Raw genomic sequence first — 72,089 nt, forward strand, 5'->3', positions numbered from 1 at the left:
ACAAATGAACTTCTCTACGAAACAGAACCAGACTCACAGACATAGAGAACAGACTTGTGGTTGCCAAGGAGGAGGGGATGTGGGGGAGGAAAAGATTGGGAGTTTGGGGTTAGCAGATGCAAACTATTATATATAGAATGGATAAACAACAAGGTCTGATTGTATTAGCATAGGGAACTGTATTCAATATCCTGTGATCAACCAAAATGGAAAAGAATATGAAAAAGTATGTATGTGTATGTATAACTGAATCACTTTGCTGTACAGCAGAAATTAACACAACATTGTAAATCAACTATACTTCAATGAGAGAATTTTTTTTTCAATAGTAATAATCTCTTCACCTCAATAAAACTTACCTCTGATGTCCTTCTCTCAGGAACTCAATTATTAGCTAAATAATTTGATAATTTATATTGCCTGTGGTAATGTAGGCAACAAACAAGTCGGACAGCTATTCTTCACAGATAATATTTACACAGTAAAATGATTTTCCTTGTCTCAACCCAAAAGAAACACAAACTGGAAAAATAAGTTGGGGTAGGTCAGGCACCAGGAGATAAACTCTTAGGGGATCCTAAGTCAGTGCCTTACAAATCCTGTCGCATACACTGTGACCTTCTCCATTCATGGATAATGTTAAACCAGTGTTTTGTCATCCCTAAACTGAATGGACAGCAATAAACGCTTTCTAAAGTCCTTGTAACAAAACAGTCCTTTAACTGCTCGAAGTGTTCAGAGGCTGAATTTGCTATGCTGCATTCTGGTGTAAGTGTCTTGTGGAGGTGGGGGAAAAGTGAGAACCTACTACAAGAAGGTAGACATTGCCTCTACCAGTCATCCAGAGAGAAGGTGGGAAACCTCAGAAAAGAAACTCCTACGTTTTTCTGGGCATCAGTCTCTTGGTTTGAACATCAAAGAATCGAATTAATATACTGAGAGTATTTCTGCTAAAAGCTGAAAAGATGATCTGAATGGAGGGCTAGATGGGAGGTAGACAGGGTGCCAGAGACAGAGTTCCTACTATTTGATTCCATTTATATGAAGGTCAAGAACAGGTTAAACTAACATGCGGTGATGGTGGTCAGACTAGTATTTATCTTGGGGGCAAGTATTGCCTGGGAAGGGGCACACGGAGCCCTCTAGGGTGCTGGAAATATTCTATATTTTGATCTTATTAGGAGTTTTACAAGTATGTACATACGTAAATATTCATCAAGCTTTAAACATTAAGATTTGTGGGCTTCCTATCATATATGTCCATCTCAATACAAATAAAAATGTTAAAATCGATGCTAGTAAATTGAAGATGATTAACTTGAAAACCAAGTTATGCAGATGTATATAATATAATCCTTTCTGTTCTCAAGTTTCCCTCTATAAGCCTCTAGAAAAAAAGACAGTACCACTTGGCTGGTGTATCCAAGTGGGGTGATCACGGGTCCACAGCTGAGGCAGTGATAGAGCCCTTTGCAGTGGAGACTGTAGTGATTCTGAGAGATTCCCCAGGAATCTAGAAGCTGCAAAATCTAACTGTCCCTCTCACGGAATATTCTCCCTCCATTGCCAGCTGAGGAGGATCTGGGTTCACTTTGGTAACAGTGGTTTCCTTGCAGCCCCTTCTGTATTTTTGTAATCATGATCCAAGATCCTAACCACAGCCTGAGAACCAAGATGTCGGTGATGTTGCCAGGCAGACACGCTGACCTGCAGACGGAGGTGATTAGAACACACCCACTAGGACCCAGCCACGTCACGGAGGCGATCTCCACTAGTCAACAAGAAAGAGCTGCATTTGCCTAAGTAGCTGTGTAACTAGTGCTTAGCACAGAATCCAGCCAGTACAGATCAACCATGTGTCGGATGCCCCAATGGGAGAAACTTCACTTAAAAGGAGCGTCTCAGTCCCTTTTCTAGGCGAGGCTAGTCACACGTACTAACGAAGCTTGCTACTTGCCACAACTTTTAACCACTGGCCTTAGCAGGTATATCCAATTCCATTTTGTTTACGATAAATGCAAGCTCCACTTTTTCCATTTTTAAAGCATCTTCACAGGCCTAACATAGCCTGTAACATAGTGAAGCTTGGAATTAATGAGCCTGTGCGTGTTTGCCCGTGTTGGGTGGCTTGTTCATCCCATAGCAGATGGGACTCTGGCAGCGGGTCCCTCCGACCCAACCAGCTCGGCAGGATGGAGTATGGGCATGGCAGCCCCCACTGCAGATGTAGAGAGCAGGTGGAGGGGAGGTAGTTCCCCCAAGTGCGTGGGAGGGGGTGTGGGAATTTGTACCCAGAAGGTTGGGGTACGTGGCAGACATCGTGGCTGTCTCTACAGTGACGGTAATGGGAAGGGTTTGGAATCTTCAGACCCCAGAGGCTCTTCCCTTATGCCTTTTCCAGCACTGCATACACCTTCCCTGACCTCTGCTCCCAGATGCCCATATTCTGTTTACCAACCTGGCCAGGAGCCAATGAGTGGCTCAATGAGTGGAGAAAATAAAAGGGAGGGAGTTGAAACAAGTGCCACTGGAATGTCCCAGTTGCCCTTCCCCAACTTTGAATAACTTATGGTTCCATAAAACAAGGACTAATAGTCTTCACAAATGTGAGATGCTATTATTCACCCAAAGTTATTCCAGTCTTGGGGAAACGTGGCAAACATCTACCAGACTTCAGAGATCTTTTATTGAGTTTTTTTCTTAATAACCTAGGGTTCTCACTCTCCTCATATCACACCTCCCCACCCCTCCATCCCAGGTCTAGGAGGTGCCGAAGGGAGCGAGCAGTGGCTGCAAACTCCTGGCCCAAATCCGGTGGGCAGAAGTGTTTGGTGATAAGTGTGGCTCAGCAGGACACGGGAGAGCCACGGAGATGACGTGAGGTCCCACAAGGGGAGACACTTCCAAATAGACCAGGCCTTCAGGAGTGTTGAAATCTCTACCACCTGGCTAAAGGAATTGTATTAACTCTTTCTATCCAAGTGGGATTTAAATTTCTTTTAAATGTCATGTGATAGAAGAGGTGTAGACGCCTAAAACTCTGAAGTGGTACCATTTTTGAGTCAGATAAAGAAGGTGCATCAGTAAGGAAAGGATGTAAAAGGCTTCCAAGTTTGTCTAATATGTCAGAGACTCTATCGTTTATTAAACTGATGTAAGCAATTAATCAGAAATTAGTCCTGGACAATCTGGAGAAAACACCAGAAAGTATATGACTCTAGCTGCATGGCTAACACCAAATAGAGATCCTCCATGTGGAACCAGCTATCACGTTGTGTTTAAAAATCATCGCAGGTTCCAAGCTGAGCATCCCGTAAGACTGATAAGGTATAATCACCCCAGACTCAGCTAACACTTACATTATTGCTTCACAGAGACCCCAATTCACCTGAGCAATATAAATGAAGAAAGGAAGGAGGTTATTGGCTTCTTTCTGCTCTGTGCCTCTGGGCCACATCTTCTGGCTCCTCCAGGCCGGGGGGAGGTGCAGGAAGGTGAGACTAAACGTAGGTTTTCATAGACCTAATTGTACTTGCTAAGCACTTAGGTGTGTGACCAATCACTGCAGTGACTGGTGAAGAGGCCTAAACTTCTAACTTACCAAAATACCATCTTGCAGAAATGCTAGTGTATTAATATCTTAATGGCCTCTAATGATATCGCAGAGGAACCAGGGAACCAAAAACAGTCCTGCCTCAGGGAGCTTTTCAAAGAGCAGTCGTGTAGGTACATTGTGCCTTGGTCACTCACACACCAGTTAGGGACCCAGAGCTCTGGCCAGGCAACCCTAAGTGTGGTCAAGTGACTTCCCAGGATACCATGTGGTGGGACTGGTGTCGTTTCTAGAGATCCAGGTCCAGAAATGGAATGGCACCAAAATATCAGGGTAACCACAACATGTTAAAAGACCTTCTCGGGCTTCCCTGGTGGCGCAGTGGTTGAGAGTCAGCCTGCTGATGCAGGGGACACGGGTTCGTGCCCCGGTCCGGGAAGATCCCACATGCCGCGGAGCGGCTGAGCCCGTGAGCCATGGCCGCCGAGCCTGCGCATCCGGAGCCTGTGCTCCGCAACAGGAGGCCACAACAGTGAGAGGCCCGCGTACTGCAAAAAAAAAAAAAAAAAAAGACCCTTCTCTGCAGAAAGAGCCATAGACTCCACAGGACGTCCCAGGCTAAGGCTTGGTCTGCGTGGGTTTGCATGGGCTCCACTGATGGAATAGTGGTGGGAGCAGCTGAGCCATTGCCAGGCCCCGAGTGGACCCTCAGACTCCCTCAGGGATGACCCAAGAAGGCCACCAGTCAGTGCAGCGTGATGTTGATGATGGGAGAACCGCCCATCACCCAGGTCTGGAAACCTCACTCCTGTGGCGATCAGCACGTGCGGTGGTGGATAGAAAAGGAAAAGGGAAACCAAGGAAACCGTGATTCTGCTCACTGCCTACAGCAATGGCCTAGGCTGGGGCAGGGGTTGAAACTCTTATCTGGTGAGGTTCCTGGAGTATTTATCATTCTCTTTCTCTATTCCAAGCAAGCTGTTTCCAAGTTTGGCTCTGAGGTCATTGTCTGGAGCCCTTGTACAAAACACAGATTCCTGGACTCCAGCCCCAAAGACTCTGACCCAAGAGGTATGCAGTACGCCCAGGAATCTGTTCCGAACACGTGTTCCAGGTGATGCTGGCACAAGGGATCCAAGGACCAGTGTTTGAGAATAACCGCTCTAGTCCACACCGACTCCTTATATCATCAATCACTGAGAATGGGCTGCATCTCATATGCAACACCAAGCATGACCCCGGGATCCCACTCTGGCCTGCTGCCCTGTTTCGGGACACGTGTCTCTGAGCTCTGCCCCCTAGTGAGCTCCACAACTGTCCATTTAGCACATGCACTTCACACGCACTCAACTCAACCAGTGTTTATTGGGCACCTACTATAGGCAAGGCACAGAACCAGATGCTGCTATGGGGAACAGAGACAAGAAGGCTGGGCCTCACCCTCGAGGGGCTCACAGTCTAGTGGGAGAGAGACACACGCACAGGTACTAAAAATACAAGGCAGAATGAGGTGAGCTCTAGAACAGAGGCAAAACCAGTGGGAGGTCAGGGAGCCCAGCAGATCAGATGCTTGATGCAGTGGGTGGTGCTCTGGCCAGTCCCTGGGAGACGGGCAGGATTCGTACAGGCAGGACTGAACAGAGAAGGATATTTCAGGTACAGGAGTAGGTACAGAGCTGGGAGAGTACACTGAACGTTCAAAAGACAGGGGCAGAATGTATGCCTTGACTGAAATATAGGATGCTAAGGGGAAAACAGGTAGCTAAAGCTGGAAAAGTGGTTTGAGGGCAGATGGCAGAGGAGATCGACTTCAATCTGTAGGCAATGGTGAGCCATCGAAGGTTTCTAAGCCAGGGAGTGACATGATCTCATTTCCTCAATTCTCTACGCTGTAATATGTGATTAGCTCTGTTTTCGTTAACTTCACTCCACGGACTTACACCCTTCCTTGGTCTCTGTGGCCACACATACTTTCAGGGCAGCACAAAGCTCCAAAGCAGTGGCCTTAGGCTAAGTAAATGTTGAGCTCACTTAACAGCCTTGCATCACCTCCACAGAACAAGAAGGACAGCCTTCTAGAATCACTTGACAGTAAGGGGCAGGGCACGAGGAAAATACTCAAGGAACTTTTGTTGCCTAAGCTTAGCACGATAAGTTGCAGAGAAAATGGGAGCGCAAAAAGAAAATGGTGGAGAGATGCAGGTGACAAAATTAGCATTATCCAAACTAAACCATCTCCCTGTAGGCTTCTGGTATAACCCCGTTCACTGGGTGGGGAGACTCTGCAGTCTGACTCACTGGGATTAGTAGGTGAGACTTCTAAGAGCTCTACACCTAGCAGGTTCTCTGCTGACAACTTTCTTAGGATCCTGCTTAACTCTCCAGTGAGGAGGGAGACTGGCGCCCACCCCCACCCGGGCTACCACAGCCTGAGAAGGGATGCGAGGTCACTGCTGTCCAGGTAGACACAGCGATGCTGGTCAGCGAGGGCTCCCCCAGAACCTCCACACCAGCCGAAGCAGGAGCCTGGGTGGAGAGGGGCGAAGTCACAGCTGGATTACCCAGGAGAAACGCTCCCGGGGAGCCGGCGTGCACCTCTGAGCCCGACCCGGAAGGGCCCCCGCCACCGTTACTGATGGTCCACAGGCACGGGTAGGGGCTGCAGAGAAACAGAGAGAGAGAGAGAGAGAGAAAATGCTTGTCGACACACCCAGGAAGGATTGCCACCTGGCAAGCACGCACACAGTGCTGAGAGGGGCACAGGTCTAGGAAGAGGGCATCGGACCATGGCGTTATTTCTAGCTCTGACACACACTGGCCCAGTTTCTGCAGAGAAGCAGCAGGATGTAGTAGAATAAACATATGATTAGGTGTCCTGAGACCCGCATTTTGATGCTGGCCCTACCTCTAGCAAGTTGTTCAGTTCTGAACATGCATTTTATTTCTCTAGGCCTCACTTGCCACCTGTGTAAATGGACAGGGGAGTGAAAGGATGATATTTGGGCAGCATGATCTGTGAGTAAGATCCCTCACTGACCAAGAGAGGTGATGTGGCCTAATAGCCAGGACACATTGTTGTCAGAAAACCTAGGTTTGAACCCTTGCACTACCACTTATTAGCTCTGTGACTTTGATCAAATTATTTATTGTATGAGCCTCAGTTTCCTCATCCTCAAGATTTGGAGTGATAATTAGACATACCTTACAGATGTTGTTATGAGGATTAAATAAGAAAATGAGTATGTGATGACTAACACATAGGACTCAGTAAATTATGGTTCTTATAATTAATTCTTCCATTCCAGGTTTCTACCTGTCAGCTCTGGTCCCTGGTAGAAAGGCTGGGGAGCTGTACCGCTATCTTGGACTTCTCTTATCCTATGTCACTGGTTCACAAACTTGACTGCACACGGGAATCACTTAGCGAATTAAAAAAAAAAAAAATACCGATGCCTGGGTTCTATCCCCCGAGACTCTCATCTAATTAGTCTGGCATGCGGTATCAGAAGTTTTTAAAGCTTCTTTGTTCACTGTCATGTGCAGCCTATTTTGTACCTTCACATAGAACCTAGATGAAAATGACTACAGGTGACACAGGCAGAATAACCTCCAGTGCTTTAGTCCTCACCATGCTGTGACTTTTCAGAGTCCCCATTTTGCCTGATACTGTATTGCTTGATAATAGGCTCATTACCTAATGTCAGTACTGAACACATTTGCTTTCCTCTAGCAAAACCTTTATAGCATCAGCAGTGGGTTAAACATGCCACTGATGAAGCCAGAGGTAGCAATGCCACCCTGCACTCTCTGCCGTATTTCAGATACCGCAGACCTCACTGGACCGTATGAAACCTGCAGAAACCCAGGCTTTGGGGTTTTGGTGTTTTTGTTTTTGTTTTTTAGCCAGCTCAGCTTGCTGGGATTCTGACCCCAATTCCCCAGTTTCCAGAAGAGACTCTTCTACGATATCAGTCAGAGCCCCTTTCTGATGCTTCCTGGGCCGGTGGGAAAACCACGGGCTCTGAGTTACATTACTTACTGTATGACCTTCAGGCAGTTTTTTAATGCCTCTGAGCTTTAGTTTCTCCATCAGGAAAATAGGAATTTTAATAGCAGCCTTATGGATGTCTTTGAATCCTATAAATGACTTACATAAAGGATCTAGTACAAAACTTGGCACATGGTTGTTTAATATCTTCAAAGACACTCTTTCCCTCACTTTCTACACAGTCCCAGTCAGTGCATTTCCCTGAGGTCCTCCTGTCAAGCACTGTTCAATAGGCTAAACTTTTGAGTAGCCACATTTTAAAAAGAAAAAGAATGAAAAGAAAACAATGAACTTACTGTTAATAATATTTTATGTAACTGAGAATATTCAAAATGTTATCATTTCCACATGCATTCGGTATTAAAAAATTGTTGAGATTTTTATTCTTTGTTTTGTACTAAGTCTTCAAAATTCTGTGTGTTACACTTACAGCACATCTCAGTTTGGAACAGCTGCATTTCAAGGGTCCAGAGCCAGAGGCGGCTGGGGGCTGCTGCATTGAACAGTACAACACTAGACCCTCGGGGGCCCCAGCAACATTAACAACAAAATCAAGATCACAGTTTACAGCAACACCTGGAAGCTGGTTAAAAATGCAGAATCTCAGGCCTCAACCCAAACCTATTAATCAGACTGTACAGTTGAACAACATCCCAGGTGATTCTAAGGCACATTAAAGTGTGAGAAGCACTGCTGTGGATCAAAGTTCTACCTTCCCCAAACTTTTTCTAGACCTGCAAGTCATAAGTCATCTACCATCTGCCCCCTCCACCGCCAAAAATAAAGGATGGGGACATCTTTTCATTTTGAATCCCCTTTTGGACCTTCTCAAAATTCTGCATACTTACATTGAACATAACAGCTGACATGTATATATTGATAGAATGTTACTGCTTACAACGCATTATAATGCTTTTTCTAATTTGGGTGCTCACCATACCCTACAGGGTAGCTCACATTATTGCCATGTTACAGATAAGAGAGCTGAAGCTCAGTGAGGCTAAGAAAATTGCCCAAAGTCACAAAGTCAATAAGGAGTAAAACTGGGGCTCAAGCCCACATTTGTCAGACCCCAGGCCCCTTCCCTTTCCCCTCCACCACGTGGATTTCCAGTCAGAACTGAATGCAGGTCTCTGGTGTGAGAGGTATGCCATGGGTCCTACAAGCTGCACTCAGCCCTATTGCCTGGGTTGAGGCCCAGACACCCAAAATCTGTCCCCCTGTTAGAATGAACAGCTTGTAAGGATATGGACAATCAAGGGTCTTGAATTCTCAGTGTGTATTTACACTTTTCCCCTTCAGTTTCCCAATATTCGGTATCTATCTACTACCACCACAGTTCACAGTATTTCTTCCTGGTTCGAGATAAATGATTCCAGGCCATAATATCTTTTCCCTTCTAAAAATAAAATACGGAAGCTACAAAGAAAAGAGTACATGACTGAGTACATGCTTTCCCACCACCCTTCCTCCAGGGATGACAGGTTGATCCTGTCGTTACTTCCACTTCCTAGTGGCTTAGAAGTCAGGACAATAGCTTAGACCAAGCCACCCCAGGAAAAAGAATGAACTCGAGTCCCCAGTGCTAAAGTCAACCCTCAAGACCAATGAGCAAGTTGCTGGTGTTGGGCTTACCTAGGCCCTGGATTGATCGGTCCGCTGGTGTGAGGTACAGACAGGATGCTGGCATGGGGTGTGGAAGGTAAGGAAGTCCAGCTGTCGGCTCCAGAGAAAACTTGCAGATTATTGCTGGGGCTTTCTATCAAATTCACTTTTGGGAAATAACAACAGTTCAATCGATGGAGCATGGAAAACATAAAGATGGTGACCAATGACATTATCCTAGGTCAAAATATAACCACGGCCTGTGCCACATGTGCCAACAGTTGTTTGTCCTTTCTGAAGGCCACAGAAAGGAGTGTGGAGCTTAGGTTAATTCAGTGTCAGCCATATGTCACGTACCGCTCATCTCTTAACGTTCACAACAATGACTATTCATCGCCATTTTATAGATGAGGCTCAGATAGGTGGGAGGATTTGTCCTTTATGACACAGATCTAGCTCATGTCACCGCACTCACCTCCCCTTTAAAATGGGCCATGTCATCATCTCAAGACAAGCCTAAGGACCACCAGTGTCCCAGATGAGATTCTGAGGACCAGGACCTATCTTCTCAGCAACCCCAAGGAGATTTAAACATCTCAAGAATAGTGCCTTCTGTCTTTGAATCGCCATTTGCATAAATAGTGCCTATACAATAGAGAGGAAGAAGGAAAAGAAGGAGGGGAGGAAGGAGGGGAAAAAGGAAAGAGAGGAAGAGGATTCCATGTATATCTCTGGCCACGTCACTCCTTTTCATGATGTGGCCCTTGCAACTTCCTCAGCTTCAGCTCTTTCATCCACCACCTCGCCACCCCCTCCCTCTACACTCTTTTCCCAAACTATTCCCCAGACAACCTAGGTTCTCTCCTCCTTCTGTGTCTTTGCTCATACCACTCTCTCACCTGGAATGCCCTTCACCTCTTCCTGTGTCCCATGTCATCTCTCTTTCACCCCTGCCCACTCCCACCCCTGTTCTTTTCTATTTATTCTTCAAATCTCAACTTAAACGCTAAGCCGTCTGGGTAGATCTAGCTGCTCTTTTTCCTTCATTCCCATAGCACCTTGACTTGTGTGTTCTATAGAATGTTTCTCAAACTTTAATGTGCATAGGAATCACCTGGGGATCTTGTTAAACTGAATACTCTTTCAGAAGGAGAACCTGAGAGCCTGCATTTCTAACAAGTTCCCAGGAGATGCTGCAGGTCCGAGGACCACATTAGAGCTCTCACTACATTGTATTAGGATTAATTATTTATGTATTCGTGTAGCACTGAGCTCCTTCAGGGAAGAAATTAGACCTTAATCACCTTCCTAGCCCCACTGCCTAGAAGAGTGCCTGGTGCATAGCATTTGCTCAGAAGATGTGTTTTGTGTGCTGACCATGGGAAAGAACCAGAAAGTAGATGAGAACCCTGCTCAGTTTCTGATACATTAACCTACATTTTCTCCCTTCCTGGCAGCAGCTATCGAGGCTGCCGAGAGTAGCAGGTGATGGGGCACAGGGACAGGTACCTGGTGACCAGCAAAGCCCTCTGCAGGTACAGAGCTCAGAGTGTCCCTGAGGCTGGAACTTTAACACTCTCCTCCATCTCCCATGCCATGAACTTTACCTATTTGTTTCATTTAGTGTCAGTCTCCCCGAATGAGAATAGAATCTCTTTGAGAGGTAGGTATTAATTTATTTTGTTCATGGACAAAACCTGGCTCATAGTCAACCCTCAATAAATATTTGCTGCATGAATAACTGAATGAGAAATCAACCCTTGGTTTCATGTCTCCCTTCCTTCATACAAATCTAATAACCAGGCAAGATCTGGGCTTAACACGAGGCCAAGGCAGACAAGGCAGCAGTCAATGAGGAAGAAACTACACAAACAACAGCATCAGCTTAAAAACTAATCAGACTGCAAAAATTATCGAGGTTGAATTTGCACGCCTCCAACTGAATCAGACCAAAGCAAGGATGTTGAGTCATCCACCTTCCCAGAGACCTTCTTAATAGCTCTCCAATACTGGGCCCAGTATTCCCTGGACTGAGCCATACACTACAAATGTAGAAAAGAGCCATGTGAGGGCAATGAGCTGAGTGTCTCAGAGTCCCACGGCTTAACCTGGCTTTTAGAGATGCAGCCTGAAACTGCTCAGTACATCAGCGCCCTGGGAGGAGGACTTTCACAACCATTAGAAACTGGGTGTCTCCCTGTTTTTGTAATTATTTGAAGTAATTACAAAACACTAATAATGTTGTAACTATATAATCAACTATTAGTATATAAAATAAAAAATTAAAATATTAATACACAATAATTTTACATATATTAGATGAAAGGGATTCTATCTTCAGATATTTCCCCATTTCTAGCTGTTTATCCATTTCTCACCACCACCACCGACACCCACACCCCCAAGGATTTAATTAGCAGAGTCACACACCTGAGGGAGAGTGGTTTCTGTGCATGTACGCAGAAGGGTATGGAGCCTGCCGGTGGTGTCCTCGGAGGCCAGAATAGTGCTCACAGCCATGGTGGGTGTGGGGAGCAGACAGAGGCAAAGGAGTAGCATACTGGTAATTGGCGTTTCCTGCTGTGCATACTCCATCCGGATTGGAAAAGATCCAGCCTCCCACTAGAAGAGACAAGAGGAAGACACAGAGAATGACTCTGAACTTCCACACCAAAATCAGGTTACCAGCCACTTTGCATAGTTATGTTTCTGTGTGAATGACACAATGTCTGTCCATGTGGAGTTACATACCACCACCCCCACTGCCACTCCCCTTCTATGTTAGCAGCAAAGTTGGCTTCTTTGGAAGTGGATGAAGAAGCAAAGTTGGCTTCTTTGGAAGTGGATGACAGGTCCTATCAAAGTTTGCAAAACCTCTTAAGAAATACTGTGGAATCACAGCTATATAAAATATTATTTGAATGTACAAGTCAATAGAAGTGCAAAAGTTAAGTTGCTTCTGACTTAATTGGGTTAAATTAAAAGTCAATCTAAGAAGGAGGTGTTAGATGTATATCCTACTCACTGATCTACAGCTACCGAATGTTTAATTTGGTTACCCAGAAAGAGTGAAGGCCTCTCTGTTTCTGCCCAGTGGGAAGGTATCTTTAGTTCTCACTCCAAGCATGAGGAGACATGATCCCTCCCATCACCACCCCACAAAGAGGATTCTGAAAGCAAAGAGAGAGAGAGCTGGCTAGACAACTTGACAAGAATCTTGTGACACATTTTGGAAAACTGCAAAATATTTCACAGAAATGTGTTTGTGAATGACCATCTCAATTGATTCAGAAAAAGCATATGACAAAAGTTAACACCCTATCATAATAAAAACACTCAACAAACATAGAATACAAGGAAATTGCCTCAACATAATAAAGGCCATATGGGACAAGCCCACAGCTAACATCATACTCAATGGTAAAAAACTGAAAGTTTTTCTCTAAGATCATGAACAGGACAAGAATATCCACTCTCACCACTTCCATTCAACATAGTGCTGGAGCAAACTGGAGAAAAGGAAAAGCAAGAAAGAAAAAGCATCTGAATTGGAAAGGAAGAATAAAATTATCTCTGTTCACAGATGACACAATCTTATATGTAGAAAACCCTAAATATTTCACACACAAAAAAAAACTTTTGGAACTAACAAACAAATTCAGCAAAGTTGCAGGATACAAAATCAACACACAAAAATCAGTTGCATTTCTACACACTAACCATGAACGATCTGAAAAGTAAACTAAGAAAACAATTCCATTTAGAATAGCATTGAAAAGAGGAAAGTACTTTGGAATAAACTCTACCAAGGAGGCAAAAGACTTGTACACTGAAAACTACTAAACATTGATGAAAGAAATTAAAGAAGATACAAATAAGTGGAAAGACATCCTATGTTCATGGATTGGAAGACTTAATATTATTAAAATGTTCATACTACCCAAAGCAATCTTTATCAAAATCCCAATGGCATTTTTGTCAGAAACGTAAAGCAATACTAAAATTCTAGTATTCTAGCTAGTTGGTGAAAGTATGTGCTTCTTGTTCCAGGGCCTATATTACTAAGTCTCAATCTTTTCCCATGAATTCACTTGAAGTAGAGCCTTCTACTCAGAATGTTCACTAAATTTTTTTTATTGTGGCAAAAAAACATGACATAAAATGCACCCTCACAACAATTTCCACATGTACAGTATAATATTGTTAACCACAGGCACATCTTAGTGCAACAGATTCCCAACACCATTTGCTGAAGAGACTATCCTTTCCCCATCATGTAATCTTGGCACCCTTGTTGAAAATTATTTGACCATATAAGCAGGGTTTATTTCTAGGCTCTCTATTCTTCCATTGATCTATTTGTCTTTATGCCAGTACCATACTATTTAGAGTATTGTAGCTTTGTAATGTGTTTTGAAATCAGGAAGTGTGAGGCCTCTAGCTTTGTTCTTATTTCTCAGGATTGTTTTGGCTATTTGGGGTTCTTTGAGAGTCTATATGAATTTTAGTATCCGGTGATATCCACATGCAAAAGAAAGAAGTTTAACTCTTATATTACACCATATAAAAATTTTAACTTAACTTAAAACAAATAAATAAAAAAATGTAAGACCTATAAAACTTCTAGAAGAAAACACAGGAGAAAACTTCATGAAATTGGATTTGACAATGATATCTTGGATATGACACCAAAACACAGACAACAAAAGCAAAAATAGACAAACTATGTCTAACTTTAAAACTTCTGCACAGCAAAAGAAGCAGTCAACAGAGTGAAAAGGAAATCTACCGAATGGAAGAAAATATTGGCAAACTATATATCTGATAAGGGATTAATGTCTAGAATATATAAAGAACTCCTACAACTCAACAATAAAAACAACAACAAAACTCCAATTAAAAATGAGAAAAGGACTCGAATAGACATTTCTCCAAAGATATACAAATGACCAATAAGTATATGAAAAGATGTTCAACATCACTATTCATCAGCAAAATACAAATCAAAACTAGATATCACATCATACTATTAAGATGGCCATTATCCAAAAACAAAAAAAAACAAAATAGGAAACAACAAGTGTTGGTGAGAATGTGCAGAAATTAGAACCTTGTGAACTGCTGGTGGGAATGCAGAATGGTGCAGCTGTCATGGAAAACACTATGGAATTTCCTTTAAAAATTAAACACAGAAGTACTGCATGATCCACCAATCCCATTTCTGGGTATATATCCAAGAGAATTAAGGACATTTGCAAACCTGTGTTCACTGCAGCATTATTCACAGTAGCCAAGAGGTAGAAGTAATCTAAATGACCAACAACAGGTTATTGGATAAGCAAATTTGGTATATACATGCAAGTAAATATTATTTCAGCCTTAAAAAAGAAGGAAATCCTGTCATATGTTACAACATGGATGAGCCTTGAGGGACATTAGGCTGAGCAAAAGAAGCCAGTCACAAAAAAAATATATTGCATGATTCCTCTTACACTAGGTATCTAAAGGATATGCAAATAGAGATAGAAAGTAGAACAGTGGTAGCCAGGGGCTTTGTGGAGCGGGAGATGTGAAGAGATGTAGTTTGGTGAATATATGTAGTTTCAGTCATGCAGGAATGGGGGCGGGGGCGGGCAGGTCGTTCTGGGAATCTGTTGCACTAAAATGTGCCTGTGGTTAACAATATTATACTGTACATGTGGAAATTGTTGTGACGGTGCATTTTATGTCATGGTTTTTTGCCACAATAAAATAAATTTAGTGAACATTCTGAATAGAAGGCTCTACTTCAAGTGAATTCATGGGAAAAGATTGAGACTTAGTAATATAGGCCCTGGAACAAGAAGCACATACTTTCACCAACTAGCTCTCAACTGAGGGGCCCACAGATAAGGATTCAGACACACCAGAGATGTTCCTTAAGAATATTGACTAGGGATTGTCACCAGGGCTTCAGTAATATGGAAATGGAACTTTTATTAAAAACCATTTGCTTAATACTTTTTAAGTATAAGTAAGCAAATTGTACAGAATTCATATTACAAAATGTATGTCAGTCATTCTCAACAAATCCTTTTGTTATCTTCATTTTCTCATTTTTGTATAGACACGTGGCCCAAGCGATCCCTACCTGAACAATAGATCAAGATTCAGGTGTCCAGTGAGCAAAGCTAGGCAAGTGGTCCCACAGAACTGGACTTTTGTCCATGTAGTTTGCCGCATATAAGGTATATACCTTAAGAAGCTTACTAAGAAGACTGCAACATATGAACTTTGAAAAGGTATGGTTCCACATGTGATACTATCCTATACAAAAGTGCTTTTTATTCCAGGTCACTTAAAAAGTGCTTTTTTTATGGATAAATTTCTAGAAATGTACAATCTCCCAAGACTGAATCAGGAAGAAATAGAAAATATGAACAAATTGATTACTAGTAATGAAATTGAATCAGTAATGAAAAAACTCCCAACAAACAAAAGTCCAGGACCAGATCACTTTACAGTTTAATTCTACCAAATATTTTAAAAAGTTAACACCTATCCTTCTCAACTATCCCAAAAGCTGAAGAGGAAGGAATGCTTCTGAACTCATTCTATGAGTCCAGCATCACCCTGATACCAAAACCAGACAAAAGCACCACAAACAAGAAAATTACAAAACAAAGCAAAAACGAAAAACCAACAAAAAAGAAAATTACAGGCCAATATCTCTGATGAACATAGATGTAAAAATGCTCCAAAAAATTAGCAAACTAAATTCAACAGTATATAAAAAGGATTATATATCATGATCAAGTAGGATTTATCCCAGAGATGCAAGGATGGTTTGATATCTATAAATCAATGAATGTGATACACATTAATAAACTGAAAAATAAAAATCATATGATCATCTGCATAGAGGTAAAAAAAAAGCTTTTGACAAAATATAACATCCATTTATGATAATAACTTTTAACAAAGTGGGCATAGTGGGAACATACCTCAACATATTAAGACCATATATTGACAAGCCCACAGCTAACATCATACTCAATGATGAAAAGCTGAAAGCATTTTCTCTAAGATCAGGAACAAGACAAGTGTGCCCACACTTGCCACTTTTATTCACCATATTATTGGAAGTCCATAGCCACAGCAATCAGACCAGAAAAAGAAATAAAAGGAATCCAAATTTGAAAGGAAGAAGTAAAACTGTCACTGTTTGCAGATGATACTATATAATGAAAATTCTAAAGACACCACCAAAAAATTACTAGAACTAATAAATGAATTCAGTACAGTTGCCAGATACAAAAATAATATACTGAAATCTGTTATTTCTATACACTAACAATGAACTATCAGAAAGAGAAATAAAGAAAACAATCCCATTTATAATTGTATCAAAAGGAATAAAATATCTAGGAATAAATCTAACCAAGGAGGTAAAAGACCTGTACTTGGAAAACTGTAAGACACTGATGAAAGATAGTGGAGATAACACAAACAAATGGAAAGACACACCATGTTCATGGATTGAAGTAATTAATATTGTTAAAATGACCATGCAACCCAAGGCAATCTACAGATTCAGTGCAATCCCTGTCAAAATACCAAAGATAATTTTCACAGAACTAAAACAAATAATTCTAAAATTTTTATGGAAACACAAAAGACCTTGAATAGCCAAAGCAATCTTGAGAAAGAAGAACAAAGCTGGAGGTATCATGCTCCCTGATTTCAAACTAAACTGCAAAGCTACAATGATCAAAACAGTATGGCACTGGCACAAAAACAGACACATACTTCAATGAAACAGAATAGAGAGCCCAGAAATAAACCTACACTTACATGATCAATTAATCTATGACAAAAGAGGCAAGAATATATACAATGGGGAAAAGATAGCCTTTTCAAAAAGTGGTGCTGGGAAAACTAGACAGCTACATGAAAAAGAATCAAACTGGACTACTTTCTCATATCATATACAAAAATAAACTCAAAATGGATCAAAGACTTAAATGGAAGGCCTGAAAGCATAAAATTCATAAGAAAAAACATAGGCAGTAAACTCTTTTGACATCGGTCTTAGCAATATATATATATATATATATATATATATATATATTTTGGATCTGTCTTCTCAGGAAAGGGAAACAAAAGCAAAAATAAACAAATGAGACTACATCAAGCTAAAAAGCTTTTGCACAGAGAAAAAACAAAAAGGCCACCTACTGAATGAGAGAAGATATTTGCAAATTATATATCTGGTTAATATCCAAAATATACAAAGAACTCATACAACTAATCATCAAAAACGCAAACAAGCCAACTGAAAAATTAGAAGAGGAACTGAAGAGACATTTTTCCAAAGCAGACCTACAGATAGGCAACAGACACGTGAAAAGATGCTCAACATCATTAATTATCAGATTAATGCAAATCAAAACCACAATGAGATATTAGCTCACACCTGTGAGAATGGCTATTTTCAAAAAAATAATAAGCGTTTGTGAGGATGTGGAGAAAATGGAACCCTTGTGAGTGGTTGGCAGGAATGTAAACTGGTATAGCCACTATGGAAAACAGTATGGAGTTTCCTCAAAAAATTAAAAATAGGGACTTCCCTGGTGGTCCAGTGGTTAAGAATCCACCCTCCAATGCAGGGGACGTGGGTTCAATCCCTGGTTGGGGAACTAAGATCCCACATGCCGCAGGGCAACTAAGCTCATGCACCACAACTGCTGAGCCCGCACACCCTAGAGCCTGCACGTCACAGCTAGAGAGAAGCCCGTGAGCCGCAATGAAAGATCCTGCATGCTGCAGCGAAGACCCTGCATGCCACAACTAAGACCTGACACAGCCAAATAAATAATTTTAAAAAAAATTAAAAATAGAACTACTGTACAATCTAGCAATTCCACTTCTCAGTATTTTTCCAAGGAAAACAAAAACACTAATTGGAAAAGATATATGCACCCTTATGTTCATTGCAGCATTATTTACAATAGTTAAGATAGGGAAGCAACTTAAGTGACCATCAAGAGATGAATGGATAAAGAAGAGATACAGATATAGATATATCTAGAACTATCTATATCTATAGATAGATAGATAGATAGAGATATAATGAAATATTACTCAGCCATAAAAAAGAATGAAATCTTGCAACAACATGGAAGGACCTGCAGGGTATTATGCTAAGTGAAATAAGTCAGATTAAAAAAGTTAAATACCATATGATTTCACTTACACATGGAATCTAAAAAACAAAATAAATGAGCAAACATAACAAAGCAGAACAGACTCATAGATACAGAGAACAAACAGGTGGTTACCAGAGAAGAGGGGGGTGGGGAGGAAATAAATAGGTGAGGGAGATTAAGAGGTACAAACTTCCAGTCACAAATGAGTCATGAGGATGAAATGTACAGCATAGGGAATATAGTCGATAATATTGTAATAATTTTCTATGGTGACAGATGGTAACTAGACAAAAAAAAAGACTCCTGAGAAAAGTTTTTTTAAATGCTTTTCTGAGAGCTGCTTCTCTTCATGGGGCTATACTGTCACTTCTGCAATGAAAAATGCACTGAGGTTTAGGGGAAGGAGAGAGTGAGGAATACCATAGCTGGAAAACTGCAGAAGGAATCCTAGCAAGCCACTATCATCTAAATTAAAGAGTATCTCAGACACTGATGCCACTGACTGTGTGTTACTGATGCAGGTTTAGAGGACCTGCTCCACCATGGGACCTTCTCTCTGATCTGAGACATGGAGAGAGTGGCACCCTGTCAGGAACATCCAACCTACCTGCAGAATCCCAGGTATATTACTCCACTAATACTGCAGCTTTCCAGTCAACAAATGCAGAAGCTTCCTCATATGCAAAGCGATAGCCTTCCTGAGGCATTGCAACAGTGACCAACTCAAAAACTAGCAAGCACTAAGAACAAGGGAAATCCAAAACAGAGGGGCAAGAGCAGAGTGCAAGGGTAGGAGGTACACCCAGAATGCATTTTTACGAGCTCTTTAGCCTCACTGACACTAAAACGAGAGTCTAAGAAATTTACTATTTCCATTCTTCTCTCCTGCCTAGGATTTGAGTAAGCCCCCCATGAGCACTGGTTCTCTCTGGGAATTCTTGCAAGGGAATATACTTGTCTTGAGTGGAAGAAATAACCTGTTGGGTCTTGATAGAAGATTTGGGACAAGCCTGAAGCAGTCATGACAGGTACAAAGTCTGAGTGCGGTGGAGATGCTCCTTGTGTAGCCCCAGGCCTCTCCCACCCAGTGTTCACCCAACTCACAGTGAGAATAGGCCACATGTTGGCTCTCAGACATAGCTTCCGGAACGTCTTTGAGGTGGTTCCTGAAAGAGCAATGAGAGTGCACCATGGCTGTCCAGCTTATTATACAAGTCTAGTATCAAGTACACCCAAGATTCTCTTTGGTGAGCAATACATTTCTTGGAATAAGAAAATCAAACACCTTTTTTTCCCTCAAAGTTATCTTTCCCACAATATCCTTCTCCTACTTTACCTACTTGTGCAATTGCTATTTGAATTGCAATTTTATAGTCACTCCAGTTTACCTTATTTACACCTATCCCTATTCAGCTTGACCTTACTGATTTGTGATCAGTGCTCCTGCTGACAAAATTCAAGCAACAATAACACTAGCTAAGATTTGCATAGGACTTCAGGGCACAATCACATCTGTGATATGCTAGATCCACCAATGATCCTGTGAGAGAGTATTACTACGCCCATTTCGCAGATTTAAAAAATGGGTCCCAGGAAATGGCAAAGCCAGGACTCAAAGCTACGATCTCTCACTCAAAGTCCTAATTTTTTTTTTATTATACTACTTTCTTATCTGAAAAAGTTATTTCTTCTACATCGTCAAAATTAAATCAAGTATTGACAGCACAGACCCCTGTGACACATCACTGTAAGTATCTGTCTATTAATCTAGAGCCTTTAAGATGAAAAGGAAAAATTAGACAGTTATAGGAGTTAGTGTAAAGATTTGAAACAGACAATAAAATCTGAACACTTCAAAGGAAATCATTCACACCCCCAAAAGTCTCTGACTTCTCTTCTCTCAGACCTGAAAGACATGAGCCTCTCACCTTTATGAATATCTCATATGAATTACTCACCTTTCCTAGGTGAAATCTAGTTTTTTTAAAAAAACTTATTGAAATCATATTATTCAGATAATTGTAGGAAAGACAGAGTGAATTATTAAAAATTTAAATCACTTATTTTTTTTAATGGGATTGTACTACTTTTAAGAATCTGTAGTAAAACAGGGCTAATGAAACATGGCCAGTTCCGGGATCTCCTGGACCCATATTATAAGGGACAGGTAATTATGAGTTTGTTCTATTTTGCTGATTTTGTTGGACATTGAATTGAATATTAAAAACATGCTTCTATCAAAGGTAATGCAAGCGCTACTAGTTAGTTCCTTTTAAGATGATTATAAATTTCACATTTACAGAAATCATAAGATTTCACTGAAATTTCTCTACTCACCTTTCCTTAGCATCCAAGAAGGCTTTGGCAAAAGGGTTGTACTTGATTTTGAGAGCTGTTATCTTGTGTTTACAAAGACGAGAAGTGTTAGTGAAAGTAGAACATGCATGGGCAGACAGAACCCTTTATCTTCACCTGTGAATTTCTGTAAAGTCAGAATAATTCTCCTTTCTCTTTTTTTCTCCCTCTCCATGTCTCTTTGCTTACTTCTGCACAAAATCACTATTGCACTGTCCAACAAGAAACGTTTTATCGTCACATGTGGTAAAAATGCCAAATATAGTATAAAGTGAACAAAGAAAGGACAAAGCATTAGACATGCACAAGCCTTATGTGCCAAACCCAGCATTCATTCCATTACTCATTCATTCTTTTCAACAACAATTGAACACCTACCATCTGTCAGTTAGTTTTCCAGTCACTGAGACACAGAGGAGAGTTATACAGGTGAGAACCTGCCTCCAGAGTCTTGAGTACAGACTAGTATCAACTCCCTAACTCTTAAATAATCACTTACCCTTTGGGCCATGTTAACACAAAAAACAAACTATCACTTCCAACCACTGTCACTCTTTATCCCCCCTGGCCTTAGCCTGCTTCATTTTTCTTCAGAGTCATCTGACCAAATATATATATATATGTTTGGTTTTCATCTCTCCCCACTGGGATTTAAGTGCCTTGAGGACAGTGCAGTATTACCAGCATGTAGTAATACTCAGCAAATATTTGCTGAATAAAGGAAGATTTTGGCTCCCTTATCCACCCCTGTGGCCACTCTCCTCTCAGGGTGCATGTACATCAAATTGGCAGGGATACATCATCAGGAGACGGAGGCTCTGAGGTTAGACTTTCCTGAGCTTGATTCCCCTGAGGCATGTTCAAGACCAGAATCACAGCATCAGGCTGGTAGCTTGCTGGAGGTGTGGACTTAGCCCTGCTTGTAGTTCAGAGGGAACTGTCCAGCCCATGTCTAGGAAAAGCTTCTGAGCACTTGCCCAGAGGGCAACCAGACGACAGGTTCCACCAGCCACGCACTAAGAGAGCAGGCAGCATGTAAGTGGATAAGGGGCATTGCCCGGAGGCCAGAGGAGGCCAGGATGGGGTCCCCAACTCCTCCCTACTTTGCAAAATTGCAAAAGCCCACCCTCCCCTCATAGACCCAGACTCCATCCTACAGAGAGTAGCAGAGGGAGGAGGGCAATCTGATGAACAAAGTGGTTCAGCCTATAAAAACTGAACAGTACTTGAGGGCCTATTTAAATTAAGAGATATTTAGTTAATTTCTCTTCCCACTGACCTGCTGGAGGGGCTCAGCTAAGAGGCCAGATTACCTATAGAAGAGAAATTACATTTCCCTGCACATCTGTAGCGTGAGTTAAATCTGCACCTAATTTCACCTGTAGGCACTAAGGCAGCAGTTTCCAAACCTGGATGATTATCAGAATCCTTTAAGGGGACTCTTAAAACTACAGATTCTGGGCACCGTCACTGGAGATTCTGACTCAGTTGGCTGGGTGGGATGCCAAAAATCTTTTAAAGCTTCCCAAGAGGGCTTCCCTGGTGGCGCAGTGGTTGGGAGTCCGCCTGCCGATGCAGGGGATGCGGGTTCGTGCCCCGGTCCGGGAAGATCCCACATGCCGCGGAGCGGCTGGGCCCGTGAGCCATGGCCGCTGAGCCTGCGCGTCCGGAGCCTGTGCTCCGCAACGGGAGAGGCCACAACAGTGAGAGGCCCGCGTACCATAAAAAAAAAAAAAAAAAAAAAAAAGCTTCCAAATAAAGAAATGCAAATTAAAGCAACAATAAGATACCATTTTTTTCTGCCCTATCGAATTATCAAAGCTGAAAAAGTAGGTAATCACAGATGTTGAGAATGGTGTGGGGATTGTAAATGGATATGCCCTTTGGAGGGAGTTGTTGGGGTTTTGTCTATCACAGTTCTAAACACACACTCTCCTCAACAGAACAATTCCATTTCTGGGTGCTTAATATTCTCTGCAGTATTATTCATCATAGAAAATAAAACAACTGGAAAGACCTAAATGTCCATTGGTGGGGAACTGATTGCCTGAAATATGGTATATATATCCTTTGCAGGCATTTCAGAAAAGGAGATAAGCCTAAATCTAATTACATAGAAAGATATTCATAATACACTGTTAAATACAGGGAGAAAAGTAATTGCAGAGTAATATGAACATGAACCAATTTGTGTGAGGAAATCTATACACTGATATATATTTATAAATGCACAGAATACATGTGGGGGAAAAAAACCACACTCTAAGCTATTATTTGTAGTGCCCCAGGGGAGTAGGACTGATAAAGCAGGAAGGAAAGAGAACATTTTTACCTTTTATTTTTTTATTTCATTGTACATACTTCTGTACTATTTGTTTGTCATGGGTTTTTTTTTTAATAAACATGTATTACCATTAAAAAAAATTTTAAGGGGCTTCCCTGATGGCGCAGTGGTTGAGAGTCCGCCTGCCGATGCAGGGGACACGGGTTCGTGCCCCGGTCCGGGAGGATCCCACATGCCGCGGAGCGGCTGGCCCCGTGAGCCATGGCCGCTGAGCCTGCGCGTCTGGAGCCTGTGCTCCACAACAGGAGAGGCCATGGCAGTGAGAGGCCCGCGTACCGCCAAAAACAAACAAACAAAAAATGTTTAGGGGTGGGGGAGGGATAGATTGGGTGTTTGGGGTTAGATGCAAACTATTACATATAGAATGGATAAACAACAAGGTCCTACTGTAGAGCACAGGGAACTATGTTCAATATGCTGAGATAAACCATAATGGAAAAGAATATAAAAAAGAATGTATATGTATAACTGAATCACTTTGCTGTAGAGCAGAAATTAACAACATTGTAAATCAACTATACGCCAGTAAAACAAATTTTTAAGTTTAATCAAAAAGAATCCAGCCCATCAGGTGTCCTGGTGACCAGCAGGCCTAGAAACTCCTAAAGTATGTGGATGGACCAAATAATTCTGCTCCCACAGAGTTCACGGAGACCAGATTCTGGCTACTCTGCTCTAACCACCAGAGGGGCTCAAGTTAAGCAGGAAAAGACCTACATGTGCTCCAAAAAAGCTAACAAGTGGGACAGATAGCATCACACAAACCCGAAGAAGATGCGCGATTGGATCAATTCCCACAGATTTGCTTTAAAATAGGAGAGACATGCAGCTCTTTGTAGGCCAAGGGCCTGGAAACAAAGACTTCTGAGTTTCTGCTAATTGTATTACAATGCACAGCGGTGCCTTATTGGCACCAGGAAAAGAAGCACTGGGGGGCCTTTAGCAAACGAGGAGGAGGGTGTGGAAAGCGACTACTGCACTGTTTAACTTCATTTTTGCTGAGTGTATCTGAGTCCTGGAAAACCTACCTTTCATCCATGCTTGGTCATGGCAATAAAAGCACCACCACCCAATCCTACCACATTCTCCCAGGTGACATCTACACACACACACACACACACACACACACACACACACACACACACTCACCTCCTCGTTCTGATAGGCAGTCACAGCTATGAACTGGGTTTCAGGGAAGGAGCAGTTCATCACCATTCGATGGGCACCTCCAACACGCACTATGTGAACCTGGGGTTCATATTTATGCAGAGAATTCAACATTATCTGTTGAGGTGGAAGGAGAGAGAGGACATGCAAAGCCTGGGGCAGCACAAGTGACAGATGACCCAGCGCCTTTGGTTAGTCGCAAGCTCAGCACCCACCTCCGTGAAGGCTACACACACCGAATCCCCAGTCGCCCGAGCTGCCTCCACCTCTCTGAGAAATTACTGAGGGGACATTTTTTAGAAGCTCTCAGGGAGCATAACTTTGGAGATGCTTATAGCAGGGTGAGGGGTGGATTGCCAGGGAAGAGCTGGTCTAAAGAGTGTTCAGTTTTCTGCCAAAATCCTGGCTTCCTTTTTTTTCTCTCCCATTTTCAGCACAATGATGTGGATTTTGCTCTGTTAAAACATACTGTTTTTCTTCCTATAAAGAATCCTAATATCTCAAAATCCTGACACGGGCTGCATTACCTAAAGTATAATGACAGCTGACATCTGCCGGCTACATAAAATCGACTCTTTGTGATTCAAACCAGAGGTTTATTGAAAATCTCATGTTGTGAAATCTGGGGGGGAATAATAGTTTACTTTTCAATTTCCTGTTTTAATAAATAACTGGACCCTTCTGAATATTGCAAAGACTTAGGTGGATGACTTCCGCTCTTAAAACAAGAACCCCTATGTCCCAGCTAGGTAAGCGCAGAGATCAGAGAAGGGGTGAAAACTCTGAGGGCTAACCAAAGGGAAATCTGGGGGAATGAGACCTCTTCCTCCCAGCTGTGTCTCTAATCCCCCAAAACAGTCTACATTTTATAAAGCAAATAACAACCTTGCACAGTACCCTAGTGTTCACAATCCTACCAGAGGAAACAAAAGAATAAAAAGCCTCAAAATCTTGTTTACTCTAATTGGAGACCTTAAATAAAACCTTCCTTATTTAAGGTTTGTTTGGATATTTTTTTCTGAAAACCCAAAGCTGATTCAATATTCTATTGATAATTATCACAATACCCAAGTGGAGGGAGCAATTATTTCATTTCGAAGCAGCTTTTTATTAAGGTAGTTGTCTCTTGCCAACATGCCACTTACACCAAAAAGAGGGGAGAGGGAATAACAAAACCCTGGTACCCACAAACATCTCCCTCCTCCCCAGCTGGGTAAAAAGCACCACACACAAGACAAAACTCTGAAAGGCCCCCCGATGATGATTAAGTAAACTACTGCGCTCTCTCACTCTCTCTTAACATCAGGAAGTCCATTAAAAACTGAAAGCACCAATTAAGAGCTGTTTATTCCTGTTCACATTTGGACTCCGGGGAATAATTGGCTTCCCTGAGAGAAGAGGTCGGTGAGGACCCCCTAATTGCCTAAATGCACCCTTGAAATTTCTTGATTGGTGTAGTGGGGTTAGGGTGGCCGGGCAACAGTCGTACCTGCCCACCTCCGTTGAGCTTGTTGGTCAGCTTCACTTTGCTGAAGGAGATGGGCGCCTTCATCCAGTGGGCCCCGAAGTTGGGGGAGTCCGGGTGGATGTAGACACAGCTGTGGCTGGAGACCTCTGGCTTGCCCGCGGGCACCCATTCCCCATTGACGTACTTCCAGCGGTGACTGTCCGTTGGGACAAAGTCCAGCAAGAGCGAGTACATGGCATTGGGGTCCAGCCCCGTGACGCTAATCTTTAGGACCGGGAACATCCGTCTAAAAGAAAAGGCAGAAATTGAGCCACAGGAAGGATGTTAGAGTGTTAGGGACATCTCCCTGCTTGTCCAGCCCTCTCTCCACTCAGAGGAGACCTTGCATTTTCTGTCCCAGGGGTGCAGAAAATGCCCCGGGGGAGGTCAAACAAAGAGGGGCCAGGCCAGCGGCCCCAAGTCCAGCTAAGCCTCTTTTTACCAATGTATTTTATATTGGGATTTTACTTTTAAATGTTGTGCTCCACTTTAAAGTCTGAAAACCACTGATCTAGTCATTTGACTAGAATGAAGTACCTCCTGAAGCTTAAGGTATATAGTCAGAGGCCAGGTTCTCACAGAGCTTTCTCCAGAGGTTTCCTCCCAGCCTACGTCAGATTCTCATGCTACTGACACAAAGCAGCCCTTCTCCATCTCACAAAGAACACCAGTTCTGAATAACAGTAATAGCGTTATAGGGAAAACATGGTTTTTTGGTAAAGTGAGTGAAGGGAACACTTGACTATACATCAATTCAGACCACTTCCTTTCCTGCAGGACTTGTCAGAGGCTTTAATGTGCACCGTGAACCTTTGGAAAGGAGGTTCGGGGTTGTGCACACTCCGCACTTATGTACCAGTGCTACCTTCTCATCTATCATCTTGCCGGAATTTGCATTCAAGAAATACACTTTGAGACACGCTGATCTGGATTTGCTGGTCCCTTCTCCCACCCTCTAGGGCAACACCAGCAAGCTTACTCTCACAAATATTTGGAGAAGCTATCTCACCTGGCTTCTGATTCTCTTTAGTTGCCTTTCCCTTCACCAAACTTTCTAAGTTGCTCCAATCTCCTCAAAAGACCTAGTTTCCAGACAGACCCTCACCACCTCGCAATTGCCCCAGAGGCTGTCTTATTTGTCAATACATCTTTTAAAATCTGAATCCCCAAGTTGAGAAGCTAACAATCTAGGGTCTAGACGTGTGCTACTCAGAGTGGTCCATGAATCAGCGGCATCAGTATCAGCTGGAAATTTATCAGAAATGCAGAACCTCAAGCAGCACTCCAGACCTACTCAGTCAGGATCTGTGCTTTTGCAAAATCCCCAGGTGAGTCGTTGGAACATTAGAGCTTAAAAGGTACTGGTCTAGGGAATCTTTAGCTTTTAAGACAATAACTAAGGAGATATCCAAGGGAATAAGGGGGAGTCACTCTGAGGATTTGTGCTTCTGGTGAGGCTGGGAGGAGAATGAAAAGGGGGAAACTGGAATGTGTCCCCTGCTAAGAGAAGGGGTTGCCAGGAGCGGAAGTGTTAAAAGCAGAAAGGCCAGGAACTGGAGGGTCACAAAGAGCACCTCCTGTGTCCAGAGGTTCCTGGTTTTGAGGTGAGGTACAATGGGAATTGATACATATGTTAAGCGAAGAAACTGACCGACAGATGACAAAGGATGGATCTAGAGATGGACTCGACCCATCCAGGCTTCTCAGTCTCCTGAGTTCAAATTACATGGGCTCCCTGAGCTCTCTGGACAGAAAGGATTTTTTTCCCTCTGGTTCGCCCACCTCATCAATACTTCCTTTCCGACTCCTTTGCTGGATCCTCTTCCAGCTTAGTCCTCCAGTTGTGGATGCGTAATGGGGATCTGTTTTCAGCACCCCCTCTTTTCTAAATGTCCTACCTTAGAGACCACTTCTAATCTCATGGCGGAATACAAAGAGCCTGGAGGATTTCATACCAACCAAGTTTCATACCTCTGGTATGGTGCTTAGCAAGCATTAATAGATAGTACCTTTGAGTACTAGAGGGTGGGTGACTGAGATAATGAAATTGAAGCTTGGTGAGTTTAAGTAAACTAGCTTAAGTCCATATATTCAGGAAGGGTTGGAGTTGAAACCAAACAAACTGAACCAGAACCTACCCTTGAAATCATTCTTCACACTCACTAGGATGGCTATAATAAAAAAGGTGAACAACAGCAAACACAGGTAAGGATGTGGAGACATTGGAACCCTCATACATTGCTGGTGGGAATAGAAAATGGTCCAGCCACTTTGGAAAAAAGTCTTGCAGTTTCCTCTGTTAAAATACAGAGCTGTCATATGACCCAGCAATTCCATTCCTAGGTGTATATGCAAGAGAAATGAAAACATACACCCATAAAACCTCGTATACAGACAGTCATAGCAGCATTATTCATTACAGTCAAAAAATGGAAACAACACACGTGTCCATTGATGAGTGAATAAATAAAACGAGGTGTATTTATACAATGAAATGTAGTTTGTCAATAAAAATGCTATAACATGGATGAACCCTGAAGACATTATGCTATACTTTAAATCGGTGAATTGTATGGTATGTAAATTATCACAATAAAGCTGTTAACAAAAGAAAAGTAAAGAAGTAAAGAAGCCATGGTGTCCTGGCTCTTAGAAGGACACATCCAAAACGTGGTAGAACCATTTGTTGCTTTATTCTCTAGTACTTCATTTGCCAAGGATTTTACGATTTTTATTTTTTATCACAACACAAATGAACTAAGAGATGCTATATATTTTTATCTCCATTATGCCAATGAGGAGTAAATATAAGTCAGTCAACCAGCCAAAAGTCTTGTAACTGGCAATGGAACTCACCCTGTCTCTAAGCCAAGTTCAGTTCCTCCTGCCTCCCCCCTGCCTCTTTCTCTGGCCTCACAAGGACCGGGATGTGTTATCTATTTACTTACGGGCAGCACTCATGACCAGGCTATGCTGTGAGGGATAAACTGCATTTCTTATCAATTTGATCTTTTTTCCCTTTTCTTCCCAAGGTGTGGCTAACCACAGAGATGGCCAAGAGTCTTTGAGAAGCTAAGAAATATGTAAATCAGACCCGATATCAGAGAGAGAGAGAGAAGCAAATGTGGCAGGGCATATAAGCACTCCTCAAAACCGGGCTTGAGGAACCACACATGCTTAGGCTTGGCCAGTGAACTCTGTGTTGATTTGCTGTGAGGCTAGTTTTTCAGTTTTCATTTCTCTAACAGAGGATCTTGAGAGCCAGCACTGCTGGAGAAGGCTCTGAGGAGTGAGGTCTGTGGGAAGGAAGAAAGAGGGCAGAGGGCTTCCCTGGTGGCGCAGTGGTTGAGAGTCCGCCTGCCGATGCAGGGGACACGGGTTCGTGCCCCGGTCCAGGAAGATCCCACATGCTGCGGAGCGGCTGGGCCCGTGAGCCATGGCCGCTGAGCCTGTGCAACCGGAGCCTGTGCTCTGCGATGGGAGAGGCCACAACAGTGAGAGGCCCGCGTACCGCAAAAAAAAAAAAAAAAGAAAGAGGGCAGAGATAAAGCAGATTTTCTAGGTGGGAAAAAACAGCAGAGATGGTTAAAGGCAAAATTCAGGAAGTTTCACTTGTAAACTCCTTCCTCCATTTCCCCACAGAACTATAATAATCCTGAAACACTCATCAGAGCTTTTGGAGTGCGCGTGCTTGTGTACCCATAGGACATGGATGTTGAGGCGTATAGGAAGAGCAGCAAGAAACCAAAGTAGCCTGGTTAGAGGCAGATCACACAAATACATATGATCCTCATCAACTGCAATTGTAAACTTCAGAGACAAATATCCATGGACTACAGGGACATGGAAAATTATTTCCTGATGTGCAACCTTGGTTTCCTCTCCTCTTGCAACTCCATCCCTGGAAACTATGAACATCAGCTCACTGCACCAACATCACTTAATCACTGGCAAGTTCAACTTAATGATCCTAACACTTATTTTATGATAACAAATGGATACACCAATGACATCAGAAATCCTTCCAATTTCTTAAAGTCTCCTCAAGGCATATTTAATCCAAATGAAATTAAATTATTTAACTGCATGGAAATACACATGAAATATAGCTGTTTCCCCTAAGGTGAAGATGTTACCGTAGAGAAAACAAAAGGTGCAAGAGATTTCACTTACTTGCCACTGAAAGCTGAAATAAATTTTTTTCTGCAACCTAAAATATAAGTTCCTAGCTTAAAGGATGGAGATAAAAGGAAGTACTTACAAGCTGGATGCACTAGTGGTGATTCAAATGAGCTCTAGGGGAGTATTATAATTGTTATTGTTAGTTCTGAAAGACTATTGAATATGAATAAATATTTTAAATAAAAAAGAAGGGAAGAAAAAAGAAAGAGGAACGGGAAAAGAAATAGTAAAACGGGGGCGGAGGGGGGGGAGGGACAGGAGTGGGAGGAATGAAGAACCATCATAATCCCAGTTTCTGGGGATAATTCAATGATTTTCAGGGAAAATCTCTGTTTACTACTTCTGATCAATGTCAGAAGCAAGCCTCCTATTTATACACATAAATAAGTCTCCGTTTGAAAATGACTCTTAATTCATCAGCCCGTCCTATGCTGGGGTTTTTTTGGGGTTTTTTTTTGCGGTACGCGGGCCTCTCGCTGCTGTGGCCTCTCCCGTTGCGGAGCACAGGCTCCGGACGCGCAGGCTCAGCGGCCATGGCTCACGGGCCCAGCCGCTCCGCGGCATGGGGGATCCTCCCGGACCGGGGCACGAACCCGTGTCCCCTGCATCGGCAGGCGGACTCTCAACCACTGCGCCACCAGAGAAGCCCCTATGCTGTTTTAAAACTTGCTATTACACAGAACAATTACACTCAAGTGTGCAAGAGCTATCTGATTACCCTCACTGAAGCTTTAGAAAAGTCAGAAAGTCAACTGCCTGCAGGGGCAGGCGAGTAACGCGAATGAAAAGGGCAAGGACTGGGTGTTAACAACCAGGAATGTTTTTCTCCCCAAAGAAGGGCCACAAATCCATCTACCTCAGGCTCAGGAGTTTGTGTGAAAGGCAGGGATGCTGCATCTAGAGTAGACATCATTCTACAGCCAGAGGAAAATGGGTAAAATGGAGAGATACAGGAATAGATGGTGAGGAGAAAAAAAGTGGGGGGGGGGAAAGAGATGAAGATGAGAGTAAAGAAAACAACAAAACAAGAAAGATGTGTCTATATCCAGAGCAGGAAAGTGTTGTTAACAATTTATTCTGAGAAGCTAAGAGATTGAGAGTAATTCCAAACCACACTCATTCATTATCAACCACATCAATTTCTTAGAGATTTGTCTTCCCTTCTTTATCTGAAGTACAAAGGGAACTTTCTATCTCCTGGCAAAATCTTGACGCTAAGGGGTTCAGAAACCCTAAGAAAAGATTCAGTTCACTAAGGAGGTGAAACGTCGCCAGGACCTCCACAGAAAATAAGAATAACCATGTTGACCATAATTAGACTCTTTCTACAAAGAATAATTTTCACATAGTTAATGACTTTAAACATGTGAAGACTTTTCAGTTTTAAATATGAAGAAAAAATTATATAGGCGCAAAAAGGCAAGAGAAAGCTCTTCTGAAATTATAAAAGTACATACCAATGTGGCATATTATTAAATTGAATTTTATAATGGTTTTAGAAACTTTTATTTATTCCTCATTGAAACAGATTAACTATATATTTTTCTTGACGGTTGTACTTATTTTACTTCCATATATGACTGCTTTGACAGCCAAACAGATAGTATGAGGCTAAGTATTAGTGTAACTACAAAGAATAATGAACAGAAAGTTCTACCCGTCATCAGACATCATAAAATTTTTACCATTGTGTCATCACTCATCTTTGAAAGGGAAGAAAGTAAATCCAATTAGGAATTGGGGATGATTCTTTGAAATTGAAAACACGTTTCCTATTTCTTTCTACCAAAAATAATGTGTCAATACAGATCAAGAGTAGGAACAGGTGTAATTATAATTACAAATATTAAAAATAATAAATCCCATATATGAAATAAATATGGGACCCATTTAGAGAGCGAAAACAGAAGCATCAAGCAAGGTTGATATTCCTGCTACTATTAATAATCACAATTTATTGAAACGCCCTTATTTCTGGAACACGTTTTACTTACCAAGCACTTTAATGTCACACAACAACACTCAAGTTCATAATTTTCCCGGATAGATGGGAATGGTTCATTCTCTATACCGTGCATTTTATGCAGCAATGGAAAACTGAGACATCAGGAAAGGAAGCATTTTTCACAAGGACAAAAGCCTGCCCGAAGTTCAACTAGCTTGGACTTTTCTGTCATTGGAGAACAGAATTTCTCTCAAGGGTCACAATCAAAGTTCTGCTGAAACTAACCATGTTGAAAATGCCTTTCGACGTTTTGTACTTTTGTGACCATGTGAACAGAAAGATCAGTGTCAACTGAATGTTGGGACCTGTTTGGCCAAGCTGGGAGCACTGAGATTTTCTTTCTAAATATTTTTATCTCCTCTACTAAATAGAAGCTCCTAATATTACCTAGACGTCACTTGGCAGAGCTAGATTTAATAGAACCCAAGAAATGCCAACAGAGATCCATTTCAGTTAATCCCTAATTTGTTGCAATGAAAAAAAAAAAAGGAAGGCATCTTCTCTTTTCTCAGGGCAGTATATTACGGTTTCATTAACTATTACTGCAACAACTCTCACATCGTCATAAACACACACAATCTCAAATGAACACTCACCACAAACACACAGGAAGAAGCAGATGCAGGGATAGGCAGTGAGATTAAATTTGCCTTTTTGCCTCTGAATCTTCAACTAGTCAGAAATGTCTGGCAAGTTCGCTACACTTCAGAGGAAACCATCCAGCTTCCAAATAAAGTTGCCTGTTACCTTATCTGAACAGAGTTGGGGCTCAAAGAATAATAATCTGCTCCAGGATATACAGTCAGTCAAAAATTAACATTATTTTCTGACATTTGAGTGCGTTTCCCAAACCCATGGGACATGCCCCCCTTTATAATAATTTCCCAGAATTTCTTCATTTAAAATGCACGCAGGACAGGTGGCTTCACCCTCCACTTCTCTGATGATCTCAGAGAAATTAATTAAGTTGGCTGGGGGAAAGCCGTGGGAGACTGTCCTCCTCGGGAGCATGTTTAATCAGACCCCGCTGCCTCTGAGTTAAGAGCGGCAGCCTCTGCGATACTCAAGGGGCTTCGCTTCCCTTGCCAAGCCCCGCCAGCCCAAGCAGGGCCGTGGATAAACTCACCTGCCGTTCTTGGTCACGATCATTTCATTAGTGACTTCCTTGAACCTCTGCCAGAGAGGGGCATCCTCCAGGATGATCTGAAGTTGCTTCTCCGTAGGGTCGCCTTTTTCCCTCCCTGCCTGAAGCTCACTTTCCACCACATTGAGCAGGCGAGAGACGGTACCATCGCTGGTCTTCTGTGTGCCCAGCTCACTCATGGCCACAGGCCCCTCTCAAACTTTGCTGAGAAACGTTACCTACTTTGCCTGCTTCCACCTCTTTCCTCCTGTCACTTGCCTGCTTTTCAAATCCAGCTGGACATGCCTGGGGAGCTGGGGAAGAGACACCCTGTCTCTTGCCTAAGCTCCTAGCATGACACCCCTGAAAGTCTCCAAATTATAACACCAACCTGTTAAGCTTCAGTTGGGGTGGGGGATGAGGGAGGGGAGAGATGGGGAAGAAAAAGCCCTCTCTTAATTACTCATTGGATCAGGTGGGAGACAACCTGGCTTTCCCATTGGCTGCTGTGTATAGAGTAGACATTTAAGAAGAGTACTCCATCCAAATTATCAGGCTTTTATCTTGCCGTACCTGAAGAGGTCTAATCGGTGTATTGAGGACCATTTTCCTGTTAATTAAAATTGTTCTGGGCCCAGACTGCAACAATCAGGCAAATCATGTTTGTGTATAAATCATGGCATGTGGCACCTATAGGGAAAGAGGTCCTGGGGAGGATCGACAAACTTGATGCCAATACAGGTTTCCTGACCCAGTCGAGAACCTAAATCCATAAGCTATTCGCTAGCTCTGAATAGAACAGCATATATGGAAGGCCAAGGGCACCGTGCCAAGGAATATGACAACTGTGTCTCAGAATGAAGGAAGGTACTCTGTCTGCCACCTGCTCAAGGGTCAGAGATCAGGAGCAAAGCGCTAAGGACCTCTTTCTCCCAGGGTATCCCGTACTGTCATTGCTCTCCTGAGGAATCCTACACATTCACACACTGCTCATCTCAAGTGTCCTCATTGTCTCTACAAGCAGACGAGCTCTGAACCTGGTGCCTCCTCCTAGAATCCACAGCCTAAGTATTTCTTATCTCCAAACCCAGCCAGTGGGAGAAAAAATAAAATCATTTAGCATGATATTAATCTAAGGAAGCACTCTGCCCCCAGTGAGTGAAAATAAGCTTTTTACATTATTAGGCAGGACAATTTTAATCCCAAGTCCAGAAAGGCATTCTGGCTTTCCCCTTAGATGGTCCATGGCCTATCCGGCATTCTGGGGTGAATCCCCACTTTCCCTTGGGAGATAATACTAGTAGAAAACATTTCTTTTACCCATGACACATAGTACAACTGGGGAGGGGTGAAGGGCAGAGATAGCTCTACCTCCTCAACTCTGAGTAGATCCTGGGACTTTGTGAGTTTTTCTCTTGCTACAGCAGAAAGCTATAGAAGATCCAAACAAAAGGAAAATAGTATAACTGGCTCACTTTGCTGTACAGCAGAAACTAACACAACAGTGTAAGTCAACTATACTCCAACAAAGGGAATTTTTTTAAAAATGTATTTTCCCTTAAAAAAGGAAAATAAAAGCAAAAGCGTAAGATAAAGTCAGGGTGAGGATAATATACAAAATGCATTCAGTGCCTCCTAAGTGCCAAATACCAATGAAGCATCCAATGATGAATGAAGCAGAAATGGCCCTGCCTTCGTGGAATTAACAACCTGAGAGAGAAGATGAATGACATAAACAACAACTGAGTAATTACCAATAGTGATAAGTCTATGAAGACTATGTAAAGGCGTGAGGTGGTGGAGAAAAGTGGGTGCAAAGCAATGTGGGGTCGTATGGACAGTCATCTCTGAGGAGGAGACATTTCAGCTGAGACCAAAAAGATGACAAGGATTTAGTCAGTAAAGAGTTGGGGGAAGAGTTCAGGCAGAGGAACCGCATGCAAGAAGCATGGCTTGGGCCATTTAGAGAAAAATGAGGGGGGCTGGCGTGGCGAGAATATGGTGGTGAAGAGAGCAGAGTGAGATGTGCTTTAAGAAGGGCCTTATGAGCTATAGGAGGAAGTTTAGATTTTATTCCCTATGAGAAAGGAAATTACTGTATTAGTGTGTATTAAAGTAGGAAGATGGCATGTTTTGCTTTGTGGTTTTTGTGTTTTTTTTAATCTGGATGATTTATAGAGAATATAGTAAAAGGCAAGAGTGGAAGAGAAAAATTAGAGAGCTGTTATGGTGGTTCAGGCGAGAGATGGTGGTGGCTTAGCCTAGGGTGGTGGCTGTGGCCACAAAGACACGTGATTGGACTCTAGATACATCTTAGAAGTGGATATGGCAGAACCACATGAGGGACTGGATGTGGGGGGAGGGAGGGAGTGTCTGCGGTGAATGATTAGTAGATGGGAGGGCCATTTACTGAGATGGGGAAGGATGCAGGGAGACGGGTTTACAGAGGTACTGCTTTAGTTAGGGAAAGAAAAATGTTCATTTGCACAGAATTAATATTGAGAAGATTGTGACAGTCTGAATAAGATGACCATGGCCTAATCCCCAGAACCTGTGAATATGTTACCTCACGTGATAAAAAGGAACTCTGCTGCTCGACATCATAGGTCATCAGGAAAATGCAGGTTAAACCAATAATGAGTTAACACTACATGACTATTAGAATGACCAAAACCCCAAACACTGACAACACCAAATGCTGATGAGGATGCAGCACAATAGGAATTCTCACTCACCGCTGGTGGGAATGCGAAATGGTACACACACTTCGAAAGACAGTTCGGTGGTTTCTTACGAAATTAAACATACTCTTATCACACGATTCAAAAATCACACTCCATGGTATTTACTCAAATAAGTTCAAAACTTATGTCCACACAAAAACCTGCACACATGTTAACAGCAGCTTTATTTATAACTGCCAAAAGTTGGAAGTTACCAAGAAGTCCTTCAGTAGGTGAACGAATTAATAAACTGTGGCACATCCCAACAATGGAATATTATTCAGTGCTAAAAAGAAATGAGCTATCAAGCCATGAAAATACTTGGAGGAAATTTAAATGTATATTGCTAAGTGAAAAAAGCCAATCCAAAAAGGCTACATACTGTATAATTCCAACTATATGACCCTCTGGAAGAGGCAAAACTATGGAGACAATGAAAAGAACAGTGGTTACCAGGGGTTGGGAGAAAGAGATGAATAGGCAGAGCACAGAGGAATTTTAGGGCAGTGAAAATACTCTGTATGATGTCACAATAATGAATACCTGTCATTATACATTTGTCCAAACCCATAGAATGTACAACACCAAGAATGTAAACAATGGACTTTGGGTGATGATGACATGTCAATGCAGGTTCATCAATGTGACAAACGTACCACTCTGGTGCAGGATATTGAGAGTGGAGGAGGCTATGCACGTATGGGGGTAGAAAGTATATGGGAAATCTCTGTACTTTCTGCTCAATTTTCCTGTGAACCTAAAACTGTTCTAAAAACTAAAATCTATTAAAGGGGCGGGGGGAGGAGGCTTTGCAGGTATGACTAAGTTAAAAATTTGAGATGGGGAGATTTTATCCTGGATTATCAGGGTAGGCTCAAAGTAATCACAAGGGTCTTTATAAGAAGGAGGAAAAAGGATCAGAGTCAGAAAGGATGTAGGCACAGAAGCAGAAGTCAGAGAGAAGAGAAGATAATGTGCTGCTGGCTTTGAAAACGGAGGAAGGGGTAACAAGCCCAGGAAGTTGTAAAAGATAAGGAAATGGATTCTCCCCTACAGTCTCCAGAAGAAACACCTGCCAACACCTGGATTTTAGTCCAGTGAAACTGATTTAAGATTCCTGAGCTCCAGAACTGTAAGGTGATAACTTTGTGTTGCTTTAAGCCACTAAGTTTATGGTAATCGTTACAGCAGCAATAAGAAACTAACAGAAAAACCACAAGACATCTAAGCAGAGATTTCAAGAAGGAACTGCTTAGAACTATGGCACAAGTGTGGCTCTGAGCTTCCTAGCAGCCCATGCAAAGTGGGGGAAATACAATCTGGCATACATTACACTGTGCTCCTAAACTAAAAACAAGCCATTTGCCCAAGAAAAATTTCTCCTATGAATCTTTAGAGAAAAACACTGTGTGATACACTGAGCAGTGTTTTCTCAAACAATCCATAAACACCAGTAAGATGAGGATCCCTACCTTCAAAGACTGTAACAATCTAGAAGAGAGAAAAAGGCATATGCCCAGGGAATTCCAATACAGATATGTGTGAAGCGTACCAGTAAGGGAGAAAAGAAGGAAATAATACTATTTTTCTTATCAGTTATATCCAAATCAGTGTGCTGCTGAAAACTAGGTTAGCACATGAATATCTTCAACCACTGGGCCCAGTAAAGAATGGCCCTTGGAGAATAGCACAGGCAATGGCTCTGGGGTGAACCCCAAGAGTCACCTATCAATAAAAGATGGTTTACATTCTCTTGACTTTTAATCTGACCTGAGTAGACAATGGCTTCACTTTCCAGGCTATGTCTCCTCTAAGGTCTGTACTATATTAGATAGTTTAGATTGAACCATATGAAATGACTGTTATTCAACCTTTGTTTTATTTGAAAAAATAGCAATTTCATATGATTCAACTAATCCGATTTTAAACTAGTATAAAATGCTTTGACTGAGACAGCTATCTAATAATATCATTTTACTTAGATCATTGTTTTCTAGTTACTAAGTATCTTGCTATAGATAATTTTGAAAAATATAAGCAAGTAAAGAAAAACTACCGGGCTTCCCTGGTGGCGCAGTGGTTGAGAGTCCGCCTGCCGATGCAGGGGACACGGGATCGTGCCCGGGTATGGGAGGATCCCACGTGCCGCGGAGCGGCTGGGCCTGTGAGCCACGGCCACTGAGCCTGTGCGTCCAGAGCCTGTGCTCCGCAACGGGAGAGGCCACAACAGTGAGAGGCCCACGTACCGCAAAAAAAAAAAAAAAAGAAAAACTACCCATAATCGCAACACCCAGAGATGACCTCTGCTAACAAGTTTGGTGTAGATATTTTTTATTTACAATATATGCATACTTTTTCCTTTAAAAATGGAATTTTTAAATGCTGCTGAGTAGGTATGGCAGATTGAACACATTCTTTTCTATCTGCTCTCCAAACAGCTCTAAAATGGTACTAAGGTAAAATGAAATGTAAACCCACAAAGTTGAGGAGTACAAGAGAGGAAACAACAGCAGATAAGAGATGTCAACAAAATTTTGGAAACTGACAAAACAAATAGCTGAGTGGTAACTGACGAGGCCGATCAGAGAAAGTTGAAATCTAAGTTTCAAAGTGAAGAAGCCAATAAGAAGCAATGCCAGTTGTGCCACAAAACTCTGAACTATCTCAGGGATTTAATGCATCATCTACTTCCGAAAGGAAGAGTGGGCAGGTAGTTCTGGCTAGGACCAAATAGGAAAATTTCTTGAAATTTTATTTAAGAAACGGTTAACTTTTGAGATCTTTACCCCTCAGCCAGGCAATTGGGCCTCCCCATCGCAGCAGAAAACAAGAGAATGACTTTCAGAAGAGAGGGGATTTGAGAGGATTTGTACTCAAAGACAGCAGTCGCTGGTGGGGGTAGTGGTGAGGAACATACTGAAAACAGAGTATTATGACACACTCCTTAGGTAATAGACTTGGTGATTCCTCAATGCAATGGCCCATCCCCAATGATCACCAACCCCAATCAAATGGGAAAAGCCAACCTTTGTAAAACTCTGCCCATGCACATAGGCATTCCATTGGCATTTACAGGCGCACCTCAGAGATATTGTGGGTTCAGTTCTAAACCACCACAACGAAGCGAGTATTGCAATAAAGAGAGTCACATAAATTTTTTTGGTTTCCCAGTGCATATAAAAGTTATGTTTACACTATACTGTAGTCTATTAAGTGTGCAATAGCATTATGTCTAAAAAACAATGTACATACTTTAATTAAAAAATCTTTATTGCTAAAAATGCTTTATTGCTAAAAAAATACTTTATTGCTAAAAAATGCTAACCATCAGAAAATGCTAGCCTTCACGGACTTGCCTGGTGGTCCAGTGGCTAAGACTCCACGTTCCCAATGCAGGGGGCCCGGGCTTGATCCCTCATCAGAGAACTAGGTCCCACATGCTGCAACTAAGGGTTCACATGCCACAACTAAAAGATCCCACATGCCGCAACTAAGACCTGGAGCAGACAAATAAATAATTTTTTTTTAAAAAAGAGTGGGGGCTTCCCTGGTGGCGCAGTGGTTGAGAGTCCGCCTGCCGAAGCAGGGGACACGGGTTCGTGCCCCTGTCCGGGAGATCCCACATGCCGCGGAGCGGCTGGGCCCGTGAGCCATGGCCGCTGAGCCTGCGCGTCCGGAGCCTGTGCTCCGCAACGGGAGAGGCCACGACAGTGAGAGGCCCGCGTACCGAAAAAAAAAGAGTGAATTTAGAAAATGCTAGCCTTCAGAAAGTTATAATCTTTTTGCAATAGTTACATCACACAGATCACAACAAATATAATAATAATGAAAAAGCTTGAAATATGGTGAGAATTACTAAAATGTAACACAGAAACATGAAATGAGCAAACGCTTTTGGAAAAATGGCACTGATAGACTTGCTCGACACAGGGTTGCCACAAACCTTCGATTTGTAAAAAGAACCCACTATCTGTGAAGTGCAATAAACCAGGTATGCCTGCATGGGCCTCAGCCTTAAATATGACAGTAAGAGACCATCAGACATCAGATGCAGAAGTCAGAGACCAAAGCAATAAATAAATAAATTTAAAAAGGAATTCTGAGTAAACAGAGACCATGCAGGGAGCAAAATATAACAAAAGAAAACTATAACTATTTTCCAGTTAAACATAAAAGAAAATCTTGCATTCATGAAATAAGACAAAGAGGAAGGAAGGAAGGAAGGAAGGGAGGGAGGGAGGGAGGGAGGGAGGGAGGAATTGTGGAGGACAGGAGAGAAGGAAGGAAGGAAGAGAAAAGGGGTCAGAAAGGAAGGGAAGGAAGAACTGGAGGACAAAATAGAGCTCTTGAAAATTAAAGACATCAAAACATGAATTTAAAATTCAATAAGAGCTTGGAAGATAGAGTTGATGAAATCTCTAAGAAAGTAAAACAAAGTGACAATGAGTTCCAGAAAGAAAGAACAGAGAAGACAAAGGGGCAGAAATTCTCCAATAAATAATACAGAGAAAGTTCCCAGAATTGAAGAACATAGGTTTCCAGAATGAAAAGTCCATGGAGGGCCCAGCACAATGAATAAAATATATATCTGCTCCAAAACACATACATCATTATGAAACTTTAAACACTGGTGATAAAGAGAAAAAAAACATAAAAACCTTTTAGAGAAAAAAAACAGGTCATATACAATAAATCATAAATTATAATGCCATCAGCCTTCTCAATAACAACCTGAAAGCTACAAGAAAATTAATTAATGCTCTCAGAATTGTGATGAAAAATTATTATTCATTCAGAATTCTATACCCATTCAAACTATCCAGTGTGAGACTAGAATAAATACATTTTCAGACCTACAAGGTATCAAAAATTTTACAATACTTCCCATGCCCTTTTGCTCAGAAGTTGCTAGGTAACTTCTTTTAAGTGTTCACCTGATGAGGCCAGACCCACCTAAGATGATCTTCCTTATATTAACTTAGAGTAAGCTGATTAGGATTCTTAATTACATATGCAAAGTCCTTTTTGCCATATAATTAGCATAATCACAGAAGTGATGTCTCCTCATATTTAGAGGTCCTTCCAACACCCAAGGGGCAGGGATTACACAGGGCATGTCCACCAGGGAGCCATCTTCGAATTCTGCCTAGCAGAGTATATTAAAAACAAACAAGCAAGAAAACAAATGAAATAAACTGAAGCAACTATGAACTACAAGGGAAAAAACAAGTTGTCCAAGAAAGGAAACGTAATCACAGTATATAACAGCTCAGCTGGAACCAAAATTGTAAAAAAGTAAATATTAAATGTTGATTTAGTAGAATGATGACAGTTGAATGATGAGAAGGGGAAGCTTGTATTGTGAGAGGAAGGGGATGCTAAATTCTCATCTTCTATGGTAGGAAGACAGTAAATATTGCCTAAAATTGAAAAATCAAGAAAGAGCAGTACAAATACGATGTTTAAAAATCTGGAGATAAATGGCTGAAGAAATAGTAAAAAGAAAGGAAAGTGACTACTTTTGGAGAGAGGGACAGATGAATGCTGAGTTTTTCCTTAAAATAAGTTTTTAAACATATGAGTAAATAAAATACTAATAAGATTTATTATTTTTAACAATGTATAAAGAATATTTTCCCATATCATCAAATAACTTCCTACATTGTTATTTTAATGCTTGCAACTTATTCCATCTTATGAATGGGTCATGTTTTATCTAAGCAATCTTTTATACTTACATATATGCTGTTTCTCCATTTTTTATCATTTTAAATAATTAGATAAGAATTCTGGACAACAAATATTTGGGAAAACATAATGATTGTTTTCTTACACATTCTAAAATTACACATGTAATTTTAGAAGCAGTGCTAATTGACAAGAACAAAATATGCTAACTATGTTATATGCATTATCTTATTTAATCCTTATAACAAGTCTATAAGGTAAGTGCTATAATTATATCCATTTTTTAGGTGAGAAAAGTTGAAACTCAGAGTGGTGAAGTAACTTGTCCATGGGCATCTAGACAATGAGTAATAAGGCCAGTATCTGAGCCTAAGGATAGTTTATTCTCTTAACCGTTACATTATACTGATTATTTACTATAGACCAGGCACTGTATTATGTGTTATATGAGTGACCTCATATAATATTCATAACCTTGTAAAGAATCATTGCCATCCCTTTTTTAAAATGAGGAGGGCACTCCAGCTCTGAGAGATTATATATGCTGCCCATGTCACATAACAAGTAAATGGTAAATTCATTTCAGTCTGGGTCATTCTCGTTCTGAAGGCTGAGTACCAATTTATAGTCCAAATAGATAGACTTTATTTTAACCCATCTATCTCCAGGAATTTATTAATTCAGCAACTTAATGATGAAATCAGGAGATCCTAATCATCTCCATATTATAGTAGATGAAAAAACTAGGTAAAGAAGGAAAAATGATTTGTCCAATAAGACGTGAACCAGGGAAAGAGTTAGAAAAGAAATGACCCTCCCACCCCCAGTGAATCTCCACCTGAGTACACAGCATCCCAGTGCACAAGCAAGTGCACTTTTAGGGATCAAGGAATACCTCATGGGTGGTCCTCTATCCCCTTGCTAGGCTGGACAGTTAACAGGAAACTAGCAGGTGGGAATCTTCAACCCACCTTCCTCTTGCTCCACTGAACATCCTTCAATCACAGAAATTTTTTTCTACATTAGATAATGGGCTGCCATGGAAATTTTTGTTTGTTTTTTAAAGAAAAGGTGGGAAGGTGTTCTCATATTTTAAGAATAGATATATAAACTTTAAATATACATTTCAAAATCCTTGGACTAAATGATGCCAAAGGTGTTTCCCAGCTCTAGCAATCTAGCATTCCCTCTGATATATATTGGTGGTACTACTATAACTGTTGTTATTTTACGTACTAGCAAAGGACTTTTTTTTTTTTTTCGCTGCATTGGGTCTTCGTTGCTGCATGTGGGTGTTCTCTAGTTGCAGCAAGCCAATTATTTTACATATTAAAAAAAAAGCTCAAAACCCCTCTTGGAAGTCTTCTCTTCCTCAGATATAATATGCTATTCCAGCTTTCCATGACAGTGAGTTGCCACTTTCTGAATTATTTTCAAAAAGCCTCACATGTGGGTCCCTGGCATATTTTATAAGTAGGGGTTCTGGTCAAGCTTCTTAGAAAACAAATCACTCGTTTTTTTTCTCTCTTCAGGTGTCTTTACAGCACGATGCCTACCTGTAGAGTTAAATCTTAGACAATATGTGATTCGGTATCATATCTTCGATAGTTTAAAATAGAGCTTCATATCTACATGTTAAGATTAAATCACTAAATTGTTTTGCCTCCAATATCATAAGCTCTTACTACTTTTAACCATAAAGTCAAGTAGCTAGCATATAGTAGGTCCTTTATAATTAGTGATTGATTTATTGTTTAATATGTCAGATGCAATGAAGTAAAAATTCATGTTTATTAAGAAAAAACCATTGTGTTTATTTAATGACATACTTTTAGAGGCATCATAACATATTTTTATTAAAGTATAGTTGATTTACAATATTATATTAGTTTCAGGTGTACAGCATAGTGATTCAGTATTTTTACAGATTATACTCCATTAAGAGTTATCAAGATAATGGCTATATTCCACTATGCTATACAACGTATCTTTGTTGCTTATCTATTTTATACATAGTAGTTTGTATTTCTTAATTCCATACCCATAACATGCCCCTCCCCCCTTCCCTCTCCGCATTGGTAACAAATAGTTTGTTTTTTATATCTGTAAGTCTGTTTCTGTTTTGCTATATACATTCATTTCTATTATTTTTTAGATTCCACATACAAATTATATCATACAGCATTTGTCATTCTCTGATTTATTTCACTAGTATAATATTCTCTAGGTCCATCCACATTGCTACAAATGTCAGAATTTCATTCTTTTTATGGCTGAGTAATATTCCATTGTGTATATATATATATATATATATATATCTTCTTTATCCATTCATCTGTTGATGGACACTTGGGTTGCTTCCATATCTTGGCAATTATAAATAGTGATGCTATGAATGTTGAGGTGCATATATCTTTTCAAATTAGCATTTCCTTTTGTTCTGGATATATCCCAGGATGGGATTGCTGGTTCACATGGTAGTTCTATTTTCAGTTTTTTGAGGAACTCCCATACTGTTTTCCATAATGGCTGCACCAATTTATATTCCGACCAATAGTGTATGAGGGTTCCCTTTTCTCCACATCCTTGCCAACATTATTTGGAGGCTTTTTCACAATAGCCATTCTGACAGGTGTGAGGTGATCTCTCCTTGTTTTGATTTGCTTTACTCTGATGAGTCACAATCTTGAGCATCTTTTCATGTGCCTATTAGCCATGTGTATGTCTTCTTTGGAAAAATGTCTACTCAGATCTTCTGCCCATTTTTTTTTTTGATTGGGTAATTTTTTTGATGTTGTATTACATGAGCTGTTTATATATTTTGGATATTAACCCCTTGTCAGTCACATCATTTGCAAATATTTTCTCCAGTTCCGCAGGTTGTCTTTTTCTTTTGTTGATGGTTTCCTTGGATATGGAAAAGCTTTTAAGTTTAATTAGGTCCCATTTGTTTATTTTGCTTTTATTTATTTTGCCTTGGAGACAGATTGCAAAAAATATTGCTATGATTTATGTCAAAGAGTGTTTGTTCTATGTTCTCTTCTAGGAGTTTTATGATTTCAGGTCTTACATTTAGGTCTTTAATCCATTTGGAGTTTATTTTTGCATATCGTGTGAAGAAATATTCTAATCTCATTGTTTTACATGTAGGTATCTAATTTTCCCAGCACCATTTATTGAAGAGACTGCCTTTTCTCCATTCTTGCCTCCTTTGTCAGAGATTAATTGACCATAGGTACATGGGTTTATTTCTGGGTTCTCTATTCTGTTCCATTGATCTATGTGTCTGCTTTGGCTCCAGTACCATGCTGTTTTGATTACTGTAGCTTTGTAGTATAGTCTGAAGTGTGGGAGGGTTATAACTCCTTTTGTGTGTGGGGGGGGGGGGTTCGTATGAATTTTAGGATTATTTGTTCTACTTCCGTGAAAGATGTCATGGGTATTTTGATAGCAATTGCTTTGGATAGTATAGCCATTTTAACAATATTAATTTTTCCAATCAAAAAGCCTGAGACATCTTTTCATTTCTCTGCATCATCTTCAATTTCATCAATTTTTTTATAGTTTTTAGAATATAGGTTTTTTACCTCCTTGGTTAAATTTATTCCTAGGTATTTTATTGTTTTGATGTGGTTTTAAATGCGATTTTTTTCTTTACATTCTCTTTCTGATAGTTCATTACTAGTGTACAGAAAAGCAACAGATTTCTGTATATTAATCCTGTATCCTGAAACTTTGCTGAATTCATTTATTCTAATAGTTTTGGGGTGGAGACTTTAGGGTTTTCTATATAAAGTATTAAGTCATCTGTGAGTAGTGACAGTTCTACTTCTTCCTTTCTAATTTGGATGCCTTTTCTTTTTCTTGGCTGACTGCTGTAGCTAGGACTTCCAATACTATGTTAAATTGGTGAGAGTAGGCGTCCTTGTCTCATTCCTGAATTTAGAGGAAAGCCTTTCAGCTTTTCACCATTGAGAATGATGTTAGCTGTGGGTTTGTCATAAATGATCTTTATTATGTTATGTTCCTTCCATACTCACTTTCTGGAAAGATTCTATCATGGATGTTGAATCTTGTCACATGCTTTTTCTGCATCTATTGAAATGATCATATGATCTTTATTCTTCCTTTTATTAATGTGGTGTATCATATTGATTGATTTGTGAATGAACCATCCTTGTGTCCCTGGAATAAATTCAACTTGATCATGGCATATGATCCTTTTTATATATTGCTGGATTTGGTTTGCTAATATTTTGTTGAGGATTTTTGCACCTATATTCATCAAAGATATCTTTTTGTAGCATCTTTGTCTGGTTTTGGTATCATGGTATCGGTGGTCTCACAGAACGAATCTGGGAGTGTTCCCTCCTTTTCAATTTTTTGGAATAGTTTGAGAAGGACAGGTATTAGTTCTCATTTATATATTTGGTATTATTCCCCTGTGAAACCATCCAGTCCTGGACTTTTGTTTGCTGGGAGCTTTTATTACAAATTCAATTTTACTACTAGCGATTGGTCTGTTCAAATTGTCTGTTTCTTCTTGACTCAGTTTTGGAAGGTTGTATATGTTCAAACAATAACAAGGAGTCAAGCCTGTGGAATATTAGACTAGAGAGGAAATGATAAATGGCTTTGGATACTCAGTATTTCCCACAAGGAAACAATTTTAGGTGGCACGCAGCCTAACACTGATTATTATAGTAGTTACAGCAGAGAACTGTAAGTAGCATGTGAAACCCATGCCTTTAAGGATAGTATTTCCAAGGACAAGTAAAAAGTAAAACTAAAAGGAGAGATGTGGTTTAAATTAAAATAATAATAAAGCAATAGTGAAGGTAAAATTTGAACATCACAAAGATGGTAAGAAGATGATTGAAGATTAGCAAAAGCAGCTATAGGTGATTAGGAGCTACTGTGTAACTTTAAGCAAGTAGACAACCTGAGGAGATTGACACTTTAGGAAGAGTGCTTTGGTGGCAATGTGGAAGCTGGACAGAAAGTGATGGGATTGCAGGCAGGCAGGGAAAATGCTGCAGAAACCCTCAAGAGGGGTGGTGAAGGAGAACAAGGCAGGTGCAATGGAAAAGGAGAAGATGCAGTAGATGCGAGAGCTATTTAGGAGGTAGAAGGCATATGCAATGATATCAAGCATCTGGCTGGATGACTGGGCAGACCATAGGACCATTCTCAAATAGAGAAAACACAGAGGAGACGAGTTGGGAGGAATGGTTCCACATTCACCAGGAGCTGGGGCATTAACTTCCAAGAACAGCCAGTAGCTCACAGGCTGCCTGTGAACACACCCTTAGACACCACTTGAATATTCGGAACTGGGAACTTGAGAAAGCAGACGCCCAGTTCTGTGACCTCTGGTGCTGAAGGGATTAAGGGGGCTAAATATTCCTCTTCTTCCTGATGACTTAATGGAGTTATACCCCACAGGCCCAGCAGCTGTACTGCTGGAGGTGGGGGGCTACTAATTAAGGTGTGCAGTCTAGCTGATACCTGATAGCACTGCTGTGTCCTCTGGCACACGGCAGCCCATGTCTCAGACTTAAAGGGCAGAAATTGAATGCCACGCAACCTGAGCTCATGAGCTTGAGCTCCCCTGAACAGTGTCCACATCCCTGGCCATACACCAGGCAGAATTCATGTCTGCACATTCAGTCCTTGCAGCGTGCAGAAACCTAACACCTTTCTCCACCCACCTACAGTGCCACCAGGAAATTAACACTCACCCAGGTACTGGGTCATAATTAAACTGAACAAAAAGACAGCTGCTCCTACCTTTCTTTTTTAATCACCAACATGCAGCCCTAGGGATTACTAGCTTTGGGGTGATTTAGGGAGGATTACTCTTTCATTAGTGTCTGGGGTCAGTTCCAAATCAACGTCACAAGAGCTTTTTAAGATACCCTCCCATGCCAACAGCTCATCCCTTTTCCACGTCTGAAAGGTTAGATTTTACAAAGCCACTGGCAATCTATTTGTCAGACCCCCAAATATCTGTGATTTTTCACCAGAAACCTCACTCAAAAATTAATTTGGCCCTGAGTTTCTAGGTGGCAAATGGCAAGTTGGAGCCCACGATCATAAACACAATTTGGGTTGCTTTTCACTGTATGCTTAGTCATCTACCACTTTTGTGACAATTCATAAGATTTGGTTGGATTTTCCCGCAGTTTTCCATCAGCTCAGAATTTTTACTTTTCAGGTGGATTTTGCATTATCTACAAATTTCTCAATTTCACCTGTAATTCCTCCAGAGGAATATTTATGAAAATGTTGAAACAGAAGCAACCTCAAGTTTGATCCTCAATGGACCTCACGGTTTGACACATTCCTTTATTTCTTACTTTAATCCCCCAATCCCATGATAATTGAGTAAAGTTTTACTTGCTTGTTTAGAAAATACGACATTTCTATGTAGAAACTTATTAGTGATTTTTGGAGATATTGCCCATTGGTTGATTGGCTTATCTACCTTAAATCAAGTTCTCTGATGTTCTTCCTAGAGGCCAACGTTCTTCCCTTCTTCCTAAGTTAGCTTTAGGATAAACATAACTCCAGAAAACAGAATCATGAGTTCCATGAAATAATTCAGATGAAAATAAATTGAAAGATTTTTATTAATTACCCACTATGAATATACATGTCTAATGAGAATTTTAAAAATTATATATATATATGAATAACCAAAAGACAAGTTTTTAAAAAATGTACAGCTCAAGCGTTTTACCTAAATTACTAAATATTATAGTATCTTCTAATACTAAATTCCCAAACAAAAAATTTCTAAGGCCCAACAAACTACTTTTTATGAGGAAGACAGGAAGAATGAAAACAAATTTTACCCTGCATATATAGACACATTCACAACACAATTTTTTTCTTTTGCATTCAGCTTTGATATAACTCGAGAAAAGATGCCAAATAAAAAAAGAAAATGTGAAAGCTGAACAAAAAATTCAAAGAAAATAAAAAAAGGCAGGGAAGGAGGCTAAATAAGGTCATTACTCTTATTAGTCAAAAGCTTAAACATCATAAAAAGCATGAAAAGGCCATTTGTGACTATGATAGAGGGCATCGCAAAAGTTGATAGGAGGGCATTTTTGCTTCCATTAATAGCAAGCCAAATAATCTGAACCAACCCTCATCCTGAGGACAAACAGAAAATCTGGACAAAATATAATTATCTACTTGAAAGCATCAGAGATGCAACAAAGTGGTGAGGAATTATAAAGTCAGGATAGGGAAGAAGACAGAGTCTGGGGAAGTGATCTGGGTGTTTGGGGTGCTTTTTCTGGGAAGGTTTTGCTGATTCCAAAAGAAGAGACTAAGGGTCTAGCAAGCACTTCTGAAGGCTTCCTGAATCTTGGTAGGGGCAAGGAGACTAGGACATAAGGAGGGGAACAAGTGATGGATCCTCCTTATCTTTGGGTTTGGCCTTGAAGAGCTGTGCACCAGGAGATAGAGTAAACCAGGAGTAACTTAGCTACCAATCACCTTGAAATTACCCTCAGTGCTGGTACTTCCAACCACTTGCCAGAAGTAAATATAAATTATCTATGGAAGATTCTAGGCTTCAAATTATTTCAACATAGCTTTCTGCAAATGCAACACCTAGCACAAAATAAAAATAGGTAGGGGCTTCCCTGGTAGCACAGTGGTTAAGAATCCACCTGCCAATGCAGGGGACACGGGTTCGAGCCCTGGTCCGGGAAGATCCCACATGCCGTGGAGCAACTAAGCCCATGCGCCACAACTACCGAGCCTGTGCTCTGAAGCCCGCGTGCCACAACTACTGAAGCCCACGTGCCTGGAACCCATGCTCGGCAACAAGAGAAGCCACCACAATGAGAAGCCCATGCACCACAACAAAGAGTAGCCCCCGGTCACCGCAACTAGAGAAAGCCCGCGTGCGGCAACAAACCCAACGCAGCCAAAAACAAGTAAATAAAATAAATAAATTTATTTAAAAAAAAAATAGGCAGGTAAACAAGGGCACAAGACACAATGAATGAAAACCAGAAAAACCAAAAGACACTATAAACAGAACTATCGGGGCCTTCAGAAAATGGATTTAACAGACACATGCTGACCATTTTCAGGGAGATAAAAGATAGTATAGGGATCTTTCAGCAGAAAACTGGAAACTATTTTTTAAAGTACTAAATGAAAACTCTAAAACTAAAAACACAACTGAAATTAAGAATTCAATGTGGATAGGTTCAACATTATATAAGACACAGCTGAAGAGCAAATGAACTGGAAGAAGCCAGAAGATAATACCTAGAATTAAATGTAAAGAAATTAAAGAACTAAAGCACGCAGAAAATAGGGTAAGAGATATAAAGTATCAAGTGAGACTGTCTATCATATTAATTAGAGTCCCAGAAGGAGAGGAGAAAAATAATGTAAGAGATAACAGCTAAGACCTTTCCAAAACTAATGGAAGACACGGAGGTAAAGGTTCATGAAGCCCTAAAAATTCTAAAAAGATAATAAAAAGAAATGGACATTTAATTACATCACAGTAAAATACTGAGTACAAAGAGCCAGGTGGGAAAGAATAGATTGCTTTCAAAGATGCACCAACTGTCATAAAACTGATTTCTTAACAGAAACAATGAAAGTAAAAGATGATGAAAATTCTGAGAAAGTGGCAGAGTAGAAAGCACCAGGAATCTGTCTCCTCACCTCGACAATAACTGGACTGGCAGAATCTATCTGATATAACTATTTTGGAACTCTGGGGTCTGTGGAAGGCTTGCAACTTTGAGGAGAAGGCTTGGACAATAAATTGTGGTTGATTTTAGTCAATTTCAGCTCTTACACAGTAATGGCTACCCATCACCCATCTCCAGCCACCTGGAAGGCAGCTAGGCAGTGTTCCTGGAACAGCCTGCACAGAGCTTATGGGAGCTAGGGTGGTAAAAAGGATTCAAAGGTGGATTTAAGCAGGTAGAAGAAAGAATCAGTGGATTTAAATATAAGACAATGGAAATTATCAATGCTGGGAAACAAAGAAAAAAAGATTGAAGAAAAGTGAACACAGTCTAAGGAACCTTTCCAATACCAGCAAATACACCGACATATGCATTGTGGGTATCCCAGAAGGAACAGAGAGAAAGGGAAAGAGAACATATATGAAAAAATAATGGCTGAGAACTTCCCAAATTTCATGAAATACATGATTATAAACATCCAAGAAGCCCAACAAACTCCAAATAAAGTGAATTCAAAGAAACCCACACCAAACTTTCAAAAGCCAAAAACAAAGAGCAAATATTGAAAGCAGCAAGAGAGAAGCTAATCATCACATACAGGGGATCCTCAATAATATCCTATTATTATCCTAAGATTATTATCCTATTATTATCCTATTATCCTAAGAAATATATTTCTTATCAGAAACTTTGAAGGCCAGAAGACAGTAGGCCGACATATTCAAAGTGCTAAATGAAAAAAACTGCCAGCCAAGAGTCATATTCAGCAAAACTGTCCTTCAAAAGTGAGGAATAAATCAGAACACCCAGAGATAAACAAAGCTGAGGGAGTTCATGACTACTAGACCTGCCCCACAAAAAATGCTCAAGAGAGTCCTGCAAGGTGGCATGAAAAGATACTAAACAATACCTCAAAGCCATATGGAAGAACAAAGATCTCAATAAAGGTAAATACCTAGGCAATTATGAAAACTAGTTTTATTGTAACAATGGTTTATAATTGTATTTTTGTTTTCTATACGATTTTAGAGACTAATACATTTAAAGAAAAAAAGCAATTATTAGTGTAAGAGCTTGTATTATTATAACTTTGGTTTGTAACTCCAAATTTTGTTTTCTACAGAACTTAGGAGACTAATGCATTTAAAATAATTACTAGTTTATGTTTTCAGGCACACAATGTATAACGGTGTAATTTTATGGCATCAGCAGCCAAAAGAGGTGACGACAAGAGCTGTAAAGGAACATAGTTTTTACATGTTACTGAAGATAAGCTGCTATACATTCAACTTAGGATGTTAAACATAATTCCCAAGGTAAACACAAAGAAAATAGCTATAGAAAAGCACCAAAGGAAACTGTGAAGGTTTTTAAATAATTCACTACTAAAAAATCAACTAAACACAAAAGACAAAAATGCAGGAAATGAGGGGCAAAAAAGTTGTAGGGCATATAGAAAACAAATAACACAATGAATGACAAAAATAAGTTCCTCCTGATCAGTAATTACTTTAAATGTAAATAGATTAAACTCTCCAATCAAAAGACAAAAATTGGGGCTTCCCTGGTGGCGCAGTGGTTGAGAGTCCGCCTGCCGATGCAGGGGACACAGGTTCGTGCCCCGGTCCGAGAAGATCCCACATGCCGCGGAGTGGCTAGGCCCATGAGCCATGGCCGCTGGGCCTGCGTGTCCGGAGCCTGTGCTCCACAACGGGAGAGACCACAACAGTGAGAGGCCCGCACACCGCAAAAAAAAAAAAAAAAAAAAAAAAAAAAGACAAAACTTGGCAGAATGGATAAACAAACATGGTCCAACTACATACTGTCTACAAGAGACTCACTTGAGAGCCAAAGACAAACAGGTCGAAAGTAAAAGGATGGAAAAAGATATTTCATGCAAATGGTAATAAAAAGAGAGGAGGAATGGCTATACTTATATCAGACAAAACAGACTTTAAGCAAAAAAGTTTACAAAAGACAAAGAAGTACATTATATATTAATGAAAGTTTCAATACAGCAAGAGATATAACTATTATAAACATTTATGCACACAATGACAGAACATCGAAATATACGAAGCAAAAACTGACAGAACTGAAGGGAGGAATAGGCAGTTCTACTGTTATAGTTGCAGACTTTAATACCCCACTTACAATAATGAATGGAACAACCAGACAGAAAGTAAGGAAACAGACGACTTAACACAATAAACAAATGAGATTTAATAGACATACAGAACACTCCAACCAACAACAGCTTAAACATTCTTCTCAAATGCACATGAGACATTTTCCAAGATAGCCCATATGTTAGGCCATGAATTAAGTCTCAGTAGATTTTAAAAGATACATATATCATACAGAACATCTTCTCCGACCACAAAGGAATTAAGTTAAAAATGAATAACATAAAGAATAATGGAAAATTCACAAAATTTTGGAAATTAAACAACACACTGTTAAACAACCAATGAATTAAAGAAGAAATCACAAGGGAAATTAGAAAATATTTAGAGATGAATGAAAATGAAAACACAACATACCAAAATTTATGAGATGCAGCAAAGGCAGTCCTGGGGGAAATTTACAGCTATAAATGCTTACATTAAAAAACAAGAAACAGTACTTCCCTGGTGGTCTAATGGTTAAGAATCTGCCTTCCAATGCAAGGGACACAGGTTCTATCCCTGGTTGGGGAACTAAGATCCCACATGCCGCAGGGCAACTAAGCCCGCACGCCACAATTACTGAGCCTGCACGCCACAACTACAGAGCCCACGTGTCACAACTACAGAGCCCACACGCTCTGGAGCCTGTGTGCCACAACTACAGAGCCTGCACACCACAACTAGAGACAGCCTGTGCACCGCAACTACTAAACCCACGTGCTCTGGAGCTCACGCGCCACAACTACAGAGTCCGCTCACCACAACTGCAGAGCCTGTGTGCCACAACTAGAGAGAAGCCCACGTGCCACAATGAAGGGCCCACACACAGCAACGAAAGATCCCGCATGTTGCAACTAAGACCCAATGCAGCCAAAAATGAAAGGAAGGAAGGGAGGGAGGGAGGGATGGAGGGACGGAGGAAGGAAGGAAGGAAGGAAGGAAGGAAGGAAGGAAGGAAGGAAGGAAGGAAGGATGAAAGAAAAATCTAAAACCAACAACCTAACTTTACAACTTAAGGAACTAGGGAAAAAAAGAACTAAACCCAAAGCTAGTAGTAGAAAAATACTAATAATAAATGTTAGAGCAGAGATAAATAAAATAGGGAATAGAAAAAAATCAATTAAACAAAACAGATCAACAAGATCTATGAAAAAAAAGAGCAACAAAAAGATCAACAACAAAAAAAGATCAATAAGATCAACAAACCTTTAGCCAAATGAACTAAGAAAACAAGAGAGACAACAGGAATTACTGAAATCAGATATGAAAGTGGGGGCATTACTACCAATCCTACAGAAATAAAAAGGACAAGAGAGTTCTATGAACAATTATATGCCAAAAAGTCAGATAACCTAGTTTTAAATGGACAAATTTCTAGACACACAACGTTTGGTAGTCCTTTACCAAGACTAAATTACAAAGAAATAGAAAATCTGAATAGACCTATAACTAGTAAGGAGGTTGAATCAGTAATCAAAAATATCTCCACAAAGAAAAGCCCTGGACATGATAGATTCACTGGAATTCTACCAAACATTTAAAGAAAAACTAATCCTTCACAAACTTTTCCAAAAATTGAAGAGGGAAGACTTCCTAACTCATTCTATGAGAACAAAGAAACCATTAAAAAAAACTAGAGGCCAGTATCCCTTATGAACATTGATGCAAAAATCCACCCCCCAAAAAGAAAAAACCAGCAAACTGAACTCAGCATGATATTGAAACACACACACACACACACACACACACACACACACACACACACACACACACACAGGAATACTATTCAGCCATAAAAAAGAAGGAAACCCTGCCATTTATGACAACATGGTTGACCTTGAGGACATTATGCTAAGTGAAGTAAGTCAGACAGAGAAAGACAAATACCGTATTATCTCACTTATATGTGGAATCTTAAAAGACAAACAAACAACAACAAAAAATAAAACCTCACAGAAAAAGAGATCAGATTTGGAGTTAACAGAGATAGCGGTTGGGAGGTATGAAAACTGGATGAATGTGGGTAAAAGTTACAAATTTCCGGTTATAAGATAAATAAGTGTTGGGGATGTAATGTACAACATGATAACTATAGTTAACACTGCTGTATTGGTGTATCTGAAAGTTGTTAAGAGGGTAAATCCTAAAAGTTCTCATCACAAAGGAAAAAATATATTTTTCTTCCTTTGATTTTTTTTTGGGGGATCTAAATGAGATGATACATGTTAACTCTACTTATCGTGGCAATTAATTCAAGATGTATATAAGTCAAGTCATTATGCTATATGCCTTAAACTTATACAGTACTGTTATGTCAATTGTATCTCAACAAAACTGAAAGAAAAAAACTCTGAAGAAAACCAAGGAAGTGACACTATAAAATCAGGATACTGGTCACCTTTGTGAAGGAGGAATACAAGAAGCAATAACTGGAAGGAAGCATAAGGGAACTTTGGGATGCTAACAACGTTCTATTTCTTGACCTGGGTGGTGGTTATACAATCATTTCGTAATAATTCATTGAGCTATACATTTTTGTTTGTTTCATATTTTATTTTGTTTCTCTATGCATATTTTATTTTTTAATGTTTTAAATAAATTATAAAAAAGCTGATTGAATGGACAGTTAAATTCAAATTATAATTAACACACCTCTCTCTGTAATTTACAGAAGTAGACAAAATCAGTAAGGTTAGAACGTAAACAGTACTATCAACCAATCTGATCTAAACTGATAGCTATACAGCACTCCACACAGCCACTGCTTAATATACATGCTTTTCAAATATACAAGGAACATCCATCAAGATGGACTATATGCTGGGCCATAAAACAAGTCCCAATATATTTAAAATCATGAAGATAATATAGAATATGTTCTCTGACTACAATGGAATTAAGTTATAAATCAATAACAGACATCCAGAAAATCTCCAATATTTGAAAATTAAACACACTTCTATATAATCAACAGGTCAAAGGAAAAAAATCATGGAGGAATAAGAAAATATACTGAACTGAATTAAAATGAAAATACAATGTATCAAAATTTGTGAGATGCAGCTAAAACAGTGCTTAGAGAGAAATTTATAGTATGAAATTATATTAGAAAAGAATGATCTAAAATCAATTATTTAAGCATCTAACTTAAAAAGCTGAAGACAGCCTCATCCACCAGAGGGCAGACAGCAGAAGCAAGGACTACAGTCCTGCAGCCTGTGGAATGGAAACCACAATCACAGAAAATTAGACAAAATGAAATGGCAGAGGTATATGTCCCAGATGAAGGAACAAGATAAAACCCCAGAAAAACAACTAAGTCAAGTGGAGATAGGCAACCTTCCAGAAAAAGAATTCAGAAGAATGATAGTGAAGATGATCCAGGATCTTGGAAAAAGAATGGAGGCAAGGATCAAGAAGATGCAAGAAATGTTTAACAAAGACCTAGAAGAACTAAAGAACAAACAAATAGAGATGAACAATAAAACAATAAAGTAACTGAAATGAAAAATATGCTAGAAGGAATCAATAGCAGAATAACTGAAGCAGAAGAACAGATAAGTGACCTGGAAGACAGAATGGTGGAAATCACTGCCATGGAACAGAATAAAGAAAAAAGAATGAAAAGAAATGAAGACAGTCTAAGAGACCTCTGGGACATTAAATGCACCAACATTCACAGTATAGGGGTCCCAGAGGAGAAGAGAGAGAGAAAGAACCTTAGAAAATATTCAAAGAGATAATTGCTGAAAACGTTCTTAACATGCGAAAGGAAACAGTCACCCAAGTCCAGGAAGCGCAGAGAGTCCCAGGCAGGATAAACCAAGAAGGTACATGCCAAGACACATAGTAATCAAACTGACAAAAAGTAAAGACAAAGAAAAATATTAAAAGGAACAAGGGAAAAACAACAAATAACATACAAGGGAACTCCCATAAGGTTAACAGCTGATTTCTCAGCAGAAACTCCGCAGGCCAGAAGGGAGTGGCATCATATATTTATGATGAAAGGGAAGATCCTACAACCAAGAATACTCAACCCAGCAGGCTCTCATTCAGATTGGATGGAGAAATAAAAAGCCTTACAGACAAGCAAAAGCTAAGAAAATTCAGCACCACCAGACCAGCTTTGCAACAAATGCTAAAGGAACTTCTCTAGGTGGGAGAGAGACCAGCAACTTAGAACAACCTTGTACATATATAGACTACTATATTAAAACCTCATGGGAACAGCAAACCCAAAAACTACAAGAGATACACATGCAAAAAAGAAAAAGCAACCCAAACACAACACTGAAGAGGATCATCAAACCACAAGAGAACAAAAGAGGAAGGGAAGAAAAAAGACCTACAAAAACAAACCCAAAACAATTAAGAAAAATGGCAACAGGAACATACATATTAATAATCACCTTAAATGTAAATGGATTAAATGCTCCAACCAAAAGACACAGACTGGCTGAATGGATATAAAAATAAAACCCATATATATGCTGTCTACAAGAGACCCACTTCAGCCCTAGGGACACATACAGACTGAAAGTGAGGGGATGGAAAAAAGGTATTCCATGCTAATGGAAATCAAAAGAAAGCTGGAGTAGCAATTCTCATATTAGACAAAATAGACTTTTAGATAAAGACTGTTATAAGAGACAAAGAGGGACATTACATAATGATCAAGGGATCAATCCAAGAAGAAGATATAACAATTGTAAACATATATGCACCAAACATAGGAGCACCTCAAATACATAAGGCAAGTACTAAAAGTCATAAAGGGAGAAATCAACAGTAACACAATAATAGTGCGGGACTTTAACACCCCACTTTCATCAATGGACAGATCATCCAGACAGAAAATCAATACAGAAACACAGGCCTTAAATGACACTCTAGGACCAGATAGACTTATACTTAATTGATATTTATAGAGCATTCCATCCAAAAGCAGCAGAATACACATTCTTCTCTTGTGCACATGGAACATTCTCCAGGCCTGACCAAATGCTGGGCCACAAAGCAAGCCTCAGTAAATTTAAGAAAATTGAAATCATATCAACCATCATTTCTGACCATAACACTATAAGATTAAAAATAATGAAAAAAAACTATAAAAATCACAAACACGTGGAGACTAAACACTATGCTACTAAACAACCAATAGGTCACTGAAGAAATCGAACAGGAAATCAAAAAATTCCTAGAGACAAATGAAAACGAAAGCACAATGATCCAAAACCTATGGGATGCAACAAAAGCAGTTCTAAGAGGGAAGTTTATAGCAATACAAGCTTATCTTAGGAAACAAGAAAAATCTCAAATGAACAACCTAGCCTTACACCTAAAACAACTAGAGAAAGAAGAACAAGCAAAACCTAAAGTTAGTAGAAGGGAAAAAAGCATAAAGATCAGAGCAGAAATAAATGAAATAGAGACAAAGAAAACAATAGCAAAGATCAATGAAACTAAAAGCTGGTTCTTTAAAAAGATAAACAAAATTGATAAACCTTTAGCCAGCCTCATTAAGAAAAAAAGAGAGAGGACTCAAGTCAATAAAATGAAAAAGGAGAAGTTACAACTGACACCACAAATATACAAAGGAGCATAAGAGACTACTACAAGCAACTGTATGCTAATAAAATGGACAATCTGGAAGAAATGGGCAAATTCTTAAAAAGGTATACTCTCCCAAGACTGAACCAGGAAGAAGTAGAAAATATGAACAGACCAATCACAAGTACTGAGATTGAAACTGTGGCTTCACAGGACAATTCTATCAAATATTTAGAGAAGAGCTAACACCTATCCTTCTCAAACTTGTCCAAAAAATTGCCGAGGAAGGAAAACTCCCAAACTCCTTCTACGAGGCCACCATCACCCTGATACCAAAACCAGACAAAGATACCACAAAAAAAGAAAACTACAGGCCAATATCACTGATGAACACAAAAATCCTCAACAAAATACTAGCAATCCGAATCCAACAATACATTAAAAGGATCATACAAATGATCAAGTGGGCTTTATCCCAGGGATGCAAGAATTTTTCAGTATCTGCAAATCAATCAATGTGACACACCACATCAACAAATTAAAGAATGAAAACCATATGATCATCTCAACAGATGCAGAAAAAGCTTTTGACAAAATTCAACACCAATTTATGATAAAAACTCTCCAGAAAGGGGGCACAGAGCGAACCTACCTCAACATAATAAAGGCCACAAATGACAAACATACAGCTAACATCATATTCAATGGTGAAAAACTGAAAGCATTTCCTCTAAGATTAGGAACAAGACAAGGATGTCCACTCTCACCGCTATTATTCAACATAGTTTTGGAAGTCCTAGCCATGGCAATCAGAAAAGAAAAAGAAATAAAAGGAATACAGATTGGAAAAGAAGAAGTAAAACTGTCACTGTTTGCAGATGACATCATACTATATACATAGATAATCCTAAAGAGCCTGCCAGAAAACTGATTACTAGAGCTAATCAATGAATTTGGTAAAGTTGCATGATACCAAAAAAATGCACAGAAATCTCTTGCATTCCTATACAGTAACAATGAAAGATCAGAAAGAGAAATTCAAAAAACAATCCCATTTACCATCAAACCAAAAAGAATAAAATACCTAGGAATAAACTTACCTAAGGAGACAAAAGACCTGTACTCCGAAAACTATAAGATGCTGACAAAAGAAATTGAAGATAACGCAAACAGATGGAGAGATATATCATGTTCTTGGATGGGGAGAATCAACACTGTGAAAATGACTATACTACCCAGGGCAATCTACAGATTCAGTGCAATCCCTATCAAACTACCAATGGCATTTTTCATGGAACTAGAACAAAAAATCTTAAAATCTGTATGGAGACACAAAAGATCCCAAATAGCCAAAGCAGTCTCGAGAAAGGAAAACGGAGCTGGAGGAATCAGGACTTCAGACTATACTACAAAGGTATAGTCATCAAAACAGTATGCTACTGGCACAAAAACAGAAATATGGATCAATGGAACAGGTTAGAAAGCCCAGAAATAAACCCATGCACCTATGGTCAATTAATCTACAATGAAGGAGGCAAAACTATACAATGGAGGAAAGACAGTCTCTTCAATAAATGGTGCTGGTAAAACTAGACAGCTACATGTAAAAAAATGAAATTAGGACACTCCCTAACACCATAAACAAAAATAGACTTAAAATGGATTAAAGACCTAAATGTGAGACTGGACACTATAAAACTCTTAGAGGAAAACATAGGCAGAACACGTTCTGACATAAATCACAGCAATATCTTTTTTGACCTGTCTCCAAGAGTAATGGAAATAAAAACAAAATTAAACAAATGGGACCTAATTAAACTCAAAAGCTTTTGCACAGCAAAGGAAACCATAAACAAAATGAACAGAACTCACAGAATGGGAGAAAATATTTGCAAATGATGTGACTGACAAAGGATTAGTCTCCAAAATATACAAGCAGCACATGCAGCTCAATATCAAAAAAACAAACAACCCAATCAAAAAATAGGCAAAAGAACTAAATAGACATTTCTCCAAAGGAGACATACAAATGGCCAAGAAGCACATGAAAAGATGTTCAGCATTGCTAATCATTAGAGAAATGCAAATCAAAACTACAGTGAGGTATCACCTCACACCAGTCAGAATGGCCATCATCAAAAAATCTGTAAGCAATAAATGCTAGAGAGGGTGTGGAGAGAAGGAAATTCTCCTACTGTTGGTGGGAATGTAAATTGGTACAGCCACTATGGAGAACAGTATGGAGGTTCCTTAAAAAACTAAAAATAGAGCTCCCATATGATACTGCAATCCCACTCCTGGGCATATATCCAGAGAAAAACATGGTTCAAAAGGATACCTGCACCCCAATGTTCATTGCAGAACTGTTTACAGTAGCCAAGACATGGAAGCAACCTAAATGTCCATCTATAGAGGAATGGATAAAGAAGTTGTAGTACATATATACAATGGAATATTACTCAGCCACTAAAAAGAATGAAATAATGCCATTTGCAGCAACATGGATGGACCCAGAGATTGTCATACTGAGTGAAGTAAGTCAGAAAAAGAGAAATATCATATCACTTATATGCAGAATCTAAAAAAAAAATGATACAAATGAACTTATTTACAAAACAGAAACAGACTCGCAAACTTAGAGAATGAACTTATGGTTACTGGGGGGAAGGGTGGGGGGAAAGGGAAAGTTAGGGAGTTTGCGATTGACATGTACACACTGCTATATTTAAAATAAATAACCAACAAGGAAAATAAAAAATAAGAGACTGAGCCTTAGTCCATTGGGTTTTATCCCCAAAGTCTCCATTTTTTAAACTAAATATGTTGTTTTAAGTTTTTATAACTTGAATGCTGGATGTATAAGAATAAACAGGAAAAATGTAAATAAATTTTAAAAAGCTGGAAAAGATAAATCTAAAGTAAATATAAGAAAAGAAATAATAAAAAGAAATCAATTATTGTAAAAGCAAGCACAATAAACAGTTATTGGACAAAACAAAAACAAAAGGAAATCAATTAAATAGAAAACAGACAACCAATAGTGAAAATCAATGAAACCAAAGCTGGTTCTTTTATTATAAAATATAACACATCACAAAAGTGCACATACATAGAAAACACACAGTGCAATGATTTACCAGTGAACACCTTGTAAGTACCACCTGATCAAGAAATAAAACACAACCAATACCCAGGGTTTCCCTCCACATCCTGTCCCTTCCCAATCATTAACCTCTCCGTCCCTCTCAAACCAATCACTATGCAAACTTTTATGCAAATAACGTCCTTGCTTTCATTATAGTTTTACCACCTAAGAATGTGTCTTTGAAGTCTAGAATTGAGTTTTACCTGTTTTTATTAAACTTCATATAATGATAACATAGTATGTATTCGATGTGTTTGCTTGCCATTCACATATCTTCTTTAGTTAAATGTTCAAATTTTTTTAACTGAGTTATCTTTGAAACTATCAATACAATTGATAAACCTCAAGCTAAACTGATAGAGATAAAGATACAAATAACCAACATCAGCAATGAAAAACTGGCATAACTGCAAGTGCTACAGACATTAAAAGAATAAGGAGATATTATTAAAAACCTTTTAGTAATTAATTTGACAACCTAATTTACATAAAGTGACTTATCCAGCTAGGTGTGTGGGAATATTCCAAAATAAACACTTGAAATGTCTTACCTTTCAAAAACCTTCAGAACTGTCCTTAGACCTGTGTTTATCCTGAAGTCATTTGAAAGAGAGGCTAAACATATCAATTTATCTCAAAAAACATCTTTTAAGTGCCTACGATGTACACTACCATTAAGGATTCATATTAAAGACATGGTCTTTTCTCATAGTCCTGCAATCTTCATTTGGCTCAGTGACTCCTGGAAAAACAAACATGAATAAGAGACAACACTAGATTTACTAAAGATCATAATGCTATCATTTATTGGAGGAAAAAAGCAAAAAAAAAAAAAAAAGAATTGTTTTGTGATACTTGGGGGAAAAAACCAGCTTACTTAACAGTAAAATTCTTTCACTGAAATGAGTTAGTAAAAAGAAAACAATCTTCACTGTATGAAACAGCATCTCAAGGTAGGAAAAGCAGCACACAAGAATATATTTTGCGATATGAAAATTTAGGTATGCCACCAGCAGCATTCAAAATTAGCTGAGTATCTATACAATTACAAAAATTGATGTTTTAACAAAGTGTTTTAAAAGCTCATCATACTAAAACAGGTACAACGTTCTGAACGCATATAAATTCCCCATGGGCTTTTGAGCATCCTTACCCTTAACTGCACAATCAGAATGTACAAAAGCAGTGAAAGATCAGAGGTTTTAATTTTTTTGTTTTCCTTGTTCCACATGGCAAAGTCAAGCAAAAATATTGAAAAAGGCAAAATAAGCACTTCTCATAGCACAAAGACCACAAGATTGCATGTAAACTATGGTTCCCCTTTAAGACATTACACAAGGTTCATCTGTACTTAATTAAGGCTCATTACTTCTTCTTGCAGTATGGTAGTTCAACAGGCAGAGGGCAACATTCTCTAACAAGTCTCAGTTTGGTCTCAAAGGATACCTCCCAAGGATCCACAAGGATATTAAGTCTACGCAGCCATTTATATCAGGGAACTTCTGTCCATGCTATGTCTGTTTTTTGGTGCTGTTTATTAAGTGTAGTGTCATTACTTTGTTGTGAATATCCACATCAGTAGTAATTGTTTATTATGATGCTGTGGACTGACCTTTCACTCCAAATAGCCATGTTCCTCCTGTCTAGTGAACACACTCTTCCCTGCTTTCAGCTCATCCCGTCTAGAGAAAATGTTTTGTACATTTCCAAGCCCATCGTCAGTTTATCAGCTCCTGCTAAGAAGCACATAATTTTATTCAGTCAATGTACATTAACAAAGGCTCTGATGGACCATGGGCTCTGCTCACAAGCTCTGTGGTGAGACCTCTGCCGGTGCTTTGTGAGGCCCTTTGTGAGGTCAAGGGACAGAAATTTGAGCCCTCAACAGCAAAGCTTAAGTGTACCAGGGGCTTAGGAGTGTCACCTATGCATTCAGGGTAGAACTAGAAATAACCGAAAAGCGGGACTAAACGCCCTATCTCAAGTAAACTGGAGGCAAGAACACTGCACGGCACTCTCCTCTTCACTTGACAAAAAATCCTCCAGATCTCAGAATTGCATAAAATTATGAATTAGAAGGTGCTTGAAAGTCACATGATTTAATCCCCCAACTTCTTAAATAGAAATTGCTAAAAAATTTAGACTTCTAAATGTAAATTCTTTTGTCAATCTTACCGAGAGCTACACAGATATCAATCAGTATTTAACTTCAGGTGAAGGTCTGTTCGCTTTCTTTAAAATGCTATCTGCAAGGAAGCTACGGCACATCTTCAAACTTATCTTAAAAATTTTGTCTTGGATTTTTAAAACCAAAAGAACAATGCCTGTAATCTAGCAACATGGCTCTATAAACCTTGAACACTGATTTCTGTCATTGTTGATCTGCTGAAAATGAAGTTGAAGGATGGGTTGTGGATTTTGAAGTATCTGGAATCCTACAGCAGACTCTAGTCAGAAGTTATCTAAGGAAAGAGACGAGAAGGCAAGACAGGTGTAGGCGGCCCCATAGAAAAAGGACTCCACAGCCACAGGGCTGCAGCTCCATTCCCTAATTCATTCCACCAAGTCTCATCACACGTGTTCCAACACATGTCACTCTCGTGGAGCTATCAAAAGCAGAAGCAGCCAAACCGGTATCCCCACACCCCTTTTGGTTTTTTTTAAGGTATGACCCACTTCTTAATTATCTTTTCTAACAGAAGTATCCAAAAGTAATTTTATTTAGAGGCATTTCATGATTGTATTTCCTGCTCCCTGAGCATGTACCGATTAGGGTGGAAGGCAGCACTCAGGTGGATAACCCACAGTCACCGTACAGGCGTGATATGCACAGGAGCTCCAAGCACTGAGACAGTGAAGCCGGTGAGAATGCTCAGCTGCGGAGAGTGGTCGGTCCTTCCCAAGGACAAGACGGCCCGTCTGTGGGAGGGAGGGAGAGCAGGAACCTCGGCCGGGTCTCAGCAGCAGTGGCTACAGGCACAGCCACGCGGAGGGGCTGGAGAGCCAGAGGTTCCCCTGAGCACATCGGGCAAAAGGGGAGACCTCTTAGACAGCGAGACAGGAGGAGATGGGAAGCAGCGAGTTAGTAAACAGACCCGCCCAGTCTCTCAGGGGTGGGGTGAAGGCAGAGAGGGCCAAGAGCACTGGAAGCCGGTTCTCCAAGTCTGGAGAGCAATGCTGCTCCCAACACAGCGGTCACAGGCAAACACGGCCAGGGAAGAGCGTGCAGGCCAGCGCTCCCACCCAGCGGTTGGAAGCACAGCCTTGCACGAACACATTCCTTGTCTACAAAACAGCTGCCTCAAGGGTTCCCTTCGTTCCAGAACGCAAGGATCTCTCCTTCACCCAGCAGTGAACGGGGTAGGATAGAAGGCAGGGGAGCAGGGAAACAGAGACCACAACCAACCACAGGACCTAAAACCCTAACTCTCCACTCGTCGTCTCACCCACGAGGTTGCTTTTAACCAGCACAGTTGCTTGGTAACAGCTTTCAGCATATTTGAAATGGATTTCTTACTCCTACAGGCCGGCAGACAAAAACAAGTAGGGAAGCAACCAAAGGGTAAGGCGGCAGAAGGAAAATTTCAGTCTGGAAGATCCTGGAAGGCGGGATCACCCACAAGCTGCCGAGGTGTCCGGACTGGAGCTGTCTGAACAAACTGGCCACAGGCCTCCAGAGATAAGGCAAAGCATGAGCTTTCACGCAAGAGCTAGCGCCCTCGGCTGGTGAGATCTGGTACAGACCCCTTACCCGCTCTGAGGCTCTCTAATAATGGAGACAAGCCTGCGAGCCTGGCAAAGTGATTGTGAATATTCAACAAGATAGTGCATGGCAGCCTACAGTGCCGGACACATGCTACCAAATAAGCTTTTTCAGATAAATTAACGGCCAGAGATAGTCACCCTATCACCTTCGATGGTCATCCATTATTTCCGGGATTAAATAATAATACCCACCTTTGACGGAGATATCATTTACCTATGCTGGGCCCCATGCTAAGCACTTGACACATTTCTCATTGACATCCTGTGATGATCCAGCAGGAATCATTATCCCCATTATTTTTAAACAGATGAGCGATGTGAGGACGAGAGGTTAAGGAGCTTGTTCAACATGACCCTAGCAGGTGATTGAACCACAACTCACACCCAGACGTGTTTCATAGCCCACGTTCACCACCACTACATTACACAGGCCTGGTGACATCTTAACCTCATGTCTCACAAAGTCAAGTCCAGCCTCTGAAAAGGGCCCAGAGGGGTCAGCCTTTTAGGTGTATTACTCCAGGCTATTTGAAGCTCATAGTGACCAGGCTAGCCTCACATCAGCTCTAAAGAGAAGACGACTTCTGATCGCCTTCACAGAGCCCTTCTGAGATCTGAGCTGTCTCCTGGAAACCTGGCCTGTGAACGAACCCCACACAAGCCAGATGGTAGCATATACTTTCCACTCCTGGCTGAAGGTAGGTTAGGGGCCTCAGCAGAAGACAGGATGCCCTCAACAGCCTAGAAAAGGACCCAGGAACATTGGCTCCACACTCTGGCCCCGTCAGGCCTGTTCATACCTCCCCAGTTCAGAAGAAAAGCCTCACCGGTCTGAGGTCTTGGCCGCAGCAGGAAAATGAATTCAGCAATCAGCCAGCCACAAGCAAGGAGACAAGCAGTGGACCACTGCCTTTGGTTTGGAGATTCCCAGAGCAAGAGCCTGAGTGGACCGGCCAACCTGGGAGAAGAGAAAGGCAAACCCAAACAGACTTCTCCTCTGGAGGTGACTTTGGAGGTCCTGTAATGCCAAGAACTCCAACGATCAAGATAGGGCATTCTGATGGTCAGGCCTCAAGGAGGAGCGAAAGGGCACAAAAGGCCTGATGGAGATCCTACAGAGCCAAGAGGAAGCTTCCCAAAGGGAGACTGAGCAGGAGAAGATACAATGACGTAGAGAGCTTGCAACCAGAAAAGGCACAGGCCTGGCTGATGAAAACAGGGAAAACAGTTACAGGAGGTAACACCAGAGCCACCCTGGCAAAACGCGGTGTCATGAAGGGGACAGAAGCTGGGGCACCCAGGCTTGGGGCTCAGTTCTGCCATCGACTGTGGCTCTGGGCAGATCTCGTAACTTCTCTGAGCCTTGATTTCCTTGAATGCCTAGTGGGATAACAATCCCTGCTTCATCACAAGGCTCCTACAAGGACTAGACAAGATCAGGGACATGAAAGCACTTCATCTGTGGCCAGACATCAAGTTGCAATATGGCCACCCCGCTGCCCCTGGTGTCTTCTCCCACCGTTTCCAGGACAGGCTCCACTGCAAACGCTGGGACTGCTTAAAGGTCACTGGGCAGGCGTGCCTACTTCCTGCTGCCTCCACAGCAGGGCTCTGTCTTCCCACCTACTCTCCCCTGGCCCCGTTTGAGGAGAGAATGGAAAACAAAATCATTTTAAAAGCAAACATTTATAAATAATGGGGGGAAAAAATACAGCAGAGAGCAGCAACATTTTTCACCTCCTACCAGGTCTTGTCCAAAAGGAAGCAGTGTTTGCTGCTGCTGCGTTGTTCTCTCTCAGTCTCGTTCCAAGAGGTCAAGAGTAAAGATATGTGGCGGGGAGAAAGAAAAACCCAAGAGAAAAAAAGTGTGCACTGAATGTTAGAAAATACATTCTATGGGCAGGTGTGGAATCAGAACAGCAAAAGAGCCATGGCTCAGGTCTAAAAACAACACACATCACCAAAAAGTGCTCCTTTTCTACTTCAGTCCACGGCCAGACTCGCCACGGGCTTGTGTGCAGCTGTCAGGAGGGCAGAAGCACTTGTTCCCAGACACCAGAGTAGAAGCGTGTCCACGCTGTGTGGGGCAGGGATGACGGATGCCACGCTGAGGAACAAGTCTACGAAGTCCTTGTAGAACCCCAAACTCTATCCCTTCCTGTTGCACCCCTGTGACGCCAACAGGGCGGCCTGTTGCCAGCTGGGAATCACTGGCTCCCAAGGCTTATCTGCTGCTGCTTAACAAGGTTTTTATTTACGAGAACTCAGTGGAACACCATGCAAAGGTGCATGAGGAAGATTCCACTCCATCAGATACAGAACCCACCTCTCATATCGTGCTACAGACATTTGCATTTGGGAACACACCGTTGCCTCCAAAAGCAACCCTCAGGTGTTCAGAATGCAAGCAGCATGTCGCTGCAAGATCAAAGGCACATGTCTGTGAGACAGAGATTTAGAAGATATTTACAACACGGTCCACGAGCTTCCATCCACCATGCCTTCCAAAGCTTTGCAAAACCGGCCATGTGTTATGCAAGACATACAGCAAAACACTTCTTCACAGCGTTCCTAGGAAGAAAAAACACAAAGATAAATGGGAGATCATCACTCCAAAGGCTCCTGGAAGTGGTAAAGACCTTCCTTGAGATTTTCTGGGTACCCAGAGTAGCACGCTGCAGAGAAGAAAGCACCCAGACCATGGAGTCAGATCTACATGGCATCAAACCTCAGCTTCAACATCTACTACTAATATTATCCCGGGGAAGGGACTTGCCTTATTTGAGTATCAAATTCCTCATCTGTAAAAGGGCACATCCCCACTTACCCTGTAGACCAGTCTGGGAATTAGTGCACTGAACAGAGTAGGTATTTAATAAAGAATCGCTACCATGACCATCAGAGGAAAAGATAGGAAGAAAGTGGAAACTATCTAAAACCAAGAAATTAGTCAGGACTGTGTACTTTAATATCAACCATAATCACAGGATGCACCGGAAGCATTAAGTCAAATAGGCACTAGGGCCTTTCTCCTTTCTAAGCAGGCAGCAGAAACTTGCTAAGGGACATCTTGCAGGAGTTCCCTAGCACAGGGAGCTCTCTATAGGTACTGAGCACTTGCTACCCTGATGTATGAGCTCTATCCCAGGCACTTGCTCCTTGGAATTCAGTGTAGAGCGTGCAAGGAAAGAGTGAGGGCTCAGCAAATTACTATTCTATTCAAGCAGGCACATCCATCCCACCGCCGTATCTGGCCACGTTCTAGGGCTTCTCACCCCAGTTCTACTCCTTGTGTTCTCAGCTGCATTTGTGCCAAGGACACTGGAGGCACATGAGGGAGGGAGGGAGGGAGGGAGGGAGGGAGGGAACATGAGAGAATGTATTCGCATGAGCGGGCGCTGCATTTTGCTATCAAGGTAATTCTAGGACAGCATTAATTTTTTTTTTTTTTTTTTTTTTTGCAGTACGCGGGCCTCTCACAGTTGTGGCCTCTCCCGTTGCGGAGCACAGGCTCCGGACGTGCAGGCTCAGCAGCCATGGCTCACGGGCCCAGCCGCTCCGCGGCATGTGGGATCTTCCCGGACCGGGGCACGAACCCGCGTCCCCTGCATCGGCAGGCGGACTCTCAACCACTGCGCCACCAGGGAAGCCCTAGGACAGTATTTCTTAAGATACGTTCTGCACTGAAGTCCCAGCAGATGCTCTGCACAAGAAAGGGTTTTAGGGACAAATAAGATCCCTTGTGGCAGCTCACAATACACATATTAAAGGACCTGGAAAGCCTACTCACAAAGCCACCCAGCTGCCTTTAACGTGGTGGGCTGGTTAACTTCTCATCTAATCAGTCACTCGCCACCGTCTTCCGATCACTGTCAGCAACAGCCTCGGAAGGCCTAAGCTTGCTCTACCTCCTTCCCAGCTCTCGCACATGTCTCATTGCCTCAACACAGTTAAGGAAAAGCCTCTTTCTAGTTCACAGGTCATGAAAGAGAGGAATGGAAATTAAATGGTGACATGAGAACAGAGTCAGAGGCAAAGATCACTGAAAGTGCTAATTAAAGGAGGTTTGGAGGTCAGAAGCTCGGAGTGAGAAGGGGCCAGCCCAAGTCAGTTATCACGAGTCCTTTCAGGCCGGGTGAGGGGGGCGGGGCGGGGGGGGCGGTCAAGTGAGCCGCTCAAGGTCACACTGCTAATTAGGAAACCCTGGTCCTCCAGAGTCCTGGCCCTGCCTACTTTCCCTTTATGAATTCTTTTCTGAAATGTTCCCGTCAGTGGGATAGTATAAGAAAACAAGCATGAACGCAGACCCCCTCCATCCCTCGCTCAGTGATACTAAGGTGATATTCACCTTTAGGAAAATCTCCTCAAACCTACAAGTTAAAAGAGTGATAATGAGCATATACATACTGTCTATCACAGCAGAATGTTCCCAGCGCCAGGAATCGGTAGGCCTGGGTCAATGCCCATCATTGGTTGTATTATGGGGTGGGGGGGGCATTACCTTACTAATCTATAAAATAGGTGTATAACATCTGCCTATTCGTCTCCAAGGATCTTCATAAAGATAAAATGGCATGAACTCTCTGAAAGCACCCTAAACTAAAAGGCCCCATGCAAACTATCATCATCTCCAAATGACAGACATTATAATCCTAAAGACAGTCTTACCTTGCGAATGGTATGTAGGAAAGGCTATACCTACAATGAAAAACAGACAAAAGATCAAGTCAAATGAAGGGAGTGGAAGATGACACAGTGGATTGGGTTTCGGAGCTGCAAGAGCACCTGCGGTGATGTATCCAGACCCCCTCCCTCCTCAGCGTGGAGGGCGTGTGCGCACACGCACGCATACACGCGCGCGCGCGTGGTGCCACGTGTATAACAGGGAAGGGGGTGTCCTCTGTAGCCAAAGTAGGAGGGCAGAAGGCCCGTATGGAGACAACTCTGTCACCTCAGCCTCACGGGGTTACTGCTTTAACCAAATGAGCCAGCAGCCTTACCTACAACAGGCAGATTCCAGACAGCCAGATAACCTAGAAGCCCTATGCTAAAGGAACATCAAATAAAATGCAGATCAGCTGTCCTCTAACACGTTACAAGTTCGCAACAGAATACAACTTCTACCCCGTTGGCATAAATTTTCTGCTCTGTGCCTAATAATTTTAAAAGAAGAGAAAAGAGAGCAGGAAAAGAAAAAGAAAACAAAAAACGCACTACCAACTGCCCTATGGATGAAAGTATACGCAAGCTATGATTCTTTAAGAACCCAAGCCCACAGATATCTTGGTGGTCCCAGTTAGCTCAGCCCCCTCGCCCAGAATGGAACCACAGAGGGGAGGAAGCTGGCCACGCCCCCAAAGACCAGGCCTGGGTGTCAGGCGGGCTGGAAGCCAATCAACTCTAAGAAGGCACATAGAGTTGGAACACATCAGGGTTGGAATAGGGCCATCTGACTGTGCACATATGAACGCTGAACCTTTAAAAAATGGCGTCAGAATCAGTCTATATGCAAAGAAAGGCATGTGTACGTAGGGATTAATTTCTGCCCCGAGGAGAAAACCAAAATATAAACATAAGCCATCACACCAGGCCCCTTCAGTACCCACTACCACACCGTATGTGTCACATTAAAATCAGGCCATCATTCTTCTCTGTAGCTGACTCTCACCACGTACAAAAGCTGACTTACTTGGAATAAATTCCAAAGGGCATTTTGAAAGTACATTTATTCAAAAGTCCAAAATTACTAAAAGGAAGGATGGGTGTTAAGCTTGCAGTCTCAAGATGCATTTCTATCAAATAAGACAACATTTGATCCTTGGAAGCTTTAAAACGTTCACAGTCTTCCTTTCTTCGCATTAGAGCCAACATTTTTTCCCAAAGTAGATCAAGTCACATTTTTATGAAACTGTTCTGGCAGATATCATCCCTTGATAAACCGTGAACATATTATAGAAACGTCTCAGAAGTTATTGATTCCATACGTGCCACCACCCCCGTACTTTGACGTTGGACAGGTTTGAAATGGCCATGAAGCTACAGCCCCATCCATGGTTCTGAATGATAATGTCTCCAGTGGTCCTCTCACTATGCTTGGCCCCTAGGGCACAACTCCCTGGTTTTGCTACGGGGCACAGCCACACGGTTTTCCATTGCGTCAGTCACTGCTACTCATCTGCCGCTGACAATTCACTCTTTGTCCTTCTGTTAAATGATTCATCCCACCACAAATGTAACACTCACGATTTTCCTCACCAGTTTCCTTTTTCTTTAATGCCTGTTTAACTCACAAGTCTCTTTTTACCAGCCCCTACACAACTTCATTGTCCTTGCCCTTACTAGACGTGAGTGGTTGAATAACGTTTGTAACATCTCAAAATCAACCCTGAGCCCAGCAAAAATGCCACAGTGGGCAAAGAGCCTCCCACGACCACTCAAGGCCACTAACGCCACCTACTGGCGGTGGGCTGAGTCGACAGGCTTTGGTGCTCTGCGACGTGATTTGACTTGCATCATTAAGGATTCTGAAGTCGAAAAGCTTCTGTTTTCCCAATCCTCCTACCCACACCATGTGGGATTTTATCTCCTTCAGCTGCGTTAGTCAGAGATCGATGTGGGAAGGGACTGTCGAAAAGGTTACTTACCACGTCAGGGCCAGAGACTGCAAAATGCAGAAGATGAGAGCAAGCCCTCTGTTGTGCCACTGGAAGAAAAATGATACGGTTACAGGTACGTGTGTGACAAGAGGCACACACCAAAAAGGTTAAGGAAAATTAAAATACACACTTACCCAAAAGGCAGAACACAGGGTAAGCGTAATGCACAACTAGAGAGAGAAAGGAAACTTTATTTAATGAATACAATGACAATGATAACAGGGAGGGGAAGAAACTGTAAAGACATCATTCTCGACAAACTTACAACAACACATCAAACTGCAGTAATCAGATTCTGTGGTTATCACAGCAACCAAATGCATCCTTCATTTCAAAGCACTGAAGCTACGCGAGCACCCGTCTTCGGCAGAGGAGTTCAAATCCCAGCGAAATGAAACTGGGCAATAAGGATTCATGTAGATTAAAAAGAGAAGGATCCTCTTCTACTTTCAAATTTTCCCAAAATCTCTGCCCAGCAAACACAAGCACATTTCTGGTCCACCCATCCATCCATCCTTCCATTCCAACATATACTAAAGTAGGTTAAACACACACCTCTTTAACTCCTGCCAAACACTAGTG

General features: G+C 41.0%; 2 protein-coding genes across 2 annotated transcripts in view; both read right to left on the bottom strand.

Annotated features, from left to right (window-relative positions):
• Nucleotides 1–4,899: 4,899 nt before the first annotated feature.
• Nucleotides 4,900–33,118, bottom strand: TBX19 (T-box transcription factor 19). The gene is made up of 8 exons (XM_060142210.1): nucleotides 33,081–33,118; nucleotides 25,750–26,014; nucleotides 24,243–24,377; nucleotides 20,732–20,793; nucleotides 19,499–19,560; nucleotides 11,637–11,828; nucleotides 9,237–9,372; nucleotides 4,900–6,212 (listed from the first exon to the last, which is right to left on the bottom strand). The coding sequence occupies exons 1-8, from the start codon at nucleotides 33,101–33,103 to the stop codon at nucleotides 5,927–5,929; spliced, it is 1,161 nt and encodes a 386-aa protein (XP_059998193.1). The 5' UTR covers nucleotides 33,104–33,118; the 3' UTR covers nucleotides 4,900–5,926.
• A 27,864-nt stretch (nucleotides 33,119–60,982) lies between these two features.
• Nucleotides 60,983–72,089, bottom strand: part of SFT2D2 (SFT2 domain containing 2) — a 24,424-nt gene continuing 13,317 nt past the window's right edge. Inside the window, exons 5-8 of the mRNA XM_060133706.1 lie at nucleotides 71,642–71,677; nucleotides 71,496–71,554; nucleotides 69,520–69,549; nucleotides 60,983–67,422 (exon numbers count right to left, since the gene is read on the bottom strand). Coding sequence (XP_059989689.1) covers nucleotides 67,383–67,422; nucleotides 69,520–69,549; nucleotides 71,496–71,554; nucleotides 71,642–71,677 — 165 coding nt within the window. The 3' untranslated portion in view covers nucleotides 60,983–67,382. The remainder of the gene's footprint in view (nucleotides 67,423–69,519; nucleotides 69,550–71,495; nucleotides 71,555–71,641; nucleotides 71,678–72,089) is intronic.

Source organism: Lagenorhynchus albirostris, chromosome 2 (assembly GCF_949774975.1).
Source record: "Lagenorhynchus albirostris chromosome 2, mLagAlb1.1, whole genome shotgun sequence".
NCBI lineage: Eukaryota > Metazoa > Chordata > Mammalia > Artiodactyla > Delphinidae > Lagenorhynchus > Lagenorhynchus albirostris.

Coding starts and splice junctions, on each gene's coding strand:
- TBX19 (XM_060142210.1), bottom strand. CDS start 33,103: ATGATCGTGACCAAGAACGGCAG. Junction 20,794..24,242: donor CTGCCTATCAGAACGAGGAG/GTGAGTGTGTGT, acceptor TGTAAACACAAG/ATAACAGCTCTCAAAATCAA. Junction 19,561..20,731: donor TTCTTGGATGCTAAGGAAAG/GTGAGTAGAGAA, acceptor TTGCTCTTTCAG/GAACCACCTCAAAGACGTTC.